At 39.2% G+C, this 72,089-nt stretch overlaps 1 pseudogene; it reads left to right on the top strand.

Annotated features, from left to right (window-relative positions):
- The first annotated feature begins 31,720 nt into the window (after positions 1-31,720).
- LOC133759117 (succinate dehydrogenase [ubiquinone] iron-sulfur subunit, mitochondrial-like) lies at positions 31,721-54,304 on the top strand (annotated as a pseudogene).
- The last annotated feature ends 17,785 nt before the right edge of the window (positions 54,305-72,089 follow it).

Here is a 72,089-nt window from a genome sequence, read left to right as displayed (position 1 = left end):
GTTCAACCAATATTATTAAGTAGAACAAAAAACTACTAAAAGAGATAAAGTAGTAAGTTGTTCCTCAAGAGTCAGGACAAGGGTTGACCAAGTCATTGTTTCTCATAGTGTCCATGTCACTTCAACAGGTTTCCTTTTTGGTGCTCAGTTAGTTGTCACTGATCAGGGAGAACATATGGTATTTGTCCCTTTGGAATGGTCTCATTCACTCAGCATGATGTTTTCCAGATTCCTCCATTTTGTTGCAAATGACTGGGTTTCATTGTTTTTGACTGCTGGATAGTATTCTATAGAGTACATATCCCATAATTTCTTTATCCAGTCTACTGTTGATGGGCATTTAGGCTGAGTCCATGTCTTAGCTGTTGTGAATTGAGGTGCAATAAACATTAAGGTGCAGGCCGCTTTGTTGTTTGCCAGTTTAATTTCCTTTGGGTAAATTCCAAGGAGTGGGATGGCTGGGTTGTATGGTAGGGTTATATTCAGGTTTCTGAGGAATCTCCAGACTGACTTCCATAGTGGCTTTAACAGTTTGCATTTCTACCAACAGTGAGTTAGTGTCCCTTTTACCCCACATCCTCTCCAGCATCTATTGTTGGTAGATTTCTGAATGTGAGCCATTCTAACCAGGGTGAGGTGAAACCTCATTGTGGTTTTGATTTGCATTTTCCCGATTGCTAGTGATCCTACACATTTTTTCATGTGCCTGTTGGCCATTTGGATTTCCTCTTTTAAAAAATGTCTATTGAGGTCCTTGGCCCATCTCTCAAGTGGGTTGTTTGTTTTGTTGTTGTGGAGTTTCTTGATTTCATTGCAGATTCTGGTTATTAATCTTTTATCTGTTGCATAGTTTGCAAGTATTTTTTCTCATTCTGTTGGTTGCCTCTTCAATTTCCTGACTGTTTCTTTTGAAGTACAGAAACTTCTCAAATTGATGCAATCCCTATAGTTAATTTTGGCTTTGACTGCCTGTGCTTCCAGGGTCTTTTCCAAGAAGTCTTTGCCAGTGCCAATATCTTGCAGGGTTTCTCCAATGTTCTCTAATAATTTGATGGTGTCGGTCGTAGATTTAGGTCTTTAATCCATGTTGAGTGGATTTTTGTGTATGGTGTAAGGTAGGGTTCTTGCTTCATGCTTCTCCATGTGGAAATCCAGTTTTCCCAGCACCATTTATTGAATAGACTGTCCTTGCTTGAGGAATTGGTTTTAGATCCTTGATCAAATATAAGTTGGTTGTAGATGTTTGGGTTGATATCTGGTGTTTCTATTCTGTTCCATTGGTCTATCCATCTGTTTCTGTACCAGAACCATGCTGTTTCGATTACAACTTCCCTGTAGTTTGTCCTGAAATCTGGTATTGTGATGCCTCTGGCTTTGTTTTTGCTGTACAAGATTGCTTTTGCTATTCGAGGTCTCCTGTGCATCCATATGAATTTCAGCATCACTTTTTCTAGATCTGAGAAGAATGTCTTTGGTATTTTGATTGGTATCACATTGAATGTATAAATTGCTTTTGGGAGCATGGACATTTTGATGATATTGATTCTTCCAATCCATGAGCATGGAAGATTTTTCCATTTTTTGGTATCCTATCTTCTATTTCTTTCTTTAAGATTTTGTAATTCTCATCGTAGAGATCTTTACTGACCTTAGTTCATTTTATTCCAATGTATTTGATTGTTTTTGTAGCTATTGTGAATGGGATTGATGTTAGCAGTTCTTTTTTAGAAATGGCATTGTCTGTGTATACAAAGGCTGTTGATTTCTGTTCATTGATTTTATATCCTGTTACTTTGCCAAACCCTTCTATGAGTTCCAATAGTCTCTTAGTAGAGTTCTTTGGATCCCCTAAATGAAGAATCATATCATCTGCAAAGAGGGATAGTTTGACTTCTTCCTTCCCAATTTGTATCCCTTTAATTTCTTTTTCTTGCCTAATAGCTCTGGCTGAAACCTCTAGAATTATACTGAATAGCAGTGGTGAGAGTGGGCATCCCTGTCTGATTCCAGATCTCAGTGGAAATGCTTCCAACTTTCCCCCATTCAATAGGATGCTGGCCGTGGGTTTTTCATAAATTGCTTTGATTATATTGAGGAATGTTATGTCTATACCCAAATTGCTTAGAGTTTTCATCATGAAAGGGTGTTGTATTTTATCAAATGCTTTCTCTGCATCCATTGAAATAATCATATGTTTTTTTTTTCTGTGCAGTTTGTTAATGTGGTGTATCACATTGATTGATTTGTGAACATTGAACTATTCCTGCATACCAGGGATAAATCCCACTTGGTCTGGGTGGATGGTCTTTCTGAGGTGTTGTTACATTCTATTGGCCAGAATTTTATTGAGGATTTTTGCATCTATGTTCATCTGTAATTTTCTTTCAATGCTGCATCTTTTCAGGTTTAGGGATTAAGGTGATGCTGGCTTCATAGATAGAATTTGGGAAGATTCCCTCTTTTTCGATTATTCTGAATAGTTTGAGAAGAATTGGAGTTAGCTGTTCTTTCAATGTCTGGTAGAATTCAGCAGTGAATCCATCCGGTCCCGGGCTTTTCTTTGTTGGGAGTGACTTTCTTACTGATTCAATTTCTGTCTCAGTTATGGGTCTGTTTAGGTTTTCTCTGTCTTCATGGTTCAATTTGTGTAGGTTGCATGTGTCCAGGAATCTATCCATTTCAGATAGATTTCCCTGTTTGTTGGTATACAACTCTTTGTAATAATTTCTGATGACTCTTTTTATTTCTGTGGTGTCTGTTCTTACATTTCCTTTTTCATCTCTGATTTTATTGATTTGGGTGTTTTCTTTTTTTAGTTTTCTAGGCCAATGGTGTGTCAATTTTGTATATTTTTTCAAAAACCAACTCTTCATTTCCATTTCACTGATCATTTGTATCACTTTTTTGTTTCAATTTTGTTGATTTATTCTCTAATTTTAATTATTTCTTTCCTCTTAGTAATTTTGGGCTTGATTTGTTATTGTTTTTCTGGGTCCTTGAGATGCATTGTTAGTTCATTTATTTGATGACTTTCTAAATTCTTTTTTCTTTTTTTCTTTTTTTTTTTTTTTGTTAAAGATTTATTTATTTGAAGGCCGTCGCCGAGACTCAATATGCTAATCCTCAGTCTGCAGTGCCAGCACACCGGGTTCTAATCCCGGTCGGGGCACCGGATTCTGTCCTGGTTGCTCCTCTTCCAGTCCAGCTCTCTGCTGTGGCCCGGGAGTGCAGTGGAGGATGGCCCAAGTGCTTGGGCCCTGCACCCAACTGGGGGACCAGGAAAAGCACCTTGCTCCTGGCTTCGGATTAGCACGGTGCACCAGCCGCGGTGGCCATTGGGAGGTGAGCCAACAGAAAAGGAAGACCTTTCTCTCTCTCTCTCTCTCTCTCTCTCACTGTCCACTCTGCCTGTCAAAAAAAAGAGAGATTTATTTATTTGAAATGTAGAGTTAAAAGGGGGGAGAAGAGTAAGAGAAAAAGAGAGAGAGATCTTGCATCTGCTGGTTTACTCTCCAAATGCTTGCAATGGTTGGAGCTGGGCTGATCTGAAGCCAAGAACCATGAGCTTCATTTTGGTCTCCCATGTGGTTGGCAAGGGCCCAAGCATTTGTGCTGTCTTCCATTGCTTTCCCAGGCAATGGGAAGGAGTTGGATAGGGAGTGGATCAGTCAGGACTTAACAGGTGCCCATTTGGGATGATTACACAGCAGACAGCAGCTTTACTGGCTACACCACTGTGCAGGCCCCTCCTACTTGTCTCTTAACACTGTTTTTGCTATGTTCTGTAAGTCTTGATATATTGTGTTTTCATCTTTGCTTCCAGAATTTTTTTGATTTTTCCTTTTGATTTCTTCTATGATCCATTGTTCATTTAAGAGTGTATTGTTCAGTCTGTATGTGTTATGTATTTTCTAGAGTTTTTTAAGTTGTTAATTTCCAGCTTTACTCCTTTGTGACCAGAAAAGATACATTGTATGATTTCAATTGTTTTGAATTTGTTAAGACTTGCTTTATGGCCTAGTGTATGGTTTACCCTAGAGAAAATTCCAGGCATTGATGAAAAATATGTGTATTCTACAGCTGTGGGATGAAATTTTCTGTAGATATAAATTAGATTCATTTGGTCCATAGTGTAGATTAGCTGGATGTAAAGAGAGATTTGGACTCCAACACAATAAATATGTGGGACTTCAACACCCTGTTTTCATCAATGGACTGATCAACTAGACAAAAAAAATCTGTAATGAAACAACAGAGCTAATCTAAGAGAATTAAGTTCATCTTCCCACCACCTCCACCACCAGCGGCTGTGGTAATGCACAAAAGACTCTGTTACCTGTCAACTTGATTGATGCTGATTTCTCCCACTGAGTTCATTTAGTCAACCTGGGATATGAAAAGTTTTCATTTCCATCTGGGCATCTATCGGCTGTGGATCTCTCCCTGGAGCTACTGTGGACACTCACAGGACTGTCATAATCGTGTATGCCTTCCCACAAAGTTATTTAACTGAGGGTACATACTCCAGAATAGGAAACAATGCATTTAGCAACAGAAAAGATGTCAGCACATTTGCAAATATTGGTAGCCTTCAACAACAGTGTTTTCTTTGTAGGTTTTTGTTTGTCTGCAATACATTGAGAAGCATAAGTAATGTCTTTTTTTTTTTTTTTTTTTGGACAGGCAAAGTGGACAGTGAGAGACAAACAGACAGAGAGAAAGGTCTTCCTTTTTCCATTGGTTCACCCCCTAATGGCTGCTGCGACCAGCGCACTGCGGCTGGCGCAACGCACTGATCTGAAGCCAGGAGTCAGGTGCTTCTCCTGGTCTCCCATGCAGGTGCAGGGCCCAAGGACTTGGGTCATCCTCCACTGCACTCCCAGGCCACAGCAGAGGGCTGGACTGGAAGAGGAGCAACTGGGACAGAATCTGGTGCCCCGACTGGGACTAGAACCCGGTGTGCCAGCACTGCAGGTGGAGGATTAGCCTATTGAGCTATGGCCATAAGTAATGTCTTTTTAAAAAGGTCCTACTCACTGTGACTTTCCCAGCCCTTCACTTCAGAGGATGAACAAGGGCCAAAGAGCTCGCCCATGGCTGTCTGCATCCCTAACGGGAAAAGGTGGTGACCGATGGAAGGGTCCATAGCTTAAGAAGAATCTTTATCTGTTGTTAATATCCGAGATCATACACATTCTTTGTTAGAAATTCATCATCTTGATTTAAGGGAATGCTTTCTGCCTCAATACAAAAGCATCTGTGGAATGTCAAGAACTGAGAGGAGTCTGAGATTTGACCCACTTGCAAGGTAACAAGTTAGCTTGCCACTGTTTCTTAAGTGCTGGCAGGAAACTTGAGACTCCTGGGTCAGAGACAAACGCTGTTATTGCTGATCACACAGCACATGGCATAAGCTTCTTGTTCATACCGGTTCCCCTCTTCCCTAAGTACTGCAGGGGAGATGCAGAGGCAGGTGTAGGAGATGCTATACACGAAGTGGGCTAGCAGCAAGATGAGGAAAGTCCTGTCTTGTAAAGGCATATGTTAGTAAGCCTGCCCAACTGTTGCCCTGGAGGGCGATCTTATCTTTGCCACCCAGGTTCTGGAAACAGGCTCTCTGTCCTAGAAGGAGACCCTGTTTCTTTTTGAAAACATCCTTGGGAAGCTAGTCTTGAACAAAGGCTGATAGAGGACTCTAGAAACACAATGGAGGATTGTCAACCAACTTGTGAGAGAAAGGATGTTAAGACCTTTGAACTTCATACACATGACCAGTTGAATCTAAGGACACCATCTGAGGCCGTCTGTCTGAGTATGGCTCCCTAAGGAAAAAAAAAGGCAAGCAGTCAATAGTTTCTAGGGTCCCTGTGGTCTGGTACTCACACAGAGGGAGAGATTTGGATAAAATATCAACTGGAGGCTGGGTAATAGTAGAGATGTCTCCACATACTTGTTTATAAAAAATATTTGTTTTATTTATTTGAAAGGCAGAGTTACAGAGAGAACGAGAGAGAGAAACAGAGAGAGAGAGTTCTTCTATCTGCTGGTTCAAGCTCCAAATGGTCACAACAGCCAGGGCTGGGCCAGGCTGAAGCCAGGAGCCGGGAGCCATAGGCTTCTCCCTGGTCTTCCATGTGGGTGCAGGGGCCCAAGCAATTGGGCCATCCTTCACTGCTTTCCCAGGCCATCAGCAGGGAACTGGATCAGAAGTGGAGCAGCCGGGGGCCGGCGCCATGGCTTAACAGGCTAATCCTCCACCTTGTGGCGCCGGCACACCAGGTTCTAGTCCCAGTCAGGGCGCCGGATTCTATCCCGGTTGCCCCTCTTCCAGGACAGCTCTCTTCTAAGGCCTGGGAAGGCAGTGGAGGATGGCCCAAGTGCTTGGGCCCTGCACCCGCATGGGAGACCAGAAGTACCTGGCTCCTGGCTTCGGATCAGCGAGATGCGCCGGCCGCAGCGGCCATTGGAGGGTGAACCAACGGCAAAAGGAAGACCTTTCTCTCTATCTCTCTCTCTCTCACTATCCACTCTGCCTGTCAAAAAAAAAAAAAAAAAAAAAAAAAAAGAAGTGGAGCAGCCGGGACTCAAGTTGGCACTCATCCAGGATGTTGGTGTTGCAGGTGGCAGCGTACCTAACTATGCCACAGTGCTGGCCCCTCCCTCACATACTTAACTTTGTTTCCATTCCTTCCCTCTTCATCAGCATAATGCTTTCCTTTTTTTCCTTCAAGGCTCTGCTAAGGCAGTTCTTTCTGGGCAACACCTGCCCTGAGTCCTTGCCTCCAATTAAGATAGGCATTCACATCTGTGTTCCCATAATAGGCCTGGTTTACTTTCCTTAAGAAAGCCATATTTCACATGACATCACCACTGTATTGTATTGATAAGCTTCCCTTAGTTAATTTTAACCTTGAGGGCAAAAACTGGCCATTTGAATAACTGAATTGAGTTGGCAAGGATATGAGTAGCTGAATTTGACCTTGCATCTTCAGCTGTCATTAATTCAATATAAATTCTATACCAGATTATAATTTCCTTCAGAGAAGTAAATTTGTCTTGAATTCTTTGATATTTCCTTATGAGTGACACTTAATAATAGGAAATCAAACTAGATAAGGTCTTCTCTTTTAGGAATTACTAAAGCTAAATGAACAAAAAGTTACTCAAGGTTAATGAGATGTTTACCAAGGCCAGGCGGTTGTTCTAGATTCCAAGAGGTCTACTATCTAACTCAGTTTGGTAGCAGTGATCTTTGGAGTGTTGGTCAGTGTACAAAGTGTACTGCTGTAGCAAACATCCCAAAACACAAGGCCTCCAATCGAATATAAGTTTATCTTTCATGTAGCAACCTGAGGTAGATAAATATATAGGACAAGGTAGTGGGTGGTTTTGTTCCAAAGACATAACCTTTCAGTTTGTCACAGTCATGCTTTCATTTCTACTCCCTGTTATCTGAAAATAGTCATTTTTTCCTCTAATTTTAAGATTTTACATTTATAGACTTTATTCATTTCATTTCTTCTCAGAATTTCCCAAGTTTTCTGAGGTATTATTTATCTTATAATATTGCCAACAAAACCAACTATTACATTTTGGTTTTCTTCTTAAGCTACTTTTTAAAATAAGCACACAATCTACTTTCTACATCACCTATGAGGATGGTTCTACTGATTACATTATGTAGATCTCCATCTTTCCAACCAATAACTTTCTCGACACCTCACTGTGAGATCAATACCATATATAATAGTGTTTTGTTCTTACTTTTGATTTGTTATTGAGTGACAGCTCAGCATTTTTATTCCCAAACACATATATTTGTCAAAGTGAGAAAGTGTGCTAGATTATATTATTGCTTCCAAATATTTTCTGCAAATCTCCACCTTCCCAATGGAAGTGTTACAGTTCTTTGCCACATTAAAATAAGGTTTGGCCACATGACTCGGTTTGATCAGTGAATGGGGATTGAAACATTGTGTACCACTTCTGAACAAGTTTAAAAGCCATTTAGTGTGGTTTCACCAGCTCTATAGATTCTCCCATGAGAACAGTGTTGAAGATGGCTGCTTCTTCATCCTGAACATCTTGAGTCCTAGAAGGAAGTGGATACATAGAATAGAGATGGAGCCTGTTCACAGGCATATTTGATGTGACAGCATCTAATATTGTTTTAAGTTACTGGCAATTTGTACTTGGTTATTTTCACAGCATAAGTTAGTGAAAACTGACTGATTCAGCTAGACTAACCAAATACCCCAAGTCTTGGTGGCTTAACAAAAAAGAGTTTAATGCTCTCATTTAGGGTGGTGTAGGGGAAGTTCCATTTTTCTAGGATGTAACCTCCTTGTAGGCATTGTTAAATCAATTGTCATGAGGAACTGTGGCTTTGACCTTGTTCAACCTATATCTATAACACACATAACGACATACAAAGGTACTTCAGAAAGTTCTTGGAAAAATGAAATTAGAAGCTAAGCTAAGTTTGGTGAAAAAATTTTGAAAAGCCATGTACAGTCTTTTCATAACAGCATTTTCCATGAGTCTTTTGGAGATACCTTCTATAAACACATTGTTTATATATATATAACATATATATATATATATATAAAACACATATATATATATATATATAACACATATAAACACATATGAGGGCCCAATTATTATTTTTATTTTCTTGTATTTCAAATCCTCCTCACTTGTTTATATAGTTGGATTCTTGTCATTTTGAGATTTGTTTGGATTTTGGATGTGCCTTGTCTTTTCATCATTAAAGAAGGATTAGTTTGTTCAGTCCAAAATGAATTCCATTCTGCTTTCCAAATTCAATATTCTTTTGAACTTATTCTGGAAACTTCACTGGAGTTGGTTTCATGATGGTAGTGCTTTCGGGGCTCTGCAATCTTGGTGTGAGGGAGAATGTTTATACACAGCACCCTACCTCCTTGCTCTCAGCCTCAGACCTCACATAACATTTCTAAATGAACCAAAGTAGCCTGCCTATTTCTCTCTTATCTAAAAATGGTGATTCTAATGAGCTCAGTGCTGTAGTTCTACGAGCTTTGAACAGATTGTAGCAGCTCAGTCCATCTTTGATTAGGATATGTTCATTTAGGTGATTCACTCTTTTAAAAACTCTTCAGTAAATTTCCAAGCCCCTTGTCTAACACAACTGACCGATGCTTTTTCAACTCCCAGTCCTAAAGGAGTCTAAAATCATTTCTCTGACACTCTCATTGACTAATTGGACTTTGATTGGTGTCAGCTGCTGACAACTGTGATAAAACTGTTTTCAATAACCATCAACATTCTGGAAGTGACATTAGGTCACTTCCTCACACTTAAAACAACGATGTTTTACATTCTAGAAGATAGTTGAAACTATGGATAATCTTTTATTCAACAGTTCTGAATTAAGAACTGACTGTGTATCAGGTAGTGTTGAATTAGGTAAACATTTACTCCTTTCTCCGAATCATCACCAAGGAGCAAATTGATATATCTGGAAAAGATGCTAAATCTAGAAGGAAGGAAGTACTGCCTGGTTTTAAAATCGCTATGTGGCGAGGGAGAGTCCACATGTGGGTGAAAAAGAGAGAAGAGGAAGTGCACAATAGCCACTAGCTTACCCCGTGGGAAACATAACACTATGGAGGTACATGTGTAGTTGTGTATGAGTGTGTGTGTGTGTGTGAGAGAGAGAGAGAGAGAGAGAGACAGAGAGAGAGACAGAGAGACAGAGACAGAGACAGAAAGCGAGCGAGCAAGCATGGTGAGAAAGAGAAAGAGACATCTTCATCTGCTGATTCACTCCTCAATTGCCTGCAGCATCAAAGGCTTGGGCCAGATAGAGGTCAGGGGCCTAGAATTCAATTCAAGTTTCCCAAATGGGTGGCAGGGACTCAAGTACTTGAGCCATCATCTGCTACCTCCCTGGGTAAGTATTAGCAGGAAGTTGGATCTGAAGCAGGGGAGCTGGTACTCAGATCAGCACTCCTCCATGGGATAAGTGCATCCCAAGCACCATCGCAACTTCTGCACTAGACCCTTGCCCCAGGGCAAAGTTTTTAGATTACAATGACTTTTCAGTCCTTGAAAGTAGGTAGGTAAATTTGAGAGAAATAAATAGATTTATTATTAAAGAAAATTATCTAGTTGACATCAGAATTCTTCTCTTTACAATGAGTACTGGCAAAAAGTAAGGGGATGTTGCCCACATAATTTCAAGGGGCAAAATACTATATTCCTAAAATTCCAGTCCTACTCACATTAGTCTTTACTTAGGAGGGTAAAGGAAAAACAAACTGATGTCCAAGGCTTCAGAAAGTGCGCTGTCAGTGTATTCTTCCTGAAAGAATTACTTGAATAAGTGCTTCAGTGAACCAAGAAATTAATCATCATAAAGAATTGAGAAATCAGGAAGATTTATCAAAGAAAATGTAGTGAAGGATGGAAGCAGTGGAGTAGCATTAGATTCAGATTGCTATTGCTAATGTAGTTATGAAATTTACAGAAAATGTCAAAAATAAAGAAAAAAGAGGAGATACAGAATGCAGAATGTTGAAAATGTACTAACAGGATTGAAATCTAAAATCCTAGTCATTTCCAGCACAAACTGAGCAGTAAGGTGTGTGTGCGTGTGAAATTTCCCATTTTACAGAGAGGGGTAACTACTGTGTTGCACTGGATGTGATAGAAAAATACTTCATTTATGTTTTTAAAGATGAATATCACCATGGTAGGTTACATTTTAGCTTCTAGCAAGTTTCTAGCAGTTGAAATCCTCCCCTCTCTCCTAAAACACAGCACACACCTGAAAATGAAAGAGGCGCCTGTGAAGGCTGCTCTGGTTGAAAGAGAGCAGCAAATCCAAGACTTTAACTCCCATCTTCCACTTCACCTGCATCAGGGTTCTGAGGCTCTGAACAAAATCCTAGAGCTCTGATAACAAAAGCTTTTTATTGATTCACTTAGTTATTTATTTGAAAGGCACAGTGACAGAAAAAGAAAGAGTGATGGGGCAGGGGGCAGGGAATCTTCCATCCACTGGTTCACTCCTCAGATAGCAGCAACAGTCAGGTCTGGACCAGGCCAAAGCCAGGAGCCAGGAATTCCATCCTTGTCTCCTGCAGGGGTGCAGGGGTCCAAATTCTTGGACAATCTTCTGTTGCCTTCCTAGGCACAATAGCAGGAAGCCAGATCAGAAGTGGAATATCAAGGACTGGAACGGGCACTCAATGTAGGATGTTGGCATCACCAGGAGCAGCTTTACACCTTGCACTAAAATGCTGGACCCCCAAATTTTAGAAGCTGCACTAGTAAAATGCAATTAATGAAACTTCTAGTTCATTAGACCACAATTTTTAGCTAACGTGCAATTAATGGATAACAGGCATGCTATGAGCTACTAATCTCTGACCCTGGGATTGCTGGATAGGCCTAAGACTGCAGGATCCCAGAGTTTCTGACTTGAAGTCACCTCACCCAGATTCCATGAAAGGTGTGGGTGTGGTGGTCTGATAATATGCACCTTGGTCCACTGGCTGGCAATGTGCTTTCTTCAGGAGGTTTTCATAGTACTGGCCATCTTCCATCAGCAATGGATGTTAGCAAGATGTTGTGTCTGTGTGTCGGGCAGAGGCGGCATGGTACTAGCCACAGATGGGGTTGATCCCATGTGGTGGCTCCAGTGGGTATAGTGTCCAGTGATCACCTCAATCTGTGTATTCACACATATCTGAAACTGGCCATTTCTGGCTGAGTGTCTTTCATAGCAGCAAATTAGCCAGGTTCAGGATGGTCTTTCTAAGAATATATGCTCATTCTGAAAATGAGAGCATTACCATTATTTTGAAATACTTAATAAGAGAAAATTTTAGTGGATTCAAAATCCATTCACATTATCACAAGAAATTTCAATATTACATTAAGAGATAAAAGAAAAGGCAGAGCTGTTAGTTTCTTTAAACATAATTTAAATGAGTACATTTTTGAATTATTGTAAAAATGCTTAAAATTTTTTATCACCTACCTATGCAAACAGAGTTTGTCATAGCAGTGCCTTTAAAGAATTTAAAAATATCACCTTGAAATATTCTTCTTCAGGAGTGTTGTACAGTTGTTTCAAGCCTAAAACCTGACATAAATAAAAGTTAGAGTGTGGACGCAAGCTCAAGATTTCATTAAACACCCTGAGAATGTTTTAATTGGAAGCTTTATACAAATTCCATACTTCATGTGCTCTTCGTTTTTAGTTTATGTAACTATTTTGCTTTTCAAATCAGAATATTCTATAATCTAAGAAATATTTATATTTGCATCGAACCCCATGTGTGTCCTCATTTTTCCTCCGGTTTACTAAGGGTGCCACATATCTTAGCATAGTTTTTTATGTGTGTGTGCCATGGTGCAATGTTTTAGGAAGCACTGCATTAGGGAAACAACTATGCAGTGGATTCCATTAATTACAGAAATAAAGGGAGGGGGGATGCAGGAAGCTCACTAGCTATTATGCATTAAATGAAGGAGAAGGTCATTAAACAATGTATGTGCTTTATGTGCACTTGGCAAAATAAAAATATTAAAACTAGCATTGGTGGGTATGTGTGATGGTCTCACCAGTTCACAGTGCTTCCTGGTTTCTTGTCAGCCCAAACTTGCATTTGCAATGGGAGCAGGCAAGTTTATAGGACATGAGCATGATTAAGGATGGCAACTTTGGCCAATCCTTATTTCCTTCCTAGTGGGTTTTGGGATTGTGAGCAAAAGTGTTCAGCAGCTTGAATACAATTTTAAAATATAAGACATTGGTGTTAGCCATTTCCTGTTACAAGATGAGGAAATGAAAGTGAAGGAGACAGAGTATAAATTTCCCGAATTCCCTGTGTTTTACACAGTCTCAGGCCTGAGGTGTTGTAGAGCGGTGTGCAGGGAGACACTCTACAATCCTCATAATAAACCCTTCTTTTTCTCCAATTACTTTAATTAGCTTTCCTTTGCCTACATCCAATAAGTGCATTATCTATATACTGAGTCACAGGGAAAGATCAGAGGGAACCTTACACTAAAAACATCACTGGAACTTAACTTGGAGGGTGGAATATGGTCAGTTTTGTTTTTGTTTTTAGCTAGATTTTTCTAAGAAACATGTATTGCTCTCGTAATAAATGGAAAAATTAAATAAATTATTTGTGTAGGGGTGAGTTGGGTAACACATCCAAGCCAAAATTTTTACATTTAGGCTCTTCATTTTGCATCTTATTATTCATGACATAAAATGAGAGACAGCAAATAATTCTGAGAAACCATAGTAGTATAATCTTATTCCTATGACTATAATACTGAAATAAAAATAAAGCAATCTAATTTTTCTTTAAAAATTATTTGAAAGTCAGAGTTGGAGAGAGAGGGAGAGATAGAGGAGGACCTTCTATCTGCTGGTTCACTCTCCAAATGGCCACAATAGCCAGGGCTGGAATAGGCTGAATACAGGAGCCTGGAACTCCATCTGGCCTCCCACATAGGTTGCAGGGATCCAAATTCTACTACTTTCCCAGATGCATTAGCTGGGAGCTGGATCAGAAGTGTAGCAGTCAGGGCTTGAACCAGCATTCCAGCAGGATGCTGGCATCTCAGGCTGTGGCTTAACCCACTGTGAAACAATGCTAGCCTCAACTGTTTAAATAAGTATGAAAGTAGCTTTATTTTTAATTTACCTACTAGGGGAGGAACTTAAAAACTTTTTGTTTGCATGAAAGTCATACTCCATTTAAAGGAATATTTAATGAAGAGGATATTTGTCTTCAATCAAAAAAAAAGAGAAAAAGTAAAATGGAGGAAAAAGGAACAGATTTCCAGTCCTGATCTTTTTGGTGATTTTACACTTCCATGCAATGTTTGTGACATCAACTGAAAAGGGTAAAGGATGGTGAGCAGGGGTGAGGACAGTGGGTTTAGGAGCTGCCCACTTGTTAGTGGATTAACAAGAGACACACAATTTTGATAAAGTAGAGAAGAAAAAGGGTGCAGACTCTGTAAAGGCAGATTGCTTTCAAAATTCAGGAACTCTAAGCCCTCAAAACTATAGTTTTAAAATGAAAAGTGATCCCTGTTAAATATAAGAGTGGGAATAAGAGAGGGAGGAGATGTACAATTTGGGACATGCTCAATCGGACTTGCCCCAAATGATGGAGTTAGAAACGTGCCAGGGGATTCCAATGCAATCCCATCAAGGTGGCATGTACAAATGCCATCTCACTAGTCCAAGTGATCATCTTCAGTTCACAATTGATCACATTGATAGGTCTAAGAGACAAAGGGATCACACAAACAAGACTAGTGTCTGAAAATACTAACTGATAGAATCAAAAAGGGAGAGAAGGATCCAACATGGGAAGCGGGATACACAGCAGACTCATAGAATGGCAGATGTCCTAAACAACACTCTGGCCTCAGAATCAGCCCTTAAGGCATTGGATCTGGCTCAAGAGCCCATGAGAGTATTTTAGGCATGGAAAGCCAAGACACTCTGGCAAACAAAACAAAACAAAATAAAAACAACCTAAATGAAAGATCTCTGCGAGTGAGATCCCAGTGGAAAGAACGGGACCATCAAAGAAGGAGGTACCTTTCTCTGAAGGGAGGAGAGAACGTCCACTTTGACCATGACACTGTCAGAATAAGATTGAAGTCGGTGAACCCTAAAGGCTTCCATAGCCTTGGCAACTCATGACTAGAGCCTAGGGAGATTACTGACGCCATAAACAAGAGAGTCAAATTGTTAAGTCAACAACAGGAGTCACTGTGTACTTATGTCTCATGTGGGATCTGTCCTTAATGTGTTGTCCAATGTGAAGTAATGCTACAAGTAGCACTGAAACAGTATTTTTACACCTTGTGTTTCTGTGTGGGTGCAAACTGATGAAATCTTTACTTAGTATATACTGAATCGATCTTCTGTATATAAAGATAATTGAAAATGAAAAAAAACTTGGTTTTAAATTGGAAATTGCATAGAAAATTAATCAACTTTTTAAAAAAATATCATGTAGTATCTCTGTCTTTAATGTGCTGTACACTGTTATTTAATGCTATAGCTAGTACTCCAACAGTATTTTTCACTTTATGTTGCTATGTGAGGGCAAACTGTTGAAATCTTTACTTAATATATACTAAACTGATCTTCTGTATATAAAGAGAATTGAAAATGAATCTTGATATGAATGGAAGGAGAGAGTGAGCGGGAAAGGGGAGGGTTGCGGGTGGGAGGGAAGTTAAAAGAATTTTGTGATTCTAGGGTGGTGTGAGTTAGAACTTCTTTCTGCATTTAGTATCTTTCTGAGAGAAGACAAAAACATCCAGCACATTAATAATTTGGCAGAGTTGGCCATCTGACTCAAAAAGCTCACTTGCTGAAATAATTCATCCTGAAGATTGTGTGGTTTATGCTTAGCATAGATGGGTTCACCTGTGTGAATTTCTGTTCTTATTTAACATTGTTGTCTTTAAGGTGAGAAATGGAAGTTTGACATTTTCTGATGCATTTTCGTGGGCAAGTCTGGAGCAGAAGTAATCACTAGCATTATTTATCTCATGGCAGTACAATGGGTTAAAACGAATGATGACAGCCCTTGGCGCCTGTGCTTTGGGTGAGAAAGGATAAGAGTTATCTTTAGGAGAAGGAAGAAATATTTGCTTAAAATAAAAGACTGTTGTGTAAAACAGTGTTCAAATGTGTGGAGCACACTTTTTTCTTCCTCGATACTCAATTCTACAGGTTGCTTAGATCTTGTTCTTGAATCCTTCACAGACCTCAGTTTCAAATTAGGAGCTAGTGACTCTGAATGCCATTGTTAGTATTCTCTGAGTCCAGCCAGAAATCAATTACAGGGGCAGCAGCCCCTTTCTCAGGTGTCTCATCAGAGTGAACCCAGTCTTTGCACTCAGTATTCGTTTGAATCCCAATTGTAAAGCAGTACTTTGCAAGGTAACTTAATCTCACTGAATTTTGTATTTTTTCTCTATAGAAAAGGCTAATAATACTCACCTCCCATGTAGGGATGAAGTGTGATGAAACTACCCGTTATGTTCTCTGGCATAATATACACTCATGCAAAATTTTCTGTTCTTTATTGGTATTACACCTAAGGCTTAATTTCTGCTCTATACTTGTCCTCTTTAAAAAAATGCACAAAATAGCCTCTATACTAATCTGTTTTCAATTGTTTTACTATCTGAGACTGGGTTCCTTATGAAGAAAAGAGGTTTATACAGCTCAGAGTTTTGGAAGCTGAAAATCCAAACAGCACAATACTGGCTTAGGCAAAGGTCCCCGCACTACACAATATCACGGCAGACAGCATCATGGTGGGAGTGTGTGTGAGACAGAGAAACCACACAGTGAGAGAGGAAGTCAAAGATTGGGCAAGGATCAGCCTTGCTCTTTTACAACAACCCTCTCAAAAGCATTAACTGGGTCTCCACAAGAACTACCTCAATCCCATCTGAGGGCAGAACTCTCAACGGCCTAAGGACTGCCCACTAGGACCTGTCTCTTAAACATCCCACTACCTATTAATTTTGGCACACTAGAGGCCAAGATTTCAAAATGTGAGCCCTTGGGGGACAAGCCATAATGAAGCAATCATAGCCTTCTTATCTTTGTTTACTGCATCTTCATTCTGATTTCTTCAGGATTGTCTAGACATTTGCCATTTGAAAATTTTTAAAAGTGTCTCCTAGGACCTTTTTTGCTTTGAAATTGATGTCATCAATTGTTGGGTTTGAAGACCGTAATTAAGTCAATGGATTGGAAATAAGACTTGTTTCTGAGAATTCAACTGTGGCACTATCAAAAATTAGAGGTTGGCTGGACTTGTTTTATATGGTTATTGTCAGGACTAAGTTAGGAAGCCATTGGCGTGATGCCTTGAAGAGGCCATGTCTATGGTGATGCTGATTATTTTGTGTCTTACTCTGTGTTCTGTTGTTAATGACACAATACCACAGACTGCATGAGATTATAACAAAAAGAGGTTTATTTTGGCTCACAGCTTTGACCCAGAGTTGAAGTGCCACATCTCTTGATGGCTGTCTTGCTGGCAGAAGCAGCACAGGGCATCACAAGGTGAGAAGGAATGCACTAGAGCTAGCCAAACAGGCTTTTAGAGCAGACTCATTCTTGAGATAACCAATGAATTCATCAATCATATGAACAGATTAATCCATTCATAAGGCAGAACTCTAGTCCCTTCTTAATGGTCCTTCTTGGTCCCATGTCTTAACATCTCATAATAGGGATTAAATTTCTAGATGAGTTTTGGAGGAAACAAACCATATTCATATCATATCATGTTGAATTGTCTTAAGTATGCCAGGTTAAACAACAATTTATAAGCAGTTAACATGTTGAAAACTTTTCTCACATAGTAGAATAATAGGTACAGGATAGAGATTTAAAACAGGGCTTGACTCCTCTGCCTGCACGCTGAGTTAAGGAAATACCAGCTGTGAGAAAAGGAAAAGAAGTGCTGATGGGTGGCATTTATTTAGTAGACCTCTGCTAGATCACTGGTCTGAAGCTTGTTTAGGTGATTCAGAAGGTTTTTATGATTAATCTGTCTTTACTCATTGTCACTTTCTAGTGTAAAGAAAATCCTCCATGATGACAAAAAATTGAAGGATAAGATAATGAAAAACATATTCAAATTCCACTGAGGTAGTTACTGGAAAATTATAAGCCAAAAGAGTCATTATCAATTTTAGAGTTAAGTAATCTATAAAAACTTGGAGAAAAAACTGATAGTAATTAAAAAGAAATAATAGTAATTAAAAGGAAAGACTAGGGGCCGATGCTGTGGTGTAACAGACTAAGCTTTTGCCTGTAGTGCCAACCTCCCATATGGGAACCGATTTGAGTATTGGCTACTTCACTTCTGATCCAGCTCTCTGCTGGCGTACCTAGGAAGGCGGTGGAGGATGGCCCTAGTGCTTGGGACCCTACATTCGTGTGGGAGATCCAGATGGAGCTCCTGACTCCTGGTTTTTCCCTGACCCAGCCCTGGTCAGTTGGTCATTTGGGGAGTGAACCAGCAGATAGAAGATCTCTTCTCTCTCTCTTTCTCTCTCTTTCCCTTGCTCCCTCCCTCTCTCCTTCCCTCTCCCTCCCTTCTCACTGTAACTCTTTCAAATACATAAATAAATAAATCTTAAAAAAATGAAAGATTAGCACCTGTTGAAATCCCTGATCAATCAAGACAGCAATAGTGTTTTCTGATGATCAGTTTTCTTCCTGCAAGTGTAGACTTTAACTACTGTGTATTTGTGCAGTAGAATGTTTCCGGCATTGCCAAGCCTTGTAGAGCAGTCAGACTTATAAGAATCCTACATTAGAAATATTTAGAAATTCTGGTTGCAAACAAATTTTAGTTTAATGTGACAAAGATTACTAATAGTTTCCTAATATCCCTGAAAGGACACTAGACATAGTACTTACATATAAGTAAGTACTTACATATAAGTAAGTACATATGTAAGTACTTACATATTTGGAGGCTTGTGGAGATTAAATAAGATGGCAAATGAATGGTGACAATATTGGCTGGCACACAACACAAGCACAAAAAATGTTAGTTATGAATTCAAGCAATTTTTGGAATTCTAGTAAGGTGCTACTACTTAAATTCTTCTCTTATCTTTTTACAAAACTCTAACTACAGCACTTGATATTTTTTCTTTATGGTTCTGAGAAACATTTTTTTTAACTTTTATTTAATGAATATAAATTTCCAATGTACAGCTTATGGTTTACAATGGTTTCCCCCTCCCATAACTTCCCTCCCACCCGCAACCCTCCCCTCTCCAACTCCCTCTCCTCATCCATTTGCGTCAAGATTCATTTTCAATTCTCTTTAGATACAGAAGATCAATTTAGTATAAAGATTTCAACAGTTTGCACCCACATAGAAACACAAAGTGAAACATACTGTTGGAGTACTAGTTATAGCATTAAATCAAAATGTACGGCACATTAAGGACAGAGATCCTACATGAGGAGTCAGTGCACTATGGCTCCTGTTGTTGACCCAACAAATTGACACTCTAGTGTATGGCGCCAGTAACCACCCTATACTCTCGTCATGAGTTGCCAAGGCTATGGAAGCCTTCCAAGTTTGCCGACTCTGATCATATTTAGACAAGGTCATAAAAGACAGAGTGAGGATAGTAACCAATGATCCTAAGAGTGGCATTTACCAGGTTTGAACAATTATACAGCATTAAGTGGGGAAGAGGACCATCAGTACACACAGGTTGGGAGTAGAGCCATTGGTGGTAGAGTAGAGGTTATGATTACAAAGGAATGAGGCCCAAGTATGCTAGACAGGGTCTAGAACAAAGGACAGAGTCATTATTAGAGGAGCTAAGAAAGGAGCTGTCTAAGCTACAATTAAGATTTCTGATTGAGAGGCAAATAGAACCTGATAGAAGGGGCTTGATAATAATCTGTTGGGCTTTAGGCCTTATAAGTTAAGAGGCCCAGACCTATCTATCTCTTCACCTGGGGTATATCCTAAGGGAGGTGTGAACCTCCTAGGGGAAGGCACTCTGTTGACTTTCATTACTTGGCTGGCCTGGGGGGAGAGCTGGCCAGGTAAAGGCAGGGGGCATCTCTAACAAGCAATTTACAGTTCTGCCTGCAATGTTGCTGACCCTACTTGACCATCCCCTCAGCTGCAGTGGTCACTTTGGAAATTGGGCTGAGTGAAGGGCTTTTCAGCTTAGAGCCAATAAGATCTGTGGCTCTGACCTGGGCATCCTTCGACTCCAGGGCAGGTCCATTTCCAGTGATCCAACTCTTGGCAGAGCTGCCAGGGCTCTTCACAAGCTGACTTCTGCTGAAGCCCAGGCTTACCACATTGAAAGCCACTGCTGTGGACTGGCCTGTTGGGTCTCCTTGAGGGCAGATGACTGTACAGATCAGCCATTAATAGGCCTGCCACCCATTGCTTCTGATGCCGAGCTTTCTTTTCCTCCTGGTTTGTGTTAAAGCAGACCAGAGGATGCAAGTCAAGGGAGTGCCTAAGTCCCATCTCTACACTTCGGTGGCCTGAACTACAAGTCTATAGTCACAGGCATGTTCTGTAGTAGTTTTTCTAAGGTAGACAATGCCCATGAGGAAAATTATATTCTCACTTTAAAACTTTCTTTAGCTTGGGTCTGAAAGGGAGGTTTTTTCTACTTACTGTATACTTGGCTGATGGCGAAGTGAATCTAGCTATGAGATTATTATTTAAGTTCTTATTTTGGCTATACTGTTACAGAAAAATGTTAGCCATCTCTTTTATAAGGTCTAAAGATTAAATTGTGTGTCCTACAGATTCCTTCATAATAGAATTAGTTTCCTACCTTGAAGAGAATAGAGAAATGAAAGAACAAGTTGGGCTTAGAATAGAGAAATGAGGGAGCAAGTCCTAGATCACTTGCTGACAATAGCAATATCACATGAATACTTAGCAAACAGTTTCAACCATTAGATAACAACTTAAGAAAACATTTACCAGAAGGTCCAATGCCTTCTAGAAATTTTAAGAATCATGTATTTGAGAACACCTCTTAAATATCTAACATGGTGTAGTTTGTTTAACCAGTAAACTTAAGCACAACCATATAAAATGTTTTTAGTTTCTTTCTACCAACAAGTTTAAAACATATGATACACAGATTCAGGTCACACAAATTAAAATGTATCTTTGATTGATTTTAGCAGCTTAAATTTATGGACAATCTTATCTATAAGCCATTTAAAATAAAACTCTTAATAAAATTTTCCCATGTGGACATACAATATGTACACACATATAACATAGCATAATAGACCAATATAGCAATTTTAATAATAGCTTTTAAAATCTTTAACTCTTTTTGTAGATTGCCAATTGATTTGAATTGCTTTTTCTTTTTAGTAACCTCAGTTAACCATACTTTCTCTCAGTTGGTACTGTTAATACATTATTGGCTTCATCTGTTTACAGAGCCATCCCAAAGTACTGAATACAATAAAAGTGGCTGGAAAAAGTCCATAGGAACCTATAGGAGGACAGCTAAACACAGAACCAACAACACTTTAGTTTTATGAGCAGCACATCATATATAACTGTGGATGACAAAAGTCGCCATGTTTAAAATTATAAACTCATCAACCAACAAGAGGCACTTGCTTACTTCACAGTATTTTTGAAAGCACCTGTAGGATTTTACAAGTATTTAACCCTTTAGGCCTCTGGGGCTTTCTCATTAAGATAACTATCATGTCTAGTAACACAAGATCATTAGACTTTTTAATTCTCAAACATTTGTATTAATAGCATTTTCCATTATAGAAACTTAAAGTTTGGTACCACTCACATCTTGACAGTACTTCTAATAGAATCCAAATAGCCTGATTAGTTAGTTTCTCTATAACATGAGAGACATAGGTCCTTCGATTTTTTCAGTTGGGCCCAAACTGGAAAAACCAAAGTCCAGGATTTACTGGAAATTTTAGAGACCAGATTGTTTGAAACTTTGATTTTTTGAATGCCTGTCAAGAATGCCAAGAAGGCTCAAAATCCAAAATATCTGGTTGAAATAAGATTCCTTAAAATCATAACATAACATAGACCAAATTTGATCATTGTTACAAGGTGATTATTCAAATCTTTGAAAATAAGCACATATTTAAATAACCCATAGCTCTTAATAAAAATTCAGCTGTTTTTGAACAATTAGAATTTAACAGACATCAAGAGAACATAATAGATTACTTTAACACATTACTTTAACAGAGCATCAGAGTTTAATTCTATGTCAAAGAGAAATTGAGCTTCCTGTGATCTTTTGCTGTGAGGTTTCCTTCTTTTACCTTCTTTCATATTGGTGACCATGTTTCTGTGTTTCTGTGTGTAACACATCTTTAAGCATCTTTTGCAGGGCAGGATGAGTGGCAACAAATTCTTTCCATTTCTGTTTGCTATGAAAAGTCTTTCTTTCACCTTCATTCACAAATGAGAGCTTTGCAGGATCTAGTATTCTGGGCTGGCAGTTTTTCTCTCTTAGTACCCGGGCTATGTCTCACCATTCCCTTCTAGCTTGTAGGGTTTCTGATGAGAAGTCAGCTGTGAGTCTAATTGGAGATCCTCTGAGATGGTCTGACGTTTCTCTCTTGCACATTTTAGGATCTTTTCTTTATGTTTCACTGTGGTGAGTTTGATTACAACGTGTCATTGTGAGGATCTCTTTGGGTCATGTTTACCAGGGGTTCTATGAGCTTCCTGTACTAGGATGTCTCTGTCCTTCTCCAAACCTGGGTAATTTTCTGCTAGTATCTCATTAAAAAGGCCTTCTAATCCTTTCTCCCTCTCCATGTCTTCAGGAACTCCTAGAACCCGAATGTTGGGTTTTTTAATAGTACCCTGTAGATTCCCGACAATATTTTTTAGATTTCTAATTTCTTCTTCTTTTCTTTGGTTTGACTTTATACTTTCCTGTTCTCTGTCTTCTAAGTCTGATATTCTCTCTTCTGCTTCGCCCATTCTGCTTTTAAGGCTCTCTAATGTGTTTGTCATTTGATCTATTGAATTCTTCATTTCATTATGATTTCTCGTCACTATCACAGTTTCTTGTTCCACTAGTTGTTTCATTTCATTTTGATTCCTCCTTAATATTTCTTTTTCACGAGAGAGATTTTCTATCTTGTCCACTAAGGATTTCTGTAGTTCAAGAATTTGTTTTTAAGAACATCTTAATGTTCTTATCAATTTTTTGAGATCTGCTTCTTGCATTTCTTCGATCTCATCATCTTCATAATCTTGAATTGGGGTGTCTTTTTCATTTGGGGGCGTCATAGTGTCTTCCTTGTTCTTGTTAGCTTGGTTTTTGCGTTTGTTGTTTGGCATGTTGGAGATATTTGGTTTCTTCACTGTGGTGTTTTTTCTTGTTACACTATGGCTCTATATTAAGTGGACTGTCTGCTTCGGTGGAGCCTTAGAGGCTTGAGATGAGTGTGGATTGAGAGCTGTGTTTGGTTCCTCAGGGTTGAGGGTGTGTCAAAGATGACACTCCCAGGTTAGGTGTGGTAAATCTCTCTTTCTTTCTTTCTTTTTTTGATTCAAAAGGGAAGTAATTCCGCACAGCTGAACATAATTGGAGGTAGTTAGCAGGCAAATGATATACCCACAGGAGCCAGAGATCGGAAGCTCTTTCCCATGGACCACACAGGGAATCTCTGCTGCCCTCAGTGTGGGCTCCAATTCTCCTGCAGTTTCCCACTGGGTTGCCAAGTTAGATGCTAATCTCCTGTTATTTCACCCCTCCCCCCAGAGTCAGGTTTTTCTGCTAGGCTCAGGGCCAGTGCAGACTTGAGGTCCTCCTGCTTATGACGTATGTCAAAATGGCGCCTGCTCTTTGTCGTGCTCGCCTTTGAGAGGTGAGCGGAGAGAGAGAAACTTGTGTCCGTATCGGTCACTTTTTTTTTTCCCTCTCTCTCTTCTAGTTAGCCTGGTGAACTTTTCCCCATGGAGTTTCAAGCCTCATTCCCTCTAGTCTCCTCTTTCCACTTGCCCGCTGGTGTCTTGGGCTATTGAAGTTCGGCTCACCTCGCGTTCCAGCGCTGGTGTGTTGATTCTGCCGCTGGTGTCCCGAACTTGGGTTCCCACGCTCTCCACGCAGGTCCACTGTGAATCACTAGTTCCAGAAGAGTTTCCTTTGCTGTTTTTTTCCCCTATTCTTCCTTGACCCTGCAGTATTTCCACTTTTATTAAACTGTCTCTCCCCCGGACTAATAGTGTGCTCCCTTCCTATTCCACCATCTTGCCGCTCTCCCCGGTTCTGAGAAACATTTAAAATAGCATACCAACTTATGCACATAAGTTATATATTTGTAAGTGCAATGTCCCATTGGGGGGAACAAGTCACTGAAGCAAATGTCATGGTCCATAACCCCAAGGAACTATGAGTCATTCTGGAATGTGCATGTCTGCCTGGCTTAGTCTGATAACTTCTGTGATCTGGCCCCAAACTTTCCTTCCAAATGGATTTCCCATCACAGTATATTATGCTGTATCCACATTGAACCATCATGATTTCAAAGTAATCCTTGTGCTTCTCTAACCCTACGTCTTGTGTGCATTGTGTTGTTGCGACTTGAAAGATTACCATTCTCATATTTGGAAGAAATAGGTTAACTATAACATTACCTGTGAAACATATTTTGCAAATTTTTATATACTTATTTTATTTGTTTGAGAGAGCAAGAGATAGAAAGCTATCTTCTGTTTTCTGGTTTACTCCACAAATGCCTACAACAGCTAAGGCTGAACCAGGTACAAGCCTTAATATGGGAACTCAATCTGGATCTCTCATGGGGTGGAAGATACCCATGAAATTTATTAAAGAAAAATCTATAATAAAGTACTAGAGCCATAATCTACTGCCTCCCAGGGTGTGTGTGAGCATGAAATTCGATCACGAGTAGAGCTGGGACTTGAACCTAGGTGCTCTGACATGGAATGCAGCCATCCCCAGCACTATCTTAACCTCTTGTCCAATGTCTGTCCCAATTTGTAAAATCTTGTGTATCAGTATGAAAGTAAGCTTCCTTGCTTCATGTAGCTATCACAGTATGTATTTTTTTTGGGGGGTGAATGCTTGTGTGAATGAGTAGATAAGTTTTGATATTATCATAGTCAAGAGACATGGGAAAAAGTATGTCTTGGGCATAATAGGAGGGTCTGCAGAATAACATGACAAGAGATTCTGAAGACCAATATCAGTGGCTTGGAAATTAATGCATATGTACCAGAAACCATACCGTACACTGAGGCACCAGGTCTGGAATCAAATTCCATCCAGGGGCCAGTGTTGTGGGGTAGCAAGTAAAGTGTACACCCTCAACACAGCATCCCATATGGATGCCAGTTTATGTTCCAGCTGCTCCACTTCTGATACAGCTCCCTGATAATGGGCCAAGAAAGCAGTTGGAGATGGTCCAACTGTTAGGGTTCCTGCCACTGAGACCTGGATGAAGCTCCTGGCTCCTGCCTTCAGCCTAGCCCAGCCCTAGCCATTGCATTCATCTGGGGATTGAAACAGTGGATGGAAGCTTCTCTCTCTGTGTCACTAAGACTTTCAAATAAATGAAAAATCTGTAGTAAAAAAGAACACCTCCACCCAGCTCCAGCTCACTCTCCAGTGTATGTTCTCAAGTAAGTTACTCAGTTTTCTCCTCTGTAAAATGGATACAGCAATAATGTCTATACCTTTGGGCACTGAGAATTAAATAAGATAATAAATAGTAAACTGTTAACGTGATCTGTACTGAGCATATGGCAGGAATTAAACAAGTGTTACGTATTATTATCATTTGATATTTTGCTGACTTGTCATTCCCCATGGACCTGTGAAAGACTAGGCCTAGTGCTTGTTTTGAATCTAGCTTTTTGGGTCCATTATTCTTGGCAGATAAACATTATAATTTTTTCTGCAAATATAAAATTGGAGACTGTCAGGAGACCATTTGGAACAGCAGGAAATGTGGTTTCTGGAAGTTATATTACCTGTTTCAGATAAGCCAGTTCTCTAATTGGCCACTTCGATGTGGTTCCTACTGCACTGTCTTTCAAGATCACATCTATCACATTTGATGGTCATCTCCTCTTGTTAGTTGGCAATAGTTGAGACCAATTAAAATGCAATTAATAAATGATAACTCTAGTGTAGAATGATGCTGGCTAGTGGCAGAGGCGTTTGGAGGCGAACAGCCCAGCAGGGCTGTCAAGTTGGCAGAATAAACTGGAAACCTATTTAAATGTTCTTTGAAAACAACCAAAATGCTTTCCTCCAAGTGTCAACAATCAAGCACAAAAACACAAAATCCAAGAGCATATTGCTGTGGTGCTGTTTGCAGCAAATTTCCCTGATCAGGGACAAATACATTGTTTATACTCTATTTTTTGTGTGCATATGAATGCTTAAGAAATGTATGCCATCCACGAAAACAGGAAATTTGGATAATGTCATTTAGAGAAAAGTGCAGATGAGAAGATTAGAGCCTTATCTTCTGCAACACTAGAAAGGATGTGAAACTCAGCATTTGAGGTCACTCAGAGGTTCTTTGAAATCATTTTACATAAGGTACTTAAGCTACACCTCATTTGCGGTCTCACAGTTTCCAAGTGGATGCGTAGGTCAGAGAGTATTTGGATGAATCCCTCACACAACAGAACTAAGAAATGTTTGAACTAGGGATGAAACATGACAGGAAGGAACATCATGGGGGAGAAGAGCTGGAGGAAGAACTGGCACTCCCGAAGGTGCTATAGCTGAAGTGGTTATCTGCTCCAGTTTGCTTGGGAGAGTCTCAGCTTATTCTTTGTTCAGGTGCCTTATCCATTTAGCAATATTTTCCTCCCTTAAAAATGTCTTGGTTTATGCAATAAACCATATAGCCACCAATGTTAACACTGAAGTGCTCAATTTCACTCTCCAAAGCCCGGAAAATGTTATGTGGTGCCGAAAACCTACCCCTGATTGCTGAAATTCCATATTGCTAATAGGGATTTATTAGGAAAGGCAGGAGGATGAATATTGAGAAACCCAAGTACGTTCACTTGGTTACTTAAAGATGGCACACCTGGGACTGGCAAGCTCATCAAGTGTGTTCATACCTAACACAGATTTGGTCCTCTGGAGGATTGGTAGTCAGTTTTCCTGGGATCTCCTGATCACTGTGTGGCAAAAATGTTGCTCACTTTCCAAGGTGGTTGAAGTAAGGGGCAGGTGATGTGGCACAGGAGGTTAAGCTGCCACATAGGATGCCCATATCCTGTATCAGAGAGCTAGTTCGAATCCCAGGTACTCTACTTCCAATTCAGCTCCTCGCTGACGTGCCTGGGAAGCAGCAGATGATGGCTCAAAAACTTGGATTCCTACCACCAACAATAGAGACCTGGATGGAGTTCCTGGCTCCTAGCTTTAGTCTGGCTCAACCCTGGCAACTGAGGCCAGCTGATAGATGATTTCTCTCTCTCTCTCTCTCTCTCTCTCTCTCTTTCTCTTTCTCTGTGTGTGTGTGTCTCAAATAAATTTTAAAAATCTTTAAAAAAGGACAAATCTCATAGCTAATCATGAGAAGAAGGAGATAGGCTAGATAGAGATATGGTCACAGGATGATTCCAGTCCAAGAGCTGGACTTTTTTGTCCTGGAAGCAGACCCCACCTGTTCAAACATTTCCTTAGATATCTGCGTGTCTGCCTTGGAGGGGCTTATTACTGACTGGGAGAGTTATAATTTAGCTTGCTTTTCTTAGGCAGCACATATGCTAAAAATGGAACAAGTCAAAAAAGGTTAGCATTGCTCCACTATAAGCACATCATAGAAATGTTCCAACTATTGTAAGCCATATGTTACATTGTACTAGTGATTCTAGCCATTGGTGTGATGCAAGAAAAAAGAAACAGAAGTTATTTTGACTGGCAAGAAATAAGCAAACTGAGACTATATAAAAATTGTCTAAATAGAAGATCTAATGTATCCTGACATAGCACAAACATACACAGAGTTTAATAAGATTGTTAGAGGTATGGTGATAGACAATTGCATTAAATAACAACCAGTAACTCTAAGATGTTAATTTTAGATAAAATGTGCTTTTAAAGTAGCAACAAATATATGATAATAAGGAGTAAATTATACAAGAAATGTCTGAGTCCTGTTTAGAAAATTACAAAATTTTACTGAAATGAAGATCTAAATAAATGGAGATCTGATGTGTTTCTAGTTAAGATGATTGTGTTTCCCATATTAATTGGTTAAAATATCAGTAAAGCATATATATATATATATATATATATATATACTTTAAAGATTTATTTATTTGAGTTAGAGAGAGAGAGAGAGAGAGAGAGAGAGAGAGAGAGAGGTTTTCCATCTGCAGTTCACTCCCCAAATGGCTGCAATGGCTGGAGTAGAGCTAATCCAAAGCCACAATCCAGGAGCATCATCTGGGTCCCCTACATGGGTACAGGCATTTGGGCCATTTTCTGCTGCTTTCCCAGGCCATAGGAAGAGCAGGACCCAGGACATGAACCAGCACCCATATGGGATGCCTACTATGTCATAGCACTGGTCCCATCAATTGATTTCTTTATGAAACTTCATGGATAAAAAGAATATGAGAGAGGAAAGGGTGAGCAGCCAAGAATATCTCATAAAAGAAAACCATGGAGAAACCTGGCTTATCAGTTGCTGAGGGGCTGGCACTGTGGCACACCAGGTTAATCCTCCAGCTGTGGTGCCTGCATCCCATGTGGGCACCGGTTCTAGTCCCGGTTGCTCCTCTTCCAGTCCAGCTCTCTGTTGTGGCCTGGGAGAGCAGTGGAGGATGGCCCAAGTGCTTGGACCCCTGCACCCATGTGGGAGACTAGGAAGAAGCTCTTGGCTCCTGGCTTCGGATCAGCACAGTTCCGGTCGTTGCGGCTGTTTGGGGGATGAACTAACGGAAGGAAGACCTTTCTCTCTGTCTCTCTCTTTCACTGTCTGCAACTCTATGTGTCAAATAAGTAAATTTTTAAAAAAAATCTTTATGCTACTTTTGTAAATGGGCACATAAAGAAATCACCTAACCAGAAGAGAGACCCAGAAACAGATTTATTCATCCATAGAAGTCACAGAGCTTTCATTACATGACGATGGGGGGAAAATGCTATTGGCTCAATGGCCTGTCCTTGTGAAAATAAGTAGAAATGAACCTCTCTCAGATTCTAAACAGATCCACTTTAGATGAATTAAAAGCTTAAAAGTTAGTTTTATTCTTCATATCTTAGCTATTCACCAGATATAATTTTGAAGATGTGAACTATAAGATGTGAAAATATTAATTTTTAAAGTTTCCAGCTGGCCACAGACCCTCATCAACTGATTCAAGCATCTCACTTATGTGCTTATTTACAACTGGATTTATAATTTTAACTTTGGCTCATCCCTGAACAAATTTACTGAATATGGTCTAGTGATCAGATTAACAGGCCTCTGTAATGTTTTAGCCAATCCCAACCTCAGCATATGCATAATACAATTTTAATGACGCAGAACAACATATTTAGTCATCAAGTATAAGCAGTTTCCCCATTAGCAATTTCATTGGAAATCCCCCAGTATGTAATTTCTATTAGTGACTTTATTATGAAGTTCCATTGCTGCCTGCTGAGGGCTGTACCAGGAACCAGATTTGATGATTCCAACAAATGTTACTTCCCCAATAAAGCCTTACCAAAGCCTGAAGGCAAAATTTGTTACTCCCTTCTGCATATCCTTGTTTGCAAAATAGAGACTACTGACATCTACTGTCTATATAGGTCACAATGAGAAACAAAAGAATCAATGCCTTTAGTGCTCAGCAAATATTAGCTACTCTTAGATTTGTTTTGTGTTTATATTCTTATTCAGATAACTCTATTATAATGCATACCACAGTGTGACATGAATCAACTAATTATTTATACCACTATCTCCCTCTTAATATAAACCTGTTGAAGATGAGAAGTGTATTTCATTCATCCATGTGTTCCTAGCACCTAGTATTGTTCCTAGTGGGTGGTAGGCACTCAATACATATTTCTTGCATTTTATTTAAAAAGAATTGCTTTTACAATTTCGTATTCTTCTAAAAATCAGGATTTCCATATCTATTCCAGGTTCCAGTCCTTTGAAAGCTCCTGAAATTTATGTCCCAACCTGTACCTGGGAGATGACAGTTCTATTTGCACTTGCCCATTATTGGATATAATAAAAGGCTTAGTGATGTCACATGACAAAATTATAACAATTTAAAAATATTAATTGGCTTTATTTTGTGATTTTAGAATAAAGTAACACTTCATTTCATAAATAGAATAAGTTTTCCAAAGAGCTGAGCAGAAGTTGGATTTATAGACAAAAAAGAGCTTAAGAAAGAAGAAACAAAGAACAAAAGGTGTATTGGTTATTTCAAAATTACTTTCATTGTAAGGCAGGAACAGAGAAAACAGAAAATAGCAGATAGTTAATATAAGGTTACTTCAGGTTGCTTTTTTTTTTTTTAAGAAAGGATTAAACCAGAAGCAACTTCATTGTTGGCCTGTTTGGGAAATTTAGCCATTACCTCTCCTCCCTCCTGATTTCTTGGAAGGCCAGGTAACTAAGGTTTGATAATGTGGAACTCCGATATGAGTGACTCAACTTTGTGTGTGTGTGTGTTTAAAATTTACTTATTTATTTGAGAGGCAGAGATACAGACAGAGAGAGAGAGAGAGAGAGAGAGAGAGAGAGAGGTCTTCCATGCACTGGTTCACTCCCCAGATGGCCTCAGTGGCTGGAGATGGGCCACTCAGAAGCCAGGAGACAGGAGCTCCTTCCAGGTCTCCCACATGGGTACAGGGGCCCAAGCACTTAAGTCATCTTCCACTACCTTCCCAGGCCATTAGCAGAGAGCTAGATCAGAAGAGGAACAGCCAGGACATGAATAGATGTCCATATGGGATGTGGGCAATGCAGGTGGAGGCTTAACCTGATACACCACAGTGCCAGCCCCTGGGTTTTGGTTTTTAATCTGGTCTATTGGAGCCTTGTGCAGGACGTTAGCCCAAAACAATGACTTCCTATAACCTCTGTTTAACCAAAAGATGATAGAATTCTCAGAAGCACTCCCTGAGGAAGATGAGAAATGTCCAAGTTAGGTTGGATAGTTTGCTACTCTGGACAAAAGTTTCTTAAAATTGTTCTTCATTACTACCTGGGTTGGTCAGAAAATGGAAAATGTAGGATCCAAGCATGAAAAAAAAAAAAAAACCTTTACTCAAGACTGACTGATTTATTGAAAATATCTCTTTCAAGTTCATTTAGAGATAGATCTGATCAACTGGCTGCAGATTTTATTTATCTATGTGGGTCAACCTGAGAAACAAATGGGAGCTGATACAATTCATGGCAAGGTGAGGGCTAGGGACTGGGGACACTGAGGAATTAATGCAGACTTGCATTCTAATCATGACCTGTGACTGATTCTAGTAGTACAGTCATAGGCTAAAAGTGTTTAAGAATATCTCTGAGAGGCAACACAGTGTGGTGTGATATGTAGTATAGATCAGTTCAAAATTTTATTGGGAATTTTATTAGCTTAATTAATAAGCATATCAATGTATTTGGTTAGAGGGTTTATAAAGATACAAATTATGTGGTTACATATGCTTGGAAAAAATTTGTGCTATGTTAATGGAAATGGAACATAATAAACAGAGAGAATAGGTTTTTAGATAGTAAGCTATTTTAAGGTATTACTGAAATGGAGAGGAAGAGGCTGTATGGATCTCTGTTTTTGTGATCACAGTGAAAGTGAGAGCTGGGAACATTACCAAGAACCTCACCAAGTGGGTCAGAAATCTTGGAAAAGAATAAATTCTATAGGCATCACTCTTGGTGATCCAAGTACAGAACCCCTCCCCATATGGAGATGTTAGGAGAAGAAAAATTGCATACAAATGCAGTTACAAAGGCAGAGTAGAGCATGGTCTTGTCAGCTGGCCTTTTGAGTAAAACTTGGGAAGGACTGAAGGAATGGTTGGTGTTGCTGGAAAGTATGACATCAGATGGGGAAGGACTTTCATGGAAAATAAGCAAGGCTTGCCTAGCTTTCACCCGCAAGAGCCTGGTATGAGGAGCAGTGCTCTGACTGGTCATTTGCCTTCTCGAGATGCCATGACACGCTTCAGAAGACGAAGGTTCAGAGACTCATATTCCCTCACTGCTACCGTCACTCTCATGGTGTGGAAGGAAACCCTACAAGAAGCTGGTAGGGAATCCCACAGTATAGAAACATATGACTTTGGAGTTAAGCAGAACTTAATTAAGGCCAACCTCTGTCATTCATAGGATATGAAATCTTGTGTAGGTGACCATTTAAAAAAAGGTTTCCAAAGATTTTATAAAATGGGATGTATGTAAGTTCTTTTTAAGCTACTTATTTATTGTTCTGCTGCATTTTAATTGAAAATTAGGGGTTGTATGTATCAAGTACCTGGTACATTGTGGGTCCTTCAAATTCTCCTTTACTAATAAGCATTCTTTAATGTTTATTTATTTTTATGCACTTGAAAGGGGAGAGAGAGAGAGAGAGAGAGAGAGAGAGAGAGAGAGAGAGTGTCTTATGTCTGGGGTTACTCCTCAAATGCCTGCAACAGCTAGGGCTGGGCATGGCCAAAGTCAGGAGCTGAACTCCATCTGGGTATCGCACATGAGTAGCAGAGACCCAAGAACTTGAGTGATCATCTGCTGTCTTCCAGGATGGATTAACAGGAAGATGAATTGGAATTGAAGGATCTGGGAGTTGAATAGGCACTCTGATGTGGGATGAGGGTGTCCAATGTTCCAGCTTAACCTGCTGCCTCACAATGCCTGCCCTCACTACTAAACATTGCTAAGTCTTGGGGCCAGCGCTGTGGCATAGCAGGTAAAGCCACAGCCTGCAGTGCCAGTATCCCATATGGACTACAGTTTGAGACCCAGCTGCTCCTCTTCTGATCCAACTCTCTGCTGTGGCCTGGGAAAGCAGTAGAATGTGGCCCAAGTCCTTGGGCCCCTGCACCCGCTTAGGAGACCCAGAAGAAGATCCTGGCTCCTGGCTTCAGATTGGTGCAGTTTCAGCCATTGTGACCATTTGGGAAGTGAACTAGTGGATAGAAGACCCCTCTCTCTATGCCTCTGCCTCTCTGTAACTCTGCCTTTTCAAATAAATAAATATCTCTTTAAAAACAAAAGGAAAAGGATTAAGTTCTTTTGAAAAAAAAAATTACTGAATTTTACTCTGTCAGCTCTGTGCCAGAATCAGGGAAACAAAGATGAATGAAGTGCTATTTGTATTTTTCTTCAAGGAGCTTACTATCTGGTTGAGACAACAGGTAAATCTGTGTGATAACTGTTTTATAAAGAATGAAAGAAACTGCTAGATGTCATTTAGTATCCTTATTTCTTCTTTCTTACAACCAAGAATTTCAGTTTTTGTCGAAAACATTTCCCTTTAGCTAAAATAGTATTCTCCCAACCCTATTTTAGAGCTAAATATGGCCTTGCAGTTAAGTTATAGCCAATGAGATAAGCAGTTCTGTATGTGACACCTGGGATATTTCCTGAAGGTGAAGAGATGCTCTTCATCGTCTCCTTTTCTTTGTCTTTTGTCTGGAGTGCGGATGGGATAGTGGAGTTTGAGCAGCCACCTTCAACTTGAGGTGGAAATGTTGCAGGGGGAAAATATTTCAGCAGCAAAGCAGATTTATCACTAAATCTCCATCTTTGATGATCATGAAGCCAACCTCTGGTTTGGGACTTCTACCTTATTTTATGTTAGAGAAAAGTAAGTGTATCTTTTGTTCTTTACAGTTTTATGCAACTTGCCATCTAACTTAATTGAACCAATGCAACAGGATACAGCTAGAGACACTAAGGAGGGATGCAACCTTTTTATTAGAACCACAGAAGGCTTCTTGTAAAAGGTGATGGTCAAGTAATATGCAAGGGTAAGCAGCAGGGGCTCCCGCTTGACACTGTGCTTCATTAAGAAGATGGGATTGAATCTATATATGATCTATTATACATACAGTTATCAATGCCTAGACAAGCTTATTAGAAGGAGGGTTTGAGAGCTTTTATGTAAATTGGCTTGTCTTTTCTTGAACAAGACAAGGTTAGAGATTTTCACTGGAAGGCTGAAACAGCTTGACTTGTATTTTATAATTTCCTCAGTTGTGTATGCATGTGTGTGTGTGCTTGATATAATGCTTTGGAAATACCAATATATTTTTCTCCTTGTAGTTACTTTTATTCCTTGACCCTTCTCTGACATATGATCTTTTAAACTATTCAGTGTTCATTGGATCAGAAGAAAAAAGTGACTACATAGAGAAGAGAAAAGGGAATTGCTTTTCTGGCTTTTAAGTTTCAAAAGCAGGTTCTGAGCAGATTCTCATATGGCTCAACAAAGAATGGAAGAGAAACAGCCTGGTAAGTTTCTAAGGAAATTCTGTGTGCCTGAACTCTAAGCCCAGCTCCCAGTCAGGGTGCAGACCACTGGAAAACCAAGTTGAGTTTTTTGGATCTGAACAAAGGACTCTACATCTTCTTGTAGGTCAGACGCTAGGTAAGGGAGAGGCTCCAGAGGACAAGTGACTGTGCAGAGTCTAGGCAGACTAGACGTGATATACCCAGAAACCCCTTGAATTCCACTGTAGAGTAGGAGCTGCAAAATGATGCCAGGAGTGGCCCAGAAATAGCAGAGAAAGAGCTGCTACACCCAAGGGAGTCTAATTGAGTAAGAGAAATGACTCAGTAAGGCCAGAAGGGATATTTTGTGTGGGTGTCAGCTCAGAAGTATGACCTTGAAATCTTGCTATCTAGCTTCCACCATCTTACTACTGTGTGAGATCCCAGATCTTATATGTGATGACTCCACCAGAGAAGAGGGGCTGAATCACACAATGTCAATCTGGTAAAGAGCAGCTTGGTGCAGTTAAAGGGAACAAAAACCAAGAGATTGTTCTTGTAGACCTGAGTGTGAAGATACAGATTAAGATCTGTTGTTGATACATTAAATCATACAAAAATAATATCTTGAGTGCCTACGAAGTGGCTGACACTGTTCTAGCTATTTTTGATTCTGTAATACATAAAACAGATGAAATTCCCACCTGATGAAGACAGGCAATACACAGATAACACAAATACTATTACATTACTGAGTTAGGTAGCATTAAAAATGAGGTAAATTGTTCAGTGTTTGGTGCATGGCTTCATTTCCTGGATTGCTCACACCCTGTTTTAGTTCCAGTTCAAGTTCTGGGTACCCCCCTTCTGATATAGTTTTCTGCTAATGTATATCTTGGGAGGCAGCAGTTGAGGGCTCAAGTACTTGAGCACCTGACACCTATGTGGGGGACCTGGATGGATTTCACTTCAGCCTGGCCCAGCCTTAGCTGTTTCTGGCACCTGGGGATTAAAGCAGCAAATGAAAATCTCTCTCTCTCTCTCTCTCTCTGCCTTTCAAATAAAATGAAAATAAATGTTAAAAAACGATTTATAGGCTAGGTAGAAAAATAAAGCGTGATAAGTAATAAGTTACTCATACTATGTAGTGAATATACAGATATTAATGATGAGTCTGAACAGAACTCTTTGATCTTGTTACCAATATTGTATGCTGTATTGATCTTGTACAACTGAACTGATAAGAGCACACACTCATTGATCATTCTCAACATGGTGGATGCAAGAAATGATGATGAAGTGGGTAAATTTTCTATCCTGCTTTCAAAGATGAAGGTCAAAGCTAAAATTTGGTATGAGATTTTGACTCTGAACCCAAGTACTGAAGCTGAATATCAGTGTCAACCTCATGAATTATATTTTTGAACCCTTACATACACCCCACATGATAAATATCTGTTCTCAGCTTTATAGATGAGAGCACCAGCCTTCAGAAAAATTAGTCAACTGGATCAAGGTTGTACCAGAATATGAATTTAGAACTGTGAGTCCAGAAGGCCCTTACTCTAACACTACACTAGTTCAAATAGTCTAGGAGTGTTCATAACTGCACTCCTGGACTCATTCTTTGCAGCCAGTTTTCCAATTTCAAAAATAGGAAAGGCCTGGGAAATCCTCTGAATTGATAAAGGGCCCACTTTTGACAGGTATGCCTCAGAGTCACAGCGGAGCCATTTGAGATGGAGGGTGAAGTGGAGAAAGAAGGGATGTTTAACAGTGAGATTCACAGAAGTGTAGGTCACTCTGTAGCATGCCTCCATCGGTCATACTCAGTTGCAGTGACTTTGCAGATGACAAAAATGTAAGCTGTCCTAAACCAAAGGGTTAGAAAGTTGGGAAGGATCTTGGAGGTTTCCTTACCTTTGTAACTGATTAATTTCCTCAATGGGATCTCTGAAACAGAACCACTCCATCTCTTTTACCCACCTTCTCATCTCTTGTTTTAACAGAGAAGTTCTTATCTCACTGAGAAAAACACTTATGTTCAAATCATTCTTTCTGTTCTAGAGGTGAGCAAGGGTAATGACCAGAGGCCAGGGATGAGTAACCTTATATTGTCTGCAAGGGGCAACTAGGGACTAAACTCAAGGGACTTTGTCCTGATCCCAATGAACAAATTGCTTATGGCCGAAGAAGAAAATTGGAGCTGGCTATAACACAGTGGGGGCCATAGATGTCAATTTCATGGCTTTCCTCAATAAATATATTAACAATTGGGCAAAGTTATTCACCAATTGACTCAAAGAATAAGCATTAATAAAATAATTGAACCTGAACAATGTGCTGTTTTATGGCTAGCACATGTAGGCTCACCTGTATGGATTTACTATGCTTATTTAATATCCTCTTTAAGATGAAAAATGAGACAGCTCAATGTTAATAGCATCTTCTGACACTGAGAAAGTGTCCCTGTGGGTTGAGTGGAAGTTGCTCCATCTTCATATGGAGATTGAAAACTTTACCTTGAATGTCTTGCGCTGATGATGGCATCCCTTGAGAACATGAGCACCAGAGTGCACAATAATGGAACAGTGCATTGCCACAGGTATCTTGACTTTGCAGGCTCTCCAGTCATGGATGTCTTGGTTCAGAAAGCCTTTGTCAGTTGCTACAAAGCTGGTATAGGAACTGCCAACTAACTTCTGTTTCATTTTACAGGTCAGTTCTTTAGAGAGATATTGTTTTCCACTCCATACCTTATTGCAGTACCTCTTTGAGTCTATAAATCCTATGACTTGGGAAAATTATAGATTTATGGAAATACTCTGTTATTGAATTATCTAGAGTTCCCATAAAGATGCTAGAAGCAATGGAGAATGTGCTATGGTAATACTCCAGAAAATTCCAGAGCATAAGAAACAGGTACTGATATTTCCTGAGCTTCAGATCCTGTCTGTAAACTTAGGGAGAGTCTGAAAATATCATTTACCTTTCATATTTCAGAAACCTGTAATTTATTGCCTGCTTTTAGGAATAGGTTTTTAGGAAAAGCTTCCTATTCAGTCATCCAATATTTTGTTTTTCATTTTTTTTCTACATAGGATAGTGTAAGCTGCATATAGCATTGGGCAGAAAACAGCATTGGAGTAGGACTCAGGAAGCAAATTGTAGCTATGATGAATGAGAATTGTATGGCTTTGAGTAAATCACTTAATTTCTCTAAATTTTAGTTCATTTATAAAACAAAAGCACTAGATAAAACTTTTCTTCTTAGTTCTAAGGGTTTAAGTTCTTGTGGACTGTTGAGATTATGCTATATGAACTGTTACAAAAATAAAACAACAAAATGTACAATTATTATTTTGACTTTTTCCTAATAAGGTCAGAATCCTTTAAATAGAAAAAAATTATTAGTGTTTGGGGTGATTACACTGGGAGTGTGGATGGAATACTGCATAAACCAGTATCTTTAGGGATGGTTTTCATAGACATCTAAGCAGCTATAAATGCATTCTAGGGGTCTACAAGTTCTTATATCTGATAAATACTTGTCTAGAGCCACCAAACCAAACATTAAGGAGTTCAGAATCTGTCACCCTAAATTAAACTACTCTGGCATATTAACTATTTTGGTATAAAGGCACTTGCAAAACAGTACATGCAAGCACACTCTGAAGTTTTCTTTTCTTCCAAAAGCAGGAGATGAGCCTCTCTTGTGAAAGCTGCTCTCCATGTGGCCAAAGAAGAGAATCATTCTTATTACCAGGAATAGGAAGTTGAAGCTGAGGGAAACCTGTACAAGCAAACATTATTAATTGAATCCTTATCTTCCAATTACGCTTCCAAGATCAATGTTCTAGACCAAGACTTTGCCTTGTCATGGATTTCAGTTTTACTGCATTTTGTCCAATTTAGTATATAAATATTCCTTTCTAATTTCTTCTTTGTGCCTTCTTTGTGACTTTGGTCTGTTCCAGCTTTGGCTGTTCGAAGGATTTGGGGAGTGAACCAATAAATGGAAATGCAGCCCCCAAGCCCTTTCAAGTAGATGAAAATAAACAAATAAATGCATGTTTAAAAACTGGATCTAGGGGCCAGCACTGTGTTGTAGCAGGTAAAGCCACCAACTGCGGTACCTGCATTCCATATGGGAGTCAATTTGAGTACTGGCTGCTCTGCTTCCGATCCATCTCCCTGCTGGTGCACCTGAGAAACCAGAGGAAGATAGCCCAAGTCCTTGGGAAATCCAGAAGAAGCTCTTGGCTCCTGGCTTCAGTCTGGCCCAGCTCTGGCCATTGTGGCCATTTGAGGAGTGAGCCAGTGGATGGAAGACTACTCTCTCACTGTATCTCTCCCTTTCTCTTTCTGTAACTCTGCCTTTCAAATAAAATAAACAAATCTTTTTTAAAAACTAGTTCTGCCTGCGCTGTGGCTCATGAGGCTAACCCTCCGCCTGCGGCGCCAGCACACTGGGTTCTAGTCCCGGTTGGGGCACCGGATTCTGTCCCAGTTTCTCCTCTTCCAGTCCAGCTCTCTGCTGTGGCCCGGGAGTGCAGTGGAGGATGGCCCAGGTCCTTTGGCCCTGCACCAGCATGGGAGACAAGGAGGAAGCACCTGGCTCCTAGCTTCGGATCAGTGCAGCGTGCTGGCTGCAATGCATCAGCTGTAGTGGCCACTTGGGGGGTGAACCAACAGAAAAAGGAATACGTTTCTCTCTGTCTCTCTTTCTCACTGTGTAACTCTGCCTGTCAAAAACAAAAAACAAAAAACTGGTTCTAAAATTTATAGAAAATTGATAGTTTCTCACAAGTCCTACTTTCTCCAAGAGGTCAAGATAAATAGAGACAAGAATATTCTAGATTTGTGGTTGTTGGAAAATGAAATATAAATATGCCAGAATTTCATTTAATTGTTGGTGTTTATTAATGATGCCATTTGCTTTACAATCTCCTTTCAAGGTTGCTATCTTAATCTGGTCTTTAAAAAACACTTTGGGTATTTTTTTTTAACCCTCACTTTATAGATAAAGAGAAGGTGGCCCAAGAGTTGGACCAATTTACTTGAGGTCACACTGGTAGTAAGTAGAGCTGATTCCAATGTTGATTCCATCACACAGCTCATTACTTTGAAAATACTGAATGCAAAAATCCTTGAGGGGGATGCTAGGACACTAATTTATTCATCCCCTACCTTTTCTTTTTGCAAATGAAAAAGTTTGACAATTTTATTTGTAACCTAATGGACTAATTTTTTTTGAGAATTGAATTTAATCGTTATCATCATTCACCTTCACAGATGATATTTGGCTTCAGGAAATAAAATTAAAAGGGTTAAAGCAGTTAAGCATGTGTTTTATTTCTCTCTTGCATTTCTAACAGAACCAGAATAGAATATAACATCCATACCTGTTTATTGTTTGCTAAATACTATATTTAACTTGTTCTCTTCTTTAATTGAGCAAAATTTCATGTCAAATTGAGAATCTGCAGATGGATTGTTTATACATAAGATGTCAAGTTTCTAGTTCACACATTTCACTTCTTTTTGGCCTCAGAGAATTCCTCAATCCTAAGAAAACTGTTAGGTAGGGAAATGCAAAGAATCTGGCTGCTGTCTGGCAGTTTTCTTCCTCTTTATGTATTTTTATGCTATCTATTTTGCAATTACTAAATGGTGGTCTCAGGGATACCCATCTGTCATGCCTAATTAGGGACTATAAATGGGTCTTCAGCAAATATTTCATTAAAAATGAGATTTCCAAGTAATAGAAAAATATTATATCCAGACTATAATGGCAAGTGCTTTACAAAAATATTACAGAGAAATAGGGAGAAAATGAATAATATGCTATATTATTCCAATTTTAATTAGACTCATAGAATGTTAAAATGAAAAGAGAGCTCAGAGAGAAAGTGGCTGGGAGGTAGAGAACTAAACATCCATTTAAATAAATGTGCTTCATTTAACACCCACAGCATCACTAGCAAATGGAATAATTATTGTTATTTTACACAGATGCTGGGGCTCAGAAAGGCTTTTAATTTTGCCCAACATCACACAGCCAGACAATTGAAAACCAGGATTTGTAACTTGGTTTGTCTGGATTAGTCTCTCAAGCTCAAACTGACAAGTCAATTACATCCATAAGACCAGAACCTAGACTTTGTGACTCCTAGCCCAGTGTTCTTCTTACTCCTTATGATGTCTCCAAGACACACTCTGACACTAAGAATAAAGCCTGAGGCTTTGAATGTTTTCTTTACCCCTACTAATTCTCTCATATTCTTTAAATAATCACATGTATGAACTTTATTTACGTTACATATAACTCACTTAACTTGTAAAAAGAGAAAGAACTAAAGAGATATCTATATCTAGTTCTTCTTCATTGTAATTAACTTTAGCATCTTATAATATTCTCAATGTGTCCAGAGTTATGATTGCTTAGCAAATATTTGCAAAGCCATTCTCTGGATGGGTATCATTGGCTTTGGGAGCCAGATTATTCCTTAGAGATAATGTCAGCTTTCCTCCTATATCACTCCATATACGGTAGCATATATAACAAAATAAGTAACTCTCCCAGAGATCTTATTATCTGAAGTCATGCATTCAAGTCAAGTCCCAGGATTCTTCTGGCCTCCAGGAGAATGTGTTAGGTTCTTGATTGTTCCAGAAACAACAGTGAAACAATATAAACAACAAATAGTCCCAAAGCATGTTATGCTGAAGCAATGGAAACTCAAGGAAAACTTAGAAATGTCCTATTGACATTCACAGGGAAAGAGCGAATGATATTCCAGAAAGAAAAATCAAATTTGCCTCAAGTTTTGGAGATATTAGAGTGATTTTTTTAGAGATATGAGAATTATATAGAGAAACTCAAGAATTTGCATCAAACAGACAGGAGAAATATATTCTCAAATAATTGAGCTATCATTGATGAAGAAATCAAGCCAATCATGAGAATCTAAAGAAAGTACTCTGGCATTAGAAAATCATAGAAAATGAGAATTAAGAGATAATAAGCTATGATAATTAAAAATGTAAGTGTTACACTTGACTATGTAAAAACAACAATACAGTTGGCAATGCCAAGATGTGAAGTGGTGGGAGTTTGAAAGGGAATAAGGAAAGGATTCAATAGAAAATTGTTAAACCAGGAAAGAGAGACATATGTGTATTTTATGTAGTTATAAGAAGCAACGTCGGAAGAACTAAAAGCAGATCAGAAATGAAAATTTGCAAAACAAAATAAAACTAAAATACAGACCATTGAGCAAACGATTGAAAAGGCATGAAAATGAGGATGGTTTTATGATCTCATTTATATAAAAATGAATGCATATAAAATATTTATACCTCCCACACAGTACCTGTTCATAATGATGACATATGGATTGAACTGGGAAGGGAAGGGGAGAAACATAACTTTTTACCCCTAGCATTTTTATTTTATACTGCATGGTATCACGTTTATAATATAGTGAATATAATCAGATATTTTAAAAATTAAACAAGCAAATGAGAAATTGCCCTATAATAGGGCAATAGAGATTATCTTAAGCTTTTAGCAATTATTCAAGCCAAAAAAACCCACCCTGGGATACATGAATAACTGCCTATCATCTGCAATTAACTACTAACATACTGTCACCTCAGTGTCCCAGATAGCAATTGGAATACCATGTCTGGCTGCCACTAATGTTTTAGACACTTTGGAAATCACTAATACTTTCCTATTCCCAGATTGGGTTAACACAGATCTACTAAATTGTGTAAGAATTCAAACTTCATATCCAATCCAGTTATTTTGGCTCATCTACATAGAAAATTATTTTGATACAAATTAGACTTTTCTTTATTCCACAAATGGTACAAGCAGAACTTTCAGTTCTTTCTCTGCCTAGGCAAGTGGGATGCAATAGCAAGCTAGGAATAGAATGTGACAAAAAGCAGGGAATTCTTCATCACGTTTTGAGAAGTATGTTCTTACACATGACATCTGATCTCACCAAACATGCTTTCAAGTTCCCTTTCTGTTTTTCCGTTGGTGTATGGCCTTGCAACTAACACCACACATGATTTAATAAAACATTTGTTTCTGTGATTTTGAATATTTGAAAATAAATTTTTATAGTACTTTACTCATTTTCAACTATAATGATACATTGCCTTTGAGTGACAGAAAATATTTTAAGCTGGGGTATTGAGTGACAACAAAGTAACTTTTTATTTCTATATATAAAGTTTTAATGTCTATGAAATGCTGTTTTCCTTCAAGACAATTTATTGATAATACAAGTTCAATAACTATTCTTTTATAATGATATTATGTTATTGATAAATTTATGAAATATTAAGAAATCTGGTTATTCAAAATGCAGATAAAATGTGTGTTATGTGTGTTTTAGTGTGTCTGAGTGTGTGTAAGCATGTCTGTTTGTAGTTGTGACAATTTGATCCTGACAAAATATAGTAACCATCATCTTACCATTTTATGTCTACTTCAGACTACAGAAACTGCATTAGTGCCAGGAAGGCAAGAATTTACATTTGGGTAGAGATCAGAAATAGTTCTGCCCTGGTCCCAGTTAAATCAGTCTCCTTGAGGTTCAGTCATTTATTCAACAAGTATTTCTTAGAACTTTTATATGTGTCAGGCAGCAGTAGGCACTAGGAACACAGTAGAGACCAGAGCTATGATTTCAATGTTCTGGTAAGTTGTGTGGGTTGGTGTCCCTAGGGAATACACTTGTAGCTGGTAATGTGTTAGGTTGTGTTCTTGGATTCAGCACATGGGGATGTGAAGGGCAAAAAGTATTATATGTTGGCAGAGTGAGCTGCCCTGTTCACTTGGGACTTTACAATTATGGAATCATCACTCAGCGAGTCCCTCTTGTGTAGGCCTTGTTCCCTTTACTTCTATCTGTCTCCTTTGAGGCCTTTGAGTAAATAGTCAAACCATTTTCCACTGTTCATTGATTCATGTATACTCTAGTTTGGGCTACTTTTCTTTTGACACAAATAGAATGACCCAGGAAACTGCCCAAATTTTTGCCCATTGAGAGGGTTTCTACTCATTACTATCTCAAAGGCACTCAGTGGGAGGTTACATGCTGATGTTCTCCTTTTCAGTTTTCATTTCTACACCAACTGCCCTATCTGTAAACCAAGTGTGGGGAACTATTACTCATCCATGAATGGGTCATGGAGGGTATCCCATGATGCCACAGGGTTTGGCAAGGAGATGATAGAGAAGTGTTGATGCAAGAATGTGGTATGCAACATGTGGATCTGTCCTATCTCCTTTTTTTTTTTTTTTTTTTTTTTTTTTTTTTTTTTTTTTTTACAGGCAGAGTGGATAGTGAGAGAGAGAGACAGAGAGAAAGGTCTTCCTTTTTGCTGTTGGTTCACCCTGCAATGGCCGCTGCAGCCGGCTCATCGCGCTGATCTGAAGCCAGGAGCCAGGTGCTTCTCCTGGTCTCCCATGCGGGTGCAGGGCCCAAGGACTTGGGCCATCCTCCACTGCCTTCCTGGGCCACAGCAGAGAGCTGGCCTGGAAGAGGGGCAACCGGGATAGAATCCGGCACCCCAACCGGGACTAGAACCCAGTGTGCTGGTGCCGCAAGGCGGAGGATTAGCCTGTTAAGCCACAGCGCTGGCCCTATCTCCTCTTGTACATTGTTTCTACAGTCCCGAATTGCACATGCTCAATCCTGGCTGTGCCACTTCCAACTTAAAATGGGTTGCTTCTGGACTCATCCAATTTTATGACTTGGTGAGTCTGACAGAACTTGGGTCATGATGGACAGTTCTGCCTGCACAAACATTTGATGTCCAGTGGTCTGCCTTTCTCACAATGCCCAGAGGCAATACTGCAAATATGCACTGCTTTATGTTCAAGGGAGTCCAGCCATTTCTGATCCTCTTTGCTGATAGGGTTGGAGAAGAACTCATTTGCCAGATCAATAGCTGTATAACATATATTTGCAGTTGTGCTAGTCTGTTCTAGTAAAGATAACATATCTAGCATGGCAGCTGCAATAGGGGTTCCTACTCTTTGAGCTTTTAGTAGCACACATCATTCTCCTGGTTCCATCTTCCTCTCTATAGGGGTCAGATTTATAAAAAATGCTGTTATTATGGGGATCACTATCCTTACATCTTTAGGACTAGAAGTGGCACTAATTTCTGCCATTCTGCATGAGAAGTGAAATAATTTTTAATTTCCTATCTTGGTTTAGAATGTGGAGCAATTTCAGAGACTCCTACTTGGTTTTTTTTTTAAACTTTTATTTAATGAATATAAATTTCCAAAGTACAGCTTTTGGGTTACAATGGCTTCCCCCCTCCCATAACTTCCCACCCACCTGCAACCCTCCCCTTTCCCGCTCCCTTTCCCCTTCCATTCACATCAAGATTCATTTTCAATTCTCTTTATATACAGAAGATCAGTTTAGTATATATTAGGTAAAGATTTCAACATTTTGCCCCATATAGCAACATAAAGTGAAAAAACTACCATTGGAGTACTAATTATAGCATTAAATAACAATGTACAGCACATTAAAGAAAGAGATCCTACATAATAGTTTTTTTAAAAAATTAATTAATTTTCTATGCCATTTCCAATTTAACACCAGGTTGTTTTTTTTTTTTCATTTCCAATTATCTTTATATACAGAAGATCGATTCAGTATATAATTAGTGAAGACCTCATCAGTTTGTGCCCACACAGAAACACAAAGTATAAAAATACTGTTTCAGTACTAGTTATAGCATCACTTCACATTAGACAACACATTAAGGACAGATCCCACATGGGGTGTAAGTACACAGTGACTCCTGTTGCTGACTTAACAATTTGACACTCCTGTTTATGGCGTCAGTAATCTCCCTAGGCTCTAGTCATGAGTTGTCAGGGCTATGGAAGCCTTTAGAGTTCGCTGACTTTGATCTTATTCCGATAGGGTCATAGTCAAAGTGGAAGTTTTCTCCTCCCTTCAGAGAAAGGTACCTCCTTCTTTGATGGTCCCGTTCTTTCCACTGGGATCTCACTCAAAGAGATCATTCATTTAGGTCTTTTTTTTTTTTCCATGATATCTTGGCTTTCCATGCCTACTATACTCTCATGGGCTCTTCAGCCAGATCCGAATGCCTTGAGGGCTGATTCTGAGGCCAGAGTGTTGTTTAGGACATCTGCCATTCTATGAGTCTGCTGTGTATCCCGCTTCCCATGTTGGATCTTTCTCTCCCTTTTTGATTCTATCAGTTAGTATTAGTAGACACTTGTCTTGTTTGTGTGATCCCTTTGACTCTTAGACCTATCAGAGCCATCAGTTGTGAGCTGAAATTGATCACTTGGACTAGTGAGATGGCATTGGTACATGCCACCTTGATGGGATTGTGTTGGAATCCCCTGGCACATTTCTAACTCCACCATTTGCAGCAAGTCCGATTGAGCATGTTCCAAATTGTACATCTCCTCCCTCTCTTTTTCCACTCTTAAATTTAACAGGGATCACCTTTCTGTTAAAATTTAAACACCTAAGAATAATTGTGTGTTAATTACAGAGTTCAACCACTAGTACTAGAACAACAACAACAACAACAAATACTAAAAAGGATAAAGTATTACATTGTACATCTAAAGTCAGGACAAGAGCTGATACTATAAGAAACAATGAACTGATCAGCTCCTACTTGGTTTTACACACCAGGATAACTCTTGCCTTACAGATTAAACACTCCCTGTGTCAGTTGTGCTATCTACTAGGTGTGATCATACTAATTATTCATTTACAGGCTGAAGGAATGAATACTTGGTAGGTACATAATAGATCCACCATGAAGTGAACCTGGGACAGTGGTAAATTTTTTGTTTTTTACTGTATATTCTCATGCTAACGAATGACCATGATGCCACCTTGAGTATCCACACATCAATGTCAACTCAGACCTTGTGTCTAAAAGTCTTCTTACTGATTGGTTAATTTCCTCTCTTCAGTGTACTGCTACTCAGTAAATAGCTATAGGTTTTGGGGATGTGATATTGTGACATAATGTATATTATAATGAATAAGTATTCAGTCTTCATCTCCAGTTGTTGCATATAATTCTTTTTTTTTTGACAGGTAGAGTTAGACAGTAAGAGAGAGAGAAAGAGAGAGAGAGAGAGAGAAAGGGCTTCCTTCCATTGGTTCACCCCCCAAATGGCTGCTACAGCCGGTACTGCATCATTCCGAAGCCAGGAGCCAGGTGCTTCCTCCTGGTCTCCCATGTGGGTGCAGGGCCCAAGGACCTGGGCCATCCTCCACTGCCTTTCCACACCACAGCAGAGAGCTGGACTGGAAGAGGAGCAACCAGGACAGAACTGGCACCCCAACCAGGACTAGAACCCGGAGTGCTGGCACCACAGGCGGAGGATTAGCCTAATGAGCCGTGGAGCCGGCTATTTGGCATAGAATTCTTAAAATTCTAGTAATTTCCTGAGCAATAGCATCTTCAATTATTACTAATAAGCTCTTTTCAACCATACCAGAATCCATGCTAATTAGGTGACTCTTGGTAAGCCCTTAGATAGCTTCAGATCAGGGACTGCTTGCCAAAGGACGTGTATCAACCACGTCATTAGAGAGTTGGGGCATTCAGCATTACCCCATCCTCTAAGAGAAGGGTTGGAAATTATGTCCAGTCTCCAATACCCGATAATTTTATCAACCATGCCTAGGCAATGAGAACTACCTGCCCACCCCACCCCAACCCCCGTAGAAATCTCAAGTGACAGGATTTGCAGAGCGTCTGAGTTAGTAATATACATTGAGGGGCTGGGAAGGTGGTGTGCATAGAGAGGTGGGGAACCTCTGCAAACTCTTGTCCCCACACCTGGCCCTATGTATCACTTCCATTTGGCTGTTACTGAGCTATATTCTCTATAGCAAACAGAGTAGTAAGTCAGCTGTTTTACTGAGTCCTTTGAGTCTTTACAGCAAATTACTGTGTCCAAGGAGGAGGTTATGGGAACCTTCCATTTATAGCTGGTCAATGAGAACCCTAGGAGGATTGGGTTTTCAATTAGCATCTCTGTGGCAGAGGGTGGGGTGGGCAGTCTTGTGAGACTGAACCCTTAACATGGGGGATTTGATACTAACTCCAGTTAGATAGTGACAGGATTGAACTGAATTGTGGGACTCCTTACTGGTGTTGGAAAATTGATTGATATGGAAAAAAAATTTCACAATTTGGTGTCAAAATAGTTGTGAGTGAAAACAGTTCCTGGGCCGGTGCCACGGCTCACTAGGCTAATCCTCCACCTTGCGGCGCTGGCACACCAGGTTCTAGTCCCGGTCAGGGCACCGATCCTGTCCCGGTTGCCCCTCTTCCAGGCCAGCTCTCTGCTGTGGCCAGGGAGTGCAGTGGAGGATGGCTCAAGTCCTTTGGCCCTGCACCAGCATGGGAGACCAGGATAAGCACCTGGCTCCTGCCATCGGATCAGCGCGGCGCGCCAGCCGCAGCGCACCTACCGCGGCGGCCATTGGAGGGTGAACTAACGGCAAAAGGAAGACCTTTCTCTCTGTCTCTCTCTCACTGTCCACTCTGCCTGTCAAAAAAAAAAAAAAAGAAAAAAAGAAAAAAGAAAACAGTTCCTAAGGGGAAATCATTATTATGTACACTTGTGTGGCATTATATGGCCCTTCCTCCTGTGGCTCAGCTTCTCTTCCAGTGTCCAAAAGCTGGCTCATACCTGAAACTGGGCAAGGAATTTAAATTTTCTACTGGGTGACTTCCCTCTGTCTTGATTCTTTGCAAGGTATCACTACATTTATCCTTGATTTCTTTTGATGATATTTAATTATTAATACCATTTTGACTTTATCAGTTTATCCCTCAGGGATGTCTATAAGCAATTGACTATCTTCATAACCTCTGTAGGCCAGCATACTCCAACCCTCCACCCAGTCCTTTGGACTTTGTCATTGACCATGATTGCATATGTTTAAGTCTTTGATGTTTTAGGGTCCTATCATCTTCTTGCTATTTGTGAGCCCAGTCCTGCAATGACATCTTCAACTGTAAGCTTGGCTTGCAAAAGAAAGCCACCAAATCTTCTGAGTGACATTGGTATCCATCTTATCAGACCATTCTTTGTTACTTTGGTAAATTTTGTGCCATTTGAACTCTTGGGCGAAACATACTGCTTGAGTTGTTTCTCCAGTCTTGCATCATATATCCACTTTATTATGGCCCACTTCTTTGAATTTCTTATTCTTTTCTTTTACCATCTGTCATAGTTATTCTAGCTCACTTTGCATGGATCACCATTTTTACCATCTTCTAGGTGTTATCCTACTAGTATGCTCACATCATTTTCCAAAATCCTTGCCAGGGTGTTAAATCTTATATCCTGGGAGAGTGCTCCCAAACTGATAAGCTTTTCCTTATAAACATTATGTTCAACTCCTTGATCAAGCATCCTCAGAATCCAGTCGCATATGTAATCTCCCAGCCCTGCCATTACATGCTAGCTATGTCTTACAGCTCTGTTGGGGTGTACTCCTTTTGCTCTTATCTAGTCCAACATGTATCTGGCTGGGTTAGACTGTAACTTTACTCTAGTTATTTGCTTAGTGACCAGGGAACAAAGTGAAGTTATTGCTGGAGTGGAGTACATTTGGTCTTGAACAGTGGCCTCTGCATCATCCTTGATCAGGGGAGGAATGCTAGTTCTTAAATTCTGGGCTACTTCTGTGGGTTCAAAGAGTTCAGGATGAGGGATTCAGAAATTTCAGGTGCATCAACCCAGATGTCCCTGTCCCATATATCAAGGTCATGTTTTGTTTTAATCAAGGCCCTGAGCTTGGCATAGCTGACATTCCCTGGTTGACAATTTGACTTTATTTGAAGTCTGCTACTCTTCCAATAAAATATCAGACTTGGGCTGCAGCTTTCTTGGTCTTTACCCTTAGGAGATATTAGCATTTTTACATGTTTCTAATGAATTCCTCTGTCTTTCACAGTAAGCTTTTAACTAATGTTTAAGAATTCCTTACTCATAAGTTTAAGGCAAAACAAGACAAGTGTCTGCTAATACTAACTGATAGAATCAAAAAGGGAGAGAAGGATCCAACATGGGAAGCGGGATACACAGCAGACTCATAGAATGGCAGATGTCCTAAACAACACTCTGGCCTCAGAATCAGCCCTTAAGGCATTCAGATCTGGCTGAAGAGCCCATGAGAGTATTGTAGGCATGGAAAGCCAAGATACCATGGAAAAGAAAAAAAAGAAGAAGACCTAAATGAAAGATCTCTGTGAGTGAGATCCCAGTGGAAAGAACGGGACCATCAAAGAAGGAGGTACCTTTCTCTGAAGGGAGGAGAGAACTTCCACTTTGACTATGACCCTATCGGAATAAGATCAAAGTCAGCGAACTCTAAAGGCTTCCATAGCCCTGACAACTCATGACTAGAGCCTAGGGAGATTACTGACGCCATGAACAGGAGTGTCAAATTGTTAAGTCAGCAACAGGAGTCACTGTGTACTTACATCCCATGTGGGATCTGTCCTTAATGTGTTGTCTAATGTGAAGTGATGCTATAACTAGTACTGAAACAGTATTTTTATACTTTGTGTTTCTGTGTGGGTACAAACTGATGAGGTCTTTACTAATTATATACTGAATTGATCTTCTGTATATAAAGATAATTGGAAATGAAAAAAAAACAACCTGGTGTTAAATTGGAAATGGCATAGAAAAATTAATTAATTTTAAAAAAATATTATGTAGGATCTCTGTCTTTAATGTGCTGTACACTCTTATTTAATGCCATAACTAGTACTCCAACGATAGTTTTTTCACTTTGTGTTGCTATATGGGGCAAACTGTTGAAATCTTTACCTAATATATACTAAACTGATCTTCTGTATATGAAGAGAATTGAAAATGAATCTTGATGTGAATGGAAGGGGAGAGGGAGCAGGAAAGGGGAGGGTTGCAGGTGGGAGGGAAGTTATGGGAGGGGGGAAGCCATTGTAACCCAAAAGCTGTACTTTGGAAATTTATATTCATTAAATAAAAGTTTAATAAATGAAAAAAAAGAATTCCTAACTTTTTTTTTTATCATTTGTAGAGGTCAATTTGGCTTGAAAAATAATCATCAGTTCTATACTGTTAATAGCTATGATTTCTCCCATATCTCTCAAAAACTTGATATATCAACCAGCTCATACATTACCATCCACTAACGTACCTTCTCAATTTACTGGTGAAAGTTTTAACAAGAGCACCATGTGTCAAGAACTATCAATTCTCTACCTGCCACCAGTGATGAAATTCTCATTGCCATCTCAACATTTCTTAATTGTTTCAGGTTTGGGAAGCAGATTCTGAAGTGGAGATTAATGTGCATAATTTTTTAAAGATTCATTTATTTATTTGAGAGTCAGAGCCACAGAAAGGGGAGAGAGAGAGACAGAGAGAGAGAGAGGTTGTCTATCTGCTGGTTCACTCAAATGTCTGCAATGGTCAGAGCTGGGCCCATCCGAAGCCAGGAGCTTCTTCTGGGTTCCCCATGTGGGTGCAGGGGCCCAAGCACTTGGGCCATCTTCTACTGCTTTCCCAGGCACATTTTAAGGGAGTTATATGGGAAGTGGAGCATCTGAGGCTCAAACCGGTGCCCACAAAGGATGCCAGCATCTCAGGCAGAGGCTTAACCTACTGTGCCACAGTGTAAGTCCCAATGTGCATGATTTTTATTGGGAATATTCTCAACTGTGGCAAGAAGCTTGTGTGGGAAGAGGGAAAAGTTGAACTTGTGATATAGTCTCAATGGAGGCTGAATTGACCCTAAGGGGTATTCTAAAGCTGGGGCAAGCCTATAAAGTTGCCCTGAATTGGAGTGTAGGGGTTGAGCCTTTATGTTCCATGTGGTTAAGTCATTGGGAGTTGGTTTCTCTGATTAGTGGTGTGACCTAAGAAAAAGTGGCTCCCTGGGCCCTTGACTTCCCCTGCAGAAGCTCACAGCTAGGAGCTTTCTGCTGGCTGAACTCTCTCCTAGGGACAAGATGCTATCTTCCCATAGGCAAATCTGTGGTGGTACATCAGGTTCCACCATAGTCATAACAATGACAGTCAGTATTTCTCACAATTTGGCCTATGCTAAGCATTGTACCATGTATATTATTGACATTGTTTTATCTAATCTTCTTCAGAATCCTATGGGATAAGTACTGTTATTTTCCAAATTTAAATTTTAAAACTGAAGCCTGGAGTGCTAACGTAACTTTTCTGGAGTGATCAATAGTAAGCAAGGGAACTGGGAGTTGAACATACACCCAGGAGCCAATATGGAATCTTCCTCCTATTCTCAGCTGAAGTCATCCAGCACCAAAATTTAGCCCAGCTGAACAAGAATTTTGTATCCTTTGCTGTTTATTCTGACCCCTTCTTCAATATTCAAGAATGCCATTTGCCTACTAATGCTGAGACTTTGTGAAAATTAGAAAATTGTGCCTGCCACCCCTTTCTCCAATGAGTGTCACAGTTTCTGGGGGCATGTGGCTTGCCCAGAAAACAGGACATTTTGGTAAACAATCTTTCCTCTAAGGATCCGAGGTCTGCTCCAGGGTATAAGGCTTGGTAAGTCAGATCCAGATTGTATTTGAGCCCCACCTGGCTCTTTGAATCAGTGACTGTTCACAGCACATCACATGGATGGCTTTAAGACTGCTGCTGAATGCAGTTGGCTCTTAAATTCTCATTTCCAGCCCACAACACTGCCTTGAATTTCATACCTATTGAATCAATGAGCCGCTAGATATCCCCATTTGTAATTTCTACACATGCTTAAAACTACTCATGCCTAAAGCAGAAATTCCTCATCTTCCTCCTACATCCCCACAAAAATCTGTTCTCTGTTCTGTATTTTCTAACTCTGTTATTGGCGCTGTCCTCATTTGCCTAGGATAGAAACATGAATGCAACTACCTCATATATATCTGGTACCATAGTTATGAATAATACAAAGTCCTTCTTGTCATTGAATTTATGGCATAGTGAGAGAGACAGGCAAAAGCTAAGGAAAAAAAGTAAAATAATTTTCAGTTGAGGTTTCTATTAAGAAAAACTTTAAAACTTTAGCACAATGATATAGTAGATATTGGGAAGGGATTTATTTTTAATAAGATGGTCAAGTACTACTTTTCTGATGAAATGACATTTTAACTGAGACATGGAAGGAGAAAAGCAAGTGCAGGTGTTTCAAGTTTGATGAGTCATTTGCAATACTTCAACCTCCTGCAACCCATACACCCCAGGTCTATGGCTTGTATTTTCTAAACAGCTCATGAATCAGCCTCCTTCCCTCCAGTTCCCCTGCATGGTCTTGCATTTAGGTCATCATGCTATTTTGCCTTAATTACTTCAAATGCATCCAACCACTGCTATAGTCAACTGTACTGACCTTGCTGCATCCAGTTTCCATGAAATCATACAAATTCATATCATTTCCCTCCTTGAAATACTACGGTGGTTTCTCTCGTATTAGTTATCCTAGCTTGGATACTGTCAGTCTCTCTAGATTCCCTCTCAAAATTCTCTGCATTCATCTTGCCTACCAGGCACACTGAATCACTTGCATGCACCATTTCCTCTCCTCCATTAATTCCACGCATAGTTACATATATCCCACCCTCTTCCCTGGAGCATATCAACATGCTTGGTGCTGTGAGGCTGGTGGCCAATCTACTTCCTCACAGTCTTTCCTTGAGCATTTCTAGTTGAACCCTCATGATGGCACCTTTCTTTGTCATACCTTCTGCTCTCCATTGAATGTTCTTGATGGCTATATTTATTTACGTTTCCCTTGTACACATCTCCGTTTAAAACACTCTTGTTCAGACGATTGTTTTCTTTCAAAAATGTTCTTCTAGTTTAAGATATATGGACAGAGAACTTCCATCCTCTGATTCATTCTCCAAATGCCTGCAACAGTTGAGACTGAGCTAGACTGAAGGCAGAAGGTGGTAACTTAATGCAATTCTCCTACATTGGTGGCAAAGACCTATCCACTTGAGCGATCACCTATTGCCATCTAGAGTGTGCATTAATAGAAAGTGGAGTCATGGAATAGAGTTGTGTATCAAACCCAGGCACTTCAATGTGAGATGTAAATGTCTTAACCTCTAGGCTAAATATCAACCATTCTTCCAGTTTTTGTAATATGTATTTCATCTATTGCCAGAAATTGCATCCAACACTAATTTTGCTCACCTAACATCCTGTTTAGAAATATTTGATTCAATGTGTTTCTTTATTTTGTGCAGACAGAAATGTTTGTTGGAGTGGGATAACGAAATGTGTATAGGTGGTCAGGAGCCAAGAGTGTGGCAGTGGTCAAAGTCTCCTTGAGTCACCAGTTCTATCTATAACTTTTGGCAGAGCCTGTGTGCAAGCCTTCCCAACAGCCAAGACACCTACAAGCCTCAGCTCTCTGAATCAAAAAATTTGCCTTTTCCTGATAGGATCCAGACAAGGCTGGAAATAAAACTGCATATGCAGGCCCAAGAATTTAATGTGGATGAATGTGGTACCATGGTACTGGATCTTAAGATTAAGAATGAAATTGATTCTACCTTGACTTTCTGAAGATCACACAGAGAAGTATCTGTGGCTCTTTTGCAATGGAGGCAACATTCTGGCTTGCACCTGAAGGATTGACAGGAACCTCAGTAAACTCTCAAAACTCATCCATCTTCTGCATATGTGTGTACTAAAGGATCTCATTCCTGCTTTGAGCAACTCTAATACACAGTACAAGTCTATCTGAAGAAGAAGGATGAATCCCAGTAGGGCAAGCAGCAGTACCTGCTGTCCATAGAGGATCATGAGAAACTGGATGCGCTACATGAGTGCATCCTCTACACTGGGGGCAGTATCAGCTGTCCCAGCCACTGATGGAACAAAGACAAATACCAGGGGCCTGCAATCCTTATGCATTCCTATCACTGGATGATTGGCTCCAGAGATGGGCTCATGGAGGAGCACCTGGCCAAGCCACAGGACCCTGACTCTACCACTACCACATCATCATAAACTGCACTAGGACTTGTCTTAAAGGCCTGAATATAAGGAAAGCTGTTGCTGACATTAAGAAAATGATGACAACCAATAAAGAGGAAGAGTTAAGGTTTAAAACTGTTTGCATGCTAAACACAACTTCCAGGCAGCTCAGAGTTGAGCATAATTCATGTCTAATTTGAGTTCCTTCAAAGTTCTTGATTTTTCATGAACATAGCACTTTCAATAAAAATTTTAAGAAATAAAAAATATGCATAGGCCTACAAGTCCTACTATTGCCTTGTAACAATTTTGAACATACAAGGATAATAACTAAGCTTTCTCTTAGTTACATCATTAGCTTTGGGGATATTCTCATCACATATAATATTTATTCATTCATTCAAATGTCATTGATGGAACACCTTAGTACAGCTATTAAGTTCAACATGCATGGATCAAATCTTATTCCACAATGTTTCAACTCCTGCTCAAGTTATTCAAACTCTCTGAGTATGAGTGTCTTTATTCAACATTGATAAAGTGGGGAAAATTGACTCACATGATTATTTGATTAAAAAGTAATGATGCATATGATGCACATAGCCCAGTGCCTTGCACACAATGAGTGCTCAATAAGCAGTGGCTCATTTACACAAAGACACCCTACGAGGGATGGGAAACATTTTTCTGCCAAGGGTCATTTGGATATCTATAATATCATTCATGGACCATACAAAATTATCAACTTAAGAATTAGCCCGATACACATTTATTGAATTTCAAGTCCATCCTCTGGCTCTCTTGCTAGGGCCACACCAATTGATTATGCAGGCCTTACATGGTTATTCCCCACCGGCACTGAACTAGTAGCTAGGCATCTATCTTGGATGTCAGGACAGAGTGTCCATTTTCATGTCACAGTGGTAGCAACAAAAATAATAATACTTATCCATTTTCTACAAACCAATCCATGCTAAGTGTGTTATATGTCTTGTTGTAGATGTTCACAGCATCCCTACAAGTATGTGTAATTAGTACTTGTTTTATAGATCAGAGATTAAAGGGCTTTTCTAAGTTTGCTCAGCTAACGAGAGTTGATCTGAGTCTAGGCCTGCCTTACTCTAAATCACAACATTCTTAGCTAATCTTTCTGGTAACTGCAAATGAATTTATTTCACACTTAATACTTGTCTCTTCTCTTTGAAGTTAGAGAGATACTGCTTCTCATCTCTCTCCATAAACCTTTAGATATATTTGTTACAGCTCTGGAGACCCTATTTTCTCCTTATTTTAATTTTGTTAAATTTGTTGAACATGTAAACAACACAGACTATTTTTTGAATAGTTTAATCTGATTTTGAGTAGTATAATTTACTGAAATAAAAAATCAGAACTGCATCAGGATATAAGTTCAACAACACCCAGGTCCCTGTCCATTCTGAATATTTGATGTTTACTTATTTTTAGTGTTTTTAGAAATTTTTTATTATTCAATTCCTGTATAGTTATTTTATCTTGTCTTAAAATTTGTCATCTTAACAATACATAGTCACACAGAAAGAATTCCTCAAGTTTTTTTCCAACTTAATTTGCTTACTTGCTGATTGGTTTACATTTTTAACATAGGTGATTGGTTACTACCTAGATAGGAAGTTAAATAGAATCCTTACCTTAAAGGCAAATACAGCTTTGTGAAGACATTCATATAAAATCCTGGAAGGAACCATGTGGGATCAGAAGTGAATAGAGGTTATTTCTGGGTGGCACCTTGTTGGCTGATTTTTTAATTGATGTCTTTCAACTTCTTACGTTTTCTTACTTTCAATTCTCTTCAGATTATTGGAGTGTTTGGAACACCTTTTTCCTCCTTAAAAAATAAATGCCTGCTTTGTGGAAACCTAGCTACATAAAGTCATTTGTTACAGATAAAAATTCTAAGCTGTCTTGGCTAGTATTCTCAGTCTATACCATCTCTTTGACCATCTTCTGAAATGTCAGTATTAACATGAATTAGAGCTAGTCATATTGCCAAGCTCTATTGATTTCAGGAAACGGCTATTCACAAACCCATGTTCATGAAGTTATACACATTCTAAGTTTAGAAGGGGTTGACATAAATCTTTAAGAAAATGAGAATTGCCCAATAGAAAGTGGGCCAAGAGTATACAAACATAATTTACCAAAAGCAGAGATATAAACAACAAGCACAATATTGTAACTTATCCTTATCAGTAACCAAAGAAAAATAAATTAAGACTACTATTGCTCATTGGAATGTTAAAGATTTTTAAATTGCTATTAGTTGAAGCTAGTAAATATTGAATGAAATGAACTCATGCTGGCAGTGGACAGTAATTTGGAAATTTGAATTCTAAACTTTACTCATCATATTCTTTGATGCAAAAATCCCTTCCCAGAATCTGGCCTAAGGAGATAACTACACAGACAAAAATTCAGTAACAAAAATATTTATTAGAGTGCTATTTAATGAAATGATAACAAAGAAAATTATCTCAGATTAGGTGGTAGGGTTAGGTAGAATATGTATATCTGTATAATGAAATATTAATGCTAGGTATTAAAATCATGTTTATAAAGAATTGTAAAGCTATGGTAAAGTGATAACATTGTGTCTCATGAAAAGAATTTAAAATTGGATATTTAGATTTCTAGCAGCTTTGTGAAGATATTCGTGTAAAATCCTGGAAAGAACTATGTTAGATCAAAAGTGAACAGCAGTTATTTCTGGGTGGCACTTTGCCGGCTGATTTTTTAATTGACATCTTTCTACTTTACATTCTCCTTCCTTTCAAGTCCTCAGTAGCAAAATTAACATTATTTAAAAATCAGTATACCAGAGCATTCTTCTTACTATCTGTTGCCACATTCTAGCTATTTTGTTCATGTTGAGTATCTTTTTTTCTTTTTTTTTTAACTTTTATTTAATGAATATAAATTTCCAGTGTACAGCTTATGGATTACAATGGCTTCCCCCTCCCATAACTTCCCTCCCACCCACAACCCTCCCCTCTCCCGCTCCCTCTCCCCTTCATGTTGAGTATCTTAAAGAAAAAAAACAACTGTCCTGATGTTGTTTCTTTCCTGTCCTCAATTGAGATGAAGGACTAGTGCAGCTGGTCATTTGTAAGCCATGTCATTTATAGTCCTCAGAGTACCTGGTCCTCCTGCCCTTAGCAAAGTTCCCCAAATCCCAGTCTTCTATTGTAAATGACCTCAGGACAGGGGTCCTCAGAAGATACAAGGAACTATGAGCTTTCCTTCCTGCTACTCTGCCAAGTAGAGGGAGTAGATCAGGCACTTGCCCAGAGCTATCAACTCACAGCTGCAAATCAAAGTAATTGGCTGGATTTGGTCAGATATATGGGGAGGGCATCTTTCTCGGAAATAAGAAAATGGCAAATTGGTTCTGTCTGTACTCACTTTCCTATCCCTTTGTTTCTTGTTTCTAACATCATGTCCTTGATGACTTATGGGCTTCTGAGATACGGAGAGTTGAATAAGTCTTAGTTTTATATGTGGTTTGGATCAGAACAGTATATTTATTATAGAAATACTCAAGAGACATTAATAATCAAGATGAATTGTGTTTTGAGTGGTTGCTATCACAAGACTCCTAATAAAATACTAAATTCCTGAGACTGTCAGGAAAACATAAATGTGGAGATATTGATGGTGTGGTGTCTGCATACAGGGCATGTTGGGGATTTCCCTTTATTATTTGGTGTTTTATGTAGATAGTGGACAGAAATACAGCCTTTTGTTCATTCTCCAAGCCTATATGACAATTATTAAAATACTCAACAGTGAATAATAATTTTTATGACATGTTCTCATACACACTACCTCATTTGAAAGAGGAAGTCAGCATGATGAAGGGGAGTAATTCAGGCTTTGGATTCAGAAAGGCTTAGGCTTATGTCCGAACATAGTGATACTTGTTGTATCTGTAAAATTTGGAATTAATGCCTACTTTACAAGTTTGACAAGAATATTATCAATTACACATGCAACTACCTGGCTTGCTCATTCTTTTTTTAAAAATTTTTATTGAAGTTATACAGGTTTCATGTATTTCATATTTACAGATTTAGGAACATAGTGATTCTTTCCACCCAACCTTCCTTCACACCCACACTCCGACCCATCTTCCTTCTCCTTCTCCCATTTCCACTCTTAATTTTTACAAAGATCTATTTTCAGTTTACTTAATGATCTTAAAGCTAAACCTACACTAAGTAAAAGACTTCAACAAATAGTATGAAGAACAAAAACACTGTTCCTCAATGGGAAGAGACAAGGGCTATAAACTAAATCACTGAATCTCAAAATGTCCATTTCACTCCAATACATTATCTTAGATCAGGGAAAACATATGGTATCTGTCTTTTTTGGACTGGCTTATTTCACTAAGTATAATGGTATCCAGTTGCATCCATCTTGTTGCAAAAGACAGGATTTTATTTTTTTAACACAGTAGTATTCCATACACACATACACACCATAATTTCTTTATCCACTCAACAGTTGTTGGACATCTGGGTTGATTCCATATCTTAGCTATTGTGAATTGTGCTATAAGGAACATAGGGATACAGATAATGCTTTCAAATGCTGATTTATTTTGGTTTGAGTAAATTCCTATGAGTGGGATGGCTGGATTATATGGTAGGTCTATATTCAGATTTCTGAGATGTCTCTATACTGTCTTCCATAGTGGCTGCACCAGTTTACATTCCCACCAACAATGTATTAGGGCAATTCCCCGCCCCCCCATCCTTGCCAGCATTTGTTGTTAGTTGATTTCTGTATGAAAGCCATTCTAACTGGATTGAGGTGAAACCTCATTGTAGTTTTGATTTGCATTACCTTGCTGGCTAGTGATCCAGAACATTTTCTCAAGTGTCTGTTGACCATTTGAATTTCTTCTCTTGAAAAATGCCCATTTCTTAAATGGATTATTTGTTTTGCTGTTGTTGAATTTCTTGAGTTCTTTATGGATTCTGAATGTTAACCCTTTATCAGCTGCACAGTTTGCAAATACTTTCTCCCATTCTGATGGTTGCCTTTTCACTTTGCTGAGTGTTTCCTTTGCAGTGCAGAAACTTCTCAGCTTGTTGTAGTCATGTGTCGATTTTGGCTTTGATTGCCTGTGCTTCTGAGGTCTTTTCCAAGAAGTCTGCCTAAACCAATGTCTTGCAGAATCTCCCCAGTGTTCTCTAATAAATTGATGGTAGCAGGTCATAAATTTAGATCTTTAATCCAATTGGAGTGGATATTTGTGTAAGGTGAAGGTAGGGTCTAGTTTCATACTTCTGCATGTGGAGATCCAGTTTTCATAGCATCATTTGTTGAAGAGAATGTTTTTTCCTCTGGGGATTGGTTTTAGCTCCTTCGTCAAAGATAAGTTGGTTGTAGAAGCATGGATTGATTTCTGGAGTTTCTATTCTGTTTCATTGGCCTAAGGTCTGTTTTTGTGCTTCTACCATGCTGTTTTGATTATAATTGCCCTGTAGTACATCTTGAAATCAGGTATTGTGATGCCTACAGCTTTTGTTGTTGTTGTTGTTGTTGTGTAAGATTGTTTTAGTTATTCAAAAGTTCTCTTGTATTTTCATATGTATTTTATCATCATTTTTTCTAGATCTGTGAAGAATGTCATTGGTGTTTTGATTGGGATCACATTGAATCTGTAAATTTCTTTCAGTAGTATGGACATTTTGATGAAATTGATTCTTCCAATCCATGAATATGGAAGATTTTTTTTTCATTTTTTAATGTCTTCTTCTATTTCTTTCTTTAATGTTTTGTAATTCTCATCTTAGAGATCTTTGAAATCTTTGTTTAAATTTATTCCATGGTATTTAATCTTTTTCTTAGCTATTGTGAATGGGATTGATCTTAAAAGTTCTTTTCTATTACGGCATTGTGTTTGTATACAAAAGCTATTAATTTTCTGTTGATTATATTTTCTCTCACTTTACCAAACTCTTTTATATGTTCTAATAGTCTCTTTGGGGAGTCTTTTGGATACCTTATATATAGAATCATGTCATCTGCAAACAGAGGTAGTCTGATTTCCTCCTTTCCAATTTGTATCCCTTTGATTATTTTTCTTGTCTAATGGCTCTGGCTAAAACTTCCAGGACTATATTAAATAGTAATGATGAGAATGGTAATCCCTGTCTGGTGCTGGATCTTAGGGGGAATGCATCCAGCTTTTCCTAATTGGATAGAATGCTGGCAGTGGATTTGTCACAATTTGCCTTGAATATGTTGAGAAATATTCCTTCTATATCCAATTTGCTTAAAATTCTCATCATGAAAGGATGTTGTATTATCAAATGCTTTATCTGTATCTATTGAGATAACCATATGGCTTTTGTTCTTCAGTTTGTTAATGTAATGTATCACATTTATTGATTTGTAAATGTTGAACCATCTCTGCACACCAGGGACAAATCCCACCTGGTCTGCATGAATGATCTATCTGATGTATTGTTGGATTTGATTAGCTAATATTTTATTAAATATTTTTGCATGTAGGTTCATCAGGGATATTGACCTGTAGTTCTCTTTTTGTATCTCTGGATCACACGTGTACACGTGAACCACTGGCCAAATGTTGCTAGTGACTGCTAACCCCAAGGGCTTCGTTCTGAACATAGGTCATGCTCTCCCTCTGGCTATATCACCACCCTAGATCACCACGAGTTGCTGCAGTCCAGTCTCATCTCTGTCTACATGCTGCTGCCTGCTCTGCCTGCTCCACCATCTCTGGCGCTCAACTGCTGTAGTCTTGTGTTGTGTCTGTGTTCATACTGCATGTTCACACCTTCCACACAAGTCCACAGTGCTCCTCTCCCTTTTGTAGAATTTCCACTGTGGGTTTCTGTCTAATTCTCCCTGAAAGTGCACTTCCTACACTTTTTTAAAAACTACTTATCCCTAACCTAGTGCAATATGTCCTTCCCTTATCCTCCATCTTGGAATCTCCCTCATTCTTTTACTGACTATTCAAAAGGCACTGGTTTTGTTCAACCTCAGTAATCAAAGAAACATTGACTAAAACAACAAATATCAGAGATGGAATGAATCAAATATCACTCCTTTTTATATAGTGGATTTAGATAAACATTAACCAAATGATAACAAATACATTAAAAGGATTATTTGATAAATATAGAAAAGAACCTGTTTCAGATCTTAGTTAGGAAAATGTGCCTAATCTGAGATCTGAAGGATGTATAAGAGTTCCAGGGAAAAATGAGTGAGGAGCATTCTAGGAGGGAGACAGTATGTGCAGATACCTGGAGTGTGGTAAGTAAGGGGACAGACGGAGAGTAAGGAACAAAGTGACAAATGTTTAGAAAGGATGGAAAGGGCCAGGTTGTGCAGGGATTTTTTGGTGAGTTAATAAGTTTGTCTTTATCCCAAGAGGATTCAAAGTCATTGGTGAATTTTAATCAGTTGAGAAAATAATCATATTTTGGGGGAAACATTGTGGCATAATTATAAAAACTATATTCAAGAGAGTCCAGAGAAGATACAATTAGATTAGTTAAGAGAATAGTTTAGCAGAGATCAAAGAGAGAGACCAAGATAGCTAGGATGGGATAGGTGATGGTGGAAGTATAGAAAAGTTGGTGAGATCCAGAAATATTGAAACAGCAAACTAGAACTTGGCTATAGAATGAAAGTGTAAAAGTGTGCATTGAGGTACATGTCTACAAAGTCTCCTAAGTTTCTGAATTATGTAACCCAGAGGCATAAAAACAACATGGAAAGGCAAAGATTGAGAGTTCCTAGTGTGGAGATGTTGAGTTTGCAGCACTTTTGTGATATTAAGAGGAGAGTTAATTAAGTGGTTGGTACGTTGTCATTGATAAAATGACATGTATTCATCCTGTTATATAAACTACTTAAATTTGCAACATTATAAGAAACAGCCTATACTATAGAATGTTCCTTAGGTTAGTACTTTCTTGACTAGTCAGGGTCCTTTTTTGGAGACAACTGAATCTACTGTAGGTATTTTTTGCAGAACAGCATTTGTCAAAGAAAATTGGTAGACTCAAATAATCTATACTAGGGTGAAATGATGCTTTATAGCCATTAACAACACAGCTAGGAGCAACAAACTCAGTAAAAAATGCCCAACCACACTCCTGGGCTATTTGGTGCTTATTAAGCTTCAAATAGAGAGCTCAGAACTCTGGCAGCATCCAAAGGACCAGACATTTCTGGTGGATGGATGTGCTGTTGAATGCCAGGAGCCAGAAACTCCACCTGGGTCTTCCGCATAGCAGGCACCCAAGTAGTTGGGCCATCATCTGCTACCTCCTAGGGAATGTATTAGCAGCAAGTTGGATCAGAGTGGAGATGAGACTCCAGTAAGGGGAGTAGGCATTTCAGGCTGTAACTTAACCTGCTGTACCACAATACACACCGCCTAAGCACCTGTGATTATGTAGTTTGTTATTTAGAACCCTTCAATTTTTTCCCATTACTCAAAGAAATAATTTCACAATCTTTAGCCCAAAATTCACAACATGCTCTGTCCACCTAGTCAACCCACCTCAACAGGCTTGCTCCTCCTTCACAGGCTCTGCACACACTGATTTACAAATTAGGAGAAAAATAATTAGAAATTAAGAATTTTTATTTAAAAAAATACAAATTCCTAACAGGAAGTCATCTTTTTCCCTAACTCATACATTCCTAAACAACAGCAAAATATGCTTTCTTACTTTCACATTTTCTGAATTGCTCATTTTTGACAGTTCTTTGATGTCTAAAGTTTTTTATTTTCTAAAAAGTAAATCATGAACCAACAGATGGAAGACCTCTCTCTCTCTCTCTCTCTCTCATTGGCTCTACCTCTCTCTGTAATTCTGTCTTTCAAATAAATAAAATAAATATTTTAAAAATAAAACTGTTCTAGAGCGCCAAGATGGCGGAATAGGAAGGGAGTACATTGATAGCCTGGGGAGAGACAGTTTAATAAAAGTGGAGATACTGCAGGTTCAAGGAAGAATAGGGGAAAAAACAGCAAAGGAAACTCTTCCGGAACTAGTGATTCACAGTGGACCTGCATGGAGAGCGTGGGAGACCAAGTTCGGGACACCAGCGGCAGAATCAACACACCAGCGCTGGAACACAAGGTGAGCCGAACCTCAATAGCCCGAGACACCAGCGGGAAAGTGGAAAGAGGAGAGTAGAGGGAATGAGGCTTGAAACCCCGTGGGGAAAAGTTCACCAGGCTAACTAGAAGAGGGAGAGAGAAAAAAAAGTGACCGATACGGACACAAGTTTCTCTCTCTCCGATCACCTCTCAAAGGCGAGCAACACAAAGAGCAGGTGCATTTTGGACATACATCATAAGCAGGGCGACCTCAGGTCTGCACCAGCCCTGAGCCTAGCAGAAACACCTGACTCTGGGGGGAGGGGTGAAATAACAGGAGATTAGGATTTAATGAATGTGTGGTGCTAATGAACTGAGACTCAGAAAAAAGAGATGGTGCAGGAGAGAACTCACGGAATTCACGTGAGTACTCTCCAGAGACGCTACAATCCAGTAACCTTGGCAACCCAGTGGGAGTCTGTAGGAGAATTGGAGCCCACATTGAGGGCAGCACAGATTCCCTGTGTGGTCCATGGGAAAGAGCTTCTGATCTCTGGCTCCTGTGGGTATATCATTCGCCTGCTAACTACCTCCAATTCCGTTCAGCTGTGTGGAATTACTTCCCTTTTGAATAAAAAAAAAAAAGAGCGAGAGAGAGAGAGAGAGAGAGAGAGAGAGAGAGAGATTTACCACGCCTAACCTGGGAGTGTCACCTTTGACACACCCTCAACCCTGAGGAACCAAATAGAGCTCTCGGGCCACACCCATCTCAAGTCTCTAAGGCTCCATCGAAAGTAGACAGTCCACTTATCCTAGAGTCACAGTATAAAAAGAAAAAAACACCACAGTGAAGAAACCAAAGAATATCTCCAATATGTCAAACAACAAATGCAAAAACTGAGGTAACAAGAACAAGGAAGACTCTATGACACCCCCAAATGAAAAAGACACCCCAATTCAAGATTATGAACATGATGAGATAGAAGAAATGCAAGAAGCGGATCTCAAAAACTTGATAAGAACATTAAGAAGTTCTCAAAAACAAATTCTTGAACTACAGAAATCCTTAATGGACAAGATAGAAGATCTCTCACACGAAAATGAAATATTAAGGAGGAATCAAAATGAAATGAAACAACTAGTGGAACAAGAAACTGTGATAGTGACAAGAAATCATAATGAAATGAAGAATTCAATAGATCAAATGACAAACACATTAGAGAGCCTTAAAAACAGAATGGGTGAAGTAGAAGAGAGAATATCAGACTTAGAAGACAAAGCACAGGAAAGTATAAAGTCAAACCAAAGAAAAGAAGAGGAAATTAGAGATCTAAAAAATATTGTCGGGAATCTACAGGATACTATTAAATTCGGGTTCTAGGAGTTCCTGAAGGCATGGAGAGAGAGAAAGGATTAGAAGGCCTTTTTAGTGAGATACTTGCAGAGAACTTCCCGGGTCTGGAGAAAGACAGAGACCTCCTAGTACAGGAAGCTCATAGAACCCCTAGTAAACATGACCCAAAGAGATCCTCACCACGACATGTTGTAATCAAACTCACCACAGTGAAACATAAAGAAAAGATTCTAAAAGGTGCAAGAGAGAAACGTCAGACCATCTCAGAGGATCTCCAATTAGACTCACAGCTGACTTCTCATCAGAAACCCTACAAGCTAGAAGGGAATGGCAAGACATAGCCCTAGTACTAAGAGAGAAAAACTGCCAGCCCAGAATATTATATCCTGCAAAGCTCCCATTTGTGAATGAAGGTGAAAGAAAGACTTTTCATATCAAACAGAAATTGAAGGAATTTGTTGCCACTCATCCTGCCCTGCAAAAGATGCTTAAAGATGTGTTACACACAGAAACACAGAAACATGGTCACCAATATGAAAGAAGGTAAAGGAAGGAAACCTCACAGCAAAAGATCACAGGAAGCTCAATTTCTCTTTGACATAGAATTAAACTCTGATTCTCTGTTAAAGCAATGTGTTAAAGTAATCTATTTTGTTCTCTTGATGTCTGTTAAATTCTAATTGTTCAAAAACAGCTGAATTTTTATTAAGAGCTATGGGTTATTTAAATATGTGCTTATTTTCAAAGATTTGAATAATCACCTTGTAACAATGATCAAATTTGGTCTATAATATGTCATGATTTTAAGGAATCTTATTTCAACCAGATATTTTGGATTTTGAGCCTTCTTGGCATTCTTGACAGGCATTCAAAAAATCAAAGTTTCAAACAATCTGGTCTCTAAAATTTCCAGTAAATCCTGGACTTTGGTTTTTCCAGTTTGGGCCCAACTGAAAAAATCAAAGGACCTATGTCTCTCATCTTATAGAGACACCAACTAATCAGGCTATTTGGATTCTATTAGAAGTACTGTCAAGATGTGGCGTGGTACTAAACTTTAAGTTTCTATAATGGAAAATGCTATTAATACAAATGTTTGAGAATTAAAAAGTCTAATGATCTTGTGTTACTAACATGATAGTTATCTTAAAGAGAAATCGCCAGAGGCCTAAAGGGTTAAATGCTTGTAAAATCTTACAGGTGCTTTCAAAAATACTGTGAAGTAAGCAAGTGCCTTGTTGGTTGATGAGTTTATAATTTTAAACGTGGCAACTTAAAGTCTTTTGTCATCCACAGTTATATATGATTTGCTGCTCATAAAACTAAAGTGTTGTTGGTTCTGTGTTTAGCTGTCCTCCTATAGGTTCCTATGGACTTTTTCCAGGCACTTCTATTGTATTCAGTACTTTAGGACAGCTCTGTAAACAGATGAAGCCAATAATGAATTAACAGTACCAACTGAGAGAAAGTATGGTTAACTGAGGTTACTAAAAACAAAAAGCAATTCAAATCAATTGGCAATTTACAAAAAGAGTTAAAGATTTTAAAAGCTATTATTAAAATTGCTATATTGGTCTATTATGCTATGTTATATATGTGTACATATTGTATGTCCACTTGGGAAAATTTTATTAAGAATTTTATTTTAATCGGCTTATAGATAAGATTGTCCATAAATTTAAGCTGCTAAATTTAATCAAAGATACATTTTAATTCGTGTGATCTGAATCTCTGCATCATATGTTTCATACTTGTTGGTAGAAAGAAACTAAAAACATTTTATATGGTTGTGCTTAAGTTTACTGGTTAAACAAACTGCACCATGTTAGATATTTAAGAGGTGTTTCCAAATACATGATTCTTAAAATGTATAGAAGGCATTGGACCTTCTGGTAAATGTTTTCTTAAGTTGTTATCTAATGGTTGAAACTGTTTGCTAAGTATTCATGTGATATTGCTATTGTCAGCAAGCGATCTAGGACTTGCTCCCTCATTTCTCTATTCTAAGCCCAACTTGTTCTTTCATTTCTCTATTCTCTTCAAGGTAGGAAACTAGTTCTATTATGAAGGAATCTGTAGGACACACAATTTAATCTTTAGACCTTATAAAAGAGATGGCTAACATTTTTCTGTAATAGCATAGCCAAAATAAGAACTTAAATAATAATCTCATAGCTAGATTCACTTCGCCACCAGCCAAATATACAGTAAGTAGAAAAAACCTCCCTTTCAGACCCAAGCGAAAGAAAGTATTAAAGTGAGAATATAATTTTCCTCATGGGCATTGTCTACCTTAGAAAAAGTACTACAGAACATGCCTGTGACTATAGACTTGTAGTTCAGGCCACCGAAGATTAGAGATAGGACACGGGCTCTCCCTTGACTTGCATCCTCTGGTCTGCTTTAACACAAACCAGGAGGAAAAGAAAGCTCGGCATCAGAAGCAATGGGTGGCAGGCCTATAATGGCTGATCTGTACAGTGATCTGCCCTCAAGGAGACCCAACAGGCCAGTCCACTGCAGTGGCTTTCAATGTGGTAAGCCTGGGCTTCAGCAGAAGTCAACTTGTGAAGAGCCCTGGCAGCTCTGCCAAGAGTTGGATCACTGGAAATGGACCTGCCCTGGAGTCAAAGGATGCCCAGGTCAGAGCCACAGATCTTATTGGCTCTAAGCTGAGAAGCCCTTCACTCAGCCCAACTTCCAAAGTGACCACTGCAGCTGAGGGGATGGCCAAGTAGGGTCAGCAACATTGCAGGCAGAACTGTAAATTTCTTGTTAGAGATGCCCCCTGCCTTTACCTGGCCAGCTCTCCCCCCAGGCCAGCCAAGTAATGAAAGTCAACAGAGTGCCTTCCCCCAGGAGGTTCACACCTCCCTTAGGATGTACCCCATTTGAAGAGATAGATAGGTCTGGGCCTCTTAACTTACAAGGCCTAAAGCCCAACAGATTATTATCAAGCCCCTTCTGTCAGGTTCTAGTTGCCTCTCAATCAGAAAACTTAATTGTAGCTTAGACAGCACTTTTCTTAGCTCCTCTAATAATGACTCTGTCCTTTGTTCTAGACCCTGTCTAGCTCACTTGGGCCTCATTCCTTCGTAATCATAACCTCTACTCTACCACCAATGGCTCTACTCCCAACCTGTATGTACTGATGGTCCTCTTCCCCACTTAATGCTGTATAATTGTTCAGACCTGGTTAATGCCACTCTTAGGATCATTGGTTACTATCCTCACCCTGTCTTTTATGACCTTGTCTAAATATGATCAGAGTCGGCAAACTTGGAAGGCTTCCATAGCCTTGGCAACTCATGACGAGAGTATAGGGTGGTTACTGGCACCATAAACTAGAGTGTCAATTTGTTGGGTCAACAACAGGAGTCACTGTGCACTTGCTCCTCATGTGGGATCTCTGTCCTTAATGTGCTGTACGTTGTGATTTAATGTTATAACTAGTACTCCAACAGTATGTTTCACTTTGTGTTTCTATGTGGGTGCAAACTGTTGAAATCTTTGCTTAATGTATACTAAATTGATCTTCTGTATATAAAGAGAATTGAAAATGAATCTTGATGTGAATGGAAGGGGAGAGGGGAGGGTTGCGGGTGGGAGGGAAGTTATGGGAGGCGGAAACCATTGTAATCCATAAGCTTTACATTGGAAATTTATATTCATTAAATAAAAGTTAAAAAAAAAGTAAATCATGTATTTTCTCCCCCCACTCAACAAGTGATCTGCTACATCAAACTACCTTTTAGATGTTAAAATTCCCTTCTCTTCCCTTGTTTTCCCATTCTTTGACATCCTGAATCTCAGTTAATGAACTCATTGTACATCCAATTAGCCAAGGTAAACCCTCAGAGTAACTCTTGACTCCTTTGTCCCTACATCATATCCTATTCCAAATCCAATTAGTCGCCAAGTCTGGTTAATCTCATCCATAAAATAACTTTCAGCTTGTGGTGTAAGGAGTAGAATTTTTCAAAAATGATGCTGGAAAGCTCACCCTCACTGTTTAAATGAGATAGAGAAAGCAGGGATCTGGAACCAGGACTGCTTCTTCTCCCCTCCCAGAAGGAGGGAGTGTACCCAAGCTTGATTCTTGTGGATCAAGAAGTTTACCCTGCCGGCGCTGCGGCTCACTAGGCTAATCCTCCGCCTTGCGGCGCCGGCACACCGGGTTCTTGTCCCGGTCGGGGCACCGATCCTGTCCCAGTTGCCCCTCTTCCAGGCCAGCTCTCTGCTGTGGCCAGGGAGTGCAGTGTAGGATGGCCCAAGTTCTTGGGCCCTGCACCCCATGGGAGACCAGGAGAAGCACCTGGCTCCTGCCATCGGATCGGTGCGGGGCGCCGGCCGGAGCGCACCTACCGTGGAGGCCATTGGAGGGTGAACCAACAGCAAAGGAAGACCTTTCTCTCTGTCTCTCTCTCACTGTCCACTCTGCCTGTCAAAAATAAAAAAAAAAAAAAAGAAGTTTACCCTCTCCAGCAGGATCGAGTATAATAGCTGCTGGCCCAAGTTTCCAGTTTCAGAAGAGTCATCCCTCCTGGTAAATTCCTAAACAGTTGGCTCCTCAAATTCAAGTTTACACTGGGCAGCCTGTGTATCCCTCCAATGGCGATAGCACTTTCTCAAACTTGTCCTATAAAGAGTGGGCATCTCACACTGGAACACAGACCCAAAATGCATGTCTGGCAGAGATTGGGCTCCAGCATCACCCTATGTGGAATAGTATTATGATTCAGAGACCCTTCCCTTTTTTGGACTTTTTGGCCTAGAGCAATTACAGAATATAACTGAAATCATCATGCATAACAGAGGATATGGCAAGAGGGAGCTGGCTTACCTTGTAGCTCTGTTCTCTAGCCTAAAGTAGTATCTTTTGTTAAAGTCCTCATTCTTCTTCCTGGGATCATAGCCACAGCTTCCCTCCAGTCCCAACTGAGCTCCTGACTTAGATCTTGCCAGTTTCCATCCTAATCTTTTGCATTGAAGACAAATAAATGAAAGTCTTTTTATTGTATTTTTTCTTTTATAATGACACACAAAATTGTACATAATTGCATTTATGGGATACCATATGATGTTTCAATGCATGAATATGTCGTATACAATTAAAAAATAAAAAAACTGACATCTACTCACATTTTTAAATCTTTGGGTAGCAACATAGGCCCTATAATAATGTTTCTGTTTTAAAGAAAAAATAAATTTGGACTCCCAGTGTTGACATAAATTATTTATTATAATACTAACAGAATCAATAGACAGATAAGATTAGATAAAGCTAATTCTTTTTCACCTAGATAATATACAAATCTGAATGCAAAAAAGAAATACACAATTAGTTTTAAAATGTAAAATTAATAAAATTCTAATTAGCAAATTTGATTTAATGTAAAAGATTAAGAGTATAAAAAGAAAGCTGAATTTTTCTACATTTCTGTGTTTCATGCTTAATCTGTTTCTATATCAAATTTAGAAAGGTCAAAGAGGGCAACGCCATTTACCGAAGAATGTTGTTTAAAGTACTGAATAACATCACAGCTTCGTTTAGTATTTTAATGTATTTCAGGGTATTCGGACTGCCTACTTATCTGAATTCTGCCTGTGTAGTAATCATCAAAATACAAATTAATTTTTTTTTCAAGTTTAAGAAAAAGAGAGAGAGGGAGAGAGAGAGAGCAAATATGAGAGCTGCCAACCAGTGATTCACTCGCAAATGACTGTAAGGGCTGGAATTGGGATAGGACAAAGCCAGGAACCAGGAACTCAGTCCACATCTCCCCACATGGGTGGCAGGAATCCAATTTCTTAAACTGTCACTACTGCCTCTCAAGTTTTACAGAAGTTTCAACCAGGAACTGGAACCAGGTATTGAACCCAGGACTCCAATATAGAAAGCAGGAATTTCAACTGACATCTTAACAACAAAAGCCAAAACCTGCCCTCAAATGCCGATTTTAATAGGTGGCCCTTGAATCCTATGAAACTATCTTATTCACTTGAAGATAAGGTTATTGGTATGGCATATTGAAGTTTGCATACAAATACTGCCTAATCCAATTATTACTGGATTAATGAAGGGAAAGTATTTGAAGGTTTTTTTTTAAATTTTATTTAATGAATATAAATTTCCAAAGTACAGCTTTTGGATTACAGTGGCTTCCCCCTGCCATAACTTCCCTCACACCCGCAATCCTCCCTTCTCCCGCTCCTTCTCCCCTTCCATTCACATCAAGGTTCATTTTCAATTATCTTTATATACAGAAGATCGATTTAACATATATTAAGATTTCAAAAGTTTGCACCCACTCAGAAACACAAAGTGAAAAATACTGTTTGCGTTCTAGCTATAGCATTAATTCACAATGTACAGCACGTTTAGGAAAGAGATCCTACACGAAGAGTGAGTGCACTATGACTCCTGTTGTTTACTTAACAATTTGACACTCTTGTTTATGGCATCAGTACTCTCCCTAGGCTCTAGTCTTGAGTTGCCAAGGCTATGGAAGCCTTTTGAGTTTGCCAACTCTGATCTTATTTAGACAAGGTCATAGTCAAAGTGGAAGTTCTCTCCTCCCTTCAGAGAAAGGTACCTCCTTCTTTGATGGCCCGTTCTTTCCACTGGGATCTCATTCACAGACATCTTTCATTGAGGTGGTTTTTTTTTTTTTTTGTCAGAGTGTCTTGGTTTTCCATGCCTGAAATACTCTCATGGGCTCTTCAGCCAGATCCCAATGCCTTAAGGGCTGATTCTGAGGCCAGAATGCTGTTTAGGACATCTGCCATTCTATGAGTCTGCTATGTCTCCCGCTTCCCATTTGGATCGTTCTCTCCCTTTTTGATTCTATCAGTATTAGCAGACACTAGTCTTGTTTGTGTGATCCCTTTGACTCTTAGACCTATCATTATGATCAATTGTGAAATGAAGTTGATCACTTGGACAAGTGAGATGGCATTGGTACATGCCACCTTGATGGGATTGTATTGGAATCCCCTGGCACATTTCTAACTCCACCATTTGAGGCAAGTCCAATACTGAGCATGTCCCAAATTATACATCTCTTCCCTCTCTTATTCTCACTCTTATATTTAACAGGGACAACTTTTCAGTTAAAATTAAGCACCTAACAATAATTGTGTTTTAATTACAGAGTTCATCCAATAGTATTAAGTAGAACAAAAAAAATTTTAAGGGATAAAGTAGTAAGTTGTTCATCAACAGGGCAAGGGCTGATCAAGTCACTGTTTCTCGAAGTGTCCATTTCACTTCAACAGGTTTCTTTTTTTGTGGTTGTTTAGTTGTCACCGATCAGGGAGAACATATGATATTTGTTCCTTTGGGACTGGCTTAATTCACTCAGCTTGATGTTTTCCAGATTCCTCCATTTTGTTGCAAATGACCGGATTTCATTGTTTTTGGCTGCTATATAGTATTTTATAGAGTACTTGTCCCATAATTTCTTTATCCAGTCTACTGTTGATGGGC

The sequence above is a fragment of the Lepus europaeus genome, chromosome 5 (assembly GCF_033115175.1).
Source record: "Lepus europaeus isolate LE1 chromosome 5, mLepTim1.pri, whole genome shotgun sequence".
NCBI classification, from domain to species: domain Eukaryota; kingdom Metazoa; phylum Chordata; class Mammalia; order Lagomorpha; family Leporidae; genus Lepus; species Lepus europaeus.
The sequence above is the reverse complement of the archived record's forward strand: the minus strand, read 5'-3'. Positions and strand labels throughout refer to the sequence as shown.